The 70,413-nt window shown below is 39.9% G+C and overlaps 5 protein-coding genes and 3 non-coding genes across 11 annotated transcripts in view; 3 read left to right on the plus strand and 5 right to left on the minus strand.

The window, feature by feature from the left end:
* Positions 1–3,337: 3,337 nt before the first annotated feature.
* LOC144521562 (interferon-induced transmembrane protein 5-like) lies at positions 3,338–6,837 on the minus strand. Its single transcript, XM_078256118.1, has 2 exons — positions 6,152–6,837; positions 3,338–4,487 (listed from the first exon to the last, which is right to left on the minus strand). Exons 1-2 carry the CDS (start codon positions 6,356–6,358, stop codon positions 4,266–4,268), a joined length of 429 nt encoding a protein of 142 aa, XP_078112244.1. The 5' UTR covers positions 6,359–6,837; the 3' UTR covers positions 3,338–4,265.
* Positions 6,838–8,265: 1,428 nt separating this feature from the next.
* Positions 8,266–8,337, minus strand: trnam-cau (transfer RNA methionine (anticodon CAU)). Its single transcript has one exon. It is a non-coding gene; the product is annotated as a tRNA-Met (tRNA).
* A 1,682-nt stretch (positions 8,338–10,019) lies between these two features.
* trnar-acg (transfer RNA arginine (anticodon ACG)) lies at positions 10,020–10,092 on the minus strand. The gene has a single exon. It is a non-coding gene; the product is annotated as a tRNA-Arg (tRNA).
* A 2,369-nt stretch (positions 10,093–12,461) lies between these two features.
* Positions 12,462–25,449, plus strand: fanci (FA complementation group I). 2 transcript variants are annotated; one of them, XM_078257463.1, is made up of 38 exons: positions 12,463–12,583; positions 14,264–14,363; positions 14,485–14,557; positions 14,704–14,834; positions 15,459–15,612; positions 15,769–15,826; positions 16,038–16,079; positions 16,287–16,410; positions 16,512–16,597; positions 16,695–16,827; positions 16,929–17,006; positions 17,094–17,230; positions 17,351–17,531; positions 17,648–17,735; positions 17,856–17,986; positions 18,070–18,140; positions 18,308–18,422; positions 18,565–18,687; positions 19,317–19,385; positions 19,492–19,593; positions 19,682–19,873; positions 20,237–20,358; positions 20,459–20,620; positions 20,992–21,171; positions 21,280–21,446; positions 21,540–21,616; positions 21,934–22,050; positions 22,120–22,171; positions 22,255–22,382; positions 22,564–22,629; positions 22,724–22,820; positions 22,945–23,129; positions 23,533–23,589; positions 23,670–23,729; positions 23,863–23,937; positions 24,160–24,255; positions 24,428–24,529; positions 24,817–25,449. In XM_078257463.1, exons 2-38 carry the CDS (start codon positions 14,271–14,273, stop codon positions 24,868–24,870), a joined length of 3,978 nt encoding a protein of 1,325 aa, XP_078113589.1. In that variant the 5' UTR covers positions 12,463–12,583; positions 14,264–14,270; the 3' UTR covers positions 24,871–25,449. The 2 variants fall into 2 exon arrangements, with proteins under 2 accessions (XP_078113590.1, XP_078113589.1); XM_078257464.1 differs by lacking the exon at positions 19,317–19,385 and having other exon boundaries at positions 12,462–12,583.
* polg (polymerase (DNA directed), gamma) lies at positions 24,986–34,113 on the minus strand. Of its 3 annotated transcripts, none has more exons than XM_078257466.1 (23): positions 34,013–34,113; positions 32,790–33,387; positions 32,329–32,524; positions 31,964–32,131; positions 31,700–31,846; positions 31,475–31,554; positions 31,147–31,329; positions 30,909–31,051; positions 30,655–30,778; positions 30,275–30,499; positions 30,042–30,159; positions 29,556–29,639; positions 29,198–29,311; positions 28,939–29,099; positions 28,802–28,855; positions 28,583–28,700; positions 28,138–28,273; positions 27,715–27,961; positions 27,458–27,580; positions 27,156–27,324; positions 26,681–26,889; positions 26,416–26,576; positions 24,986–25,076 (listed from the first exon to the last, which is right to left on the minus strand). In XM_078257466.1, the coding sequence occupies exons 2-23, from the start codon at positions 33,359–33,361 to the stop codon at positions 25,012–25,014; spliced, it is 3,597 nt and encodes a 1,198-aa protein (XP_078113592.1). In that variant the 5' UTR covers positions 33,362–33,387; positions 34,013–34,113; the 3' UTR covers positions 24,986–25,011. The 3 variants fall into 3 exon arrangements, with proteins under 3 accessions (XP_078113592.1, XP_078113591.1, XP_078113593.1); XM_078257465.1 differs by having other exon boundaries at positions 33,933–34,043; XM_078257467.1 differs by lacking the exon at positions 24,986–25,076 and having other exon boundaries at positions 26,422–26,576; positions 26,755–26,889; positions 33,933–34,043.
* A 166-nt stretch (positions 34,114–34,279) lies between these two features.
* On the plus strand, positions 34,280–34,352 carry trnar-ucg (transfer RNA arginine (anticodon UCG)). Its single transcript has one exon. It is a non-coding gene; the product is annotated as a tRNA-Arg (tRNA).
* A 364-nt stretch (positions 34,353–34,716) lies between these two features.
* Positions 34,717–36,150, plus strand: LOC144521564 (Golgi apparatus membrane protein TVP23 homolog A-like). The gene is made up of 6 exons (XM_078256120.1): positions 34,717–34,847; positions 35,166–35,310; positions 35,467–35,556; positions 35,673–35,801; positions 35,896–36,024; positions 36,124–36,150. Exons 1-6 carry the CDS (start codon positions 34,717–34,719, stop codon positions 36,148–36,150), a joined length of 651 nt encoding a protein of 216 aa, XP_078112246.1.
* A 23,928-nt stretch (positions 36,151–60,078) lies between these two features.
* Positions 60,079–70,413, minus strand: part of rhcgb (Rh family, C glycoprotein b) — an 11,013-nt gene continuing 678 nt past the window's right edge. The window contains exons 2-11 of the mRNA XM_078257468.1: positions 65,683–65,872; positions 64,464–64,614; positions 64,035–64,182; positions 63,756–63,922; positions 63,319–63,456; positions 63,009–63,145; positions 62,749–62,873; positions 62,508–62,581; positions 62,081–62,148; positions 60,079–61,410 (exon numbers count right to left, since the gene is read on the minus strand). Coding sequence (XP_078113594.1) covers positions 61,377–61,410; positions 62,081–62,148; positions 62,508–62,581; positions 62,749–62,873; positions 63,009–63,145; positions 63,319–63,456; positions 63,756–63,922; positions 64,035–64,182; positions 64,464–64,614; positions 65,683–65,872 — 1,232 coding nt within the window. The 3' untranslated portion in view covers positions 60,079–61,376. The remainder of the gene's footprint in view (positions 61,411–62,080; positions 62,149–62,507; positions 62,582–62,748; positions 62,874–63,008; positions 63,146–63,318; positions 63,457–63,755; positions 63,923–64,034; positions 64,183–64,463; positions 64,615–65,682; positions 65,873–70,413) is intronic.

Consider the following 70,413-nt stretch of genomic DNA (forward strand, 5'->3'; position numbering starts at 1 on the left):
TTCATGTTTGTCATCCTGTAATTTCTGAGAAAGAGAAAGGTGAAAAATATATACTTAGCTCTCATTTTTTTCTGCAGTTTACAAAATACTTGGTATTATTATTGGTATAAATAACTGGTTGTGGAACAGTTTGTACTTTAACAAACTTTAACCTTACAAATAAAGCTCTGAAAATACTCTGAAAAGATAATGGCAGTGAAGCATATTGTTTGTGTTTTTCCAGTGTTGTAATGTAGGCCTGTTTTTGATGTCTTGGCCTTAACATGCCTTTAGAATGGGAACAAAGGGCGTGGAAACCAGTTTAACTATTATAACACTCACCCATGATTATTAAATTCCACAAGATCTTCTGCTTATAGTCACCTCCTGTCTGTTTTTATTGACAAACCCTTGTGCAACATGCATCTAATAAAAAGACAGATCCTCTATAAAATGTGGTTGTTTGTATAACAGCCAAGTAATTTAACCAGTTTCCAATAAACATGGCGTGGTGGGAAAATGTTAGTCGTGAGTTTGAGGGAAATTGATAGTCAACAAGAGTCATTGTTGGACTAGTTAAGACATGAAAATAGAGCTTAAAGTTCACGGTGTACCCAGGTTGTTGAGCCAGAAGACAATTAGCATCCGATTATGTGGCATGTAACTGGGCGGCACCTACCTATGGTAATAGAAATAACATATATCTACTAGGTTTCATGAATAATCCACTGTTGTATCAGCATGTCTAAACAGCAACTGCTTAAACAAAGGTTAAAAAGCAGAGTTTGCTACAATTGTGAGATAGGATTAAAATCTCAGCTAAAGTCTATCAACGTGCATTTAAGTGGACAAATGCCTGTATGCAAATGTGTGTATGTTTCCAATTTTAGCATGGTTATTCTAAGATTGACATAAAATGTTATTGGACCCCTTGAGTATAAATTGTTAAATTTCTGGGGACCCCAAGACCTTTGCTATAGTGCCATACTTAGGTCAACATTTTTTTTTTCATATGAAATGTCAAAATCTAATATATAGATGTTGATATTTACTGAGCACTAGGTGTGTGCAAAAAAATCGATTCCCATTCGAATCACGATTCCAGCTCTACCGATTCAAAATCGATTCATAGAATTCCAAAAATTGATTCATATTTTTTAATTTAAAAAAATAAAATAAAAAATTCATTTTTTTTTTTTATTGTATGTCTACTGCAATCATATGGGAAAAGTAACTACATGTTCAGACTGTGAATCGTTGTTTTTTTTGTTTTTTTTATTGAGAATCATTTTTCTAAAATCGATTTTGAATCGAATCTTGAGCCTGAAAATCGATATTGAATTGAATCGTGACATTTTCTGAATCGTGCACCCCTACTGAGCACATTAATAAACCCCTAAAGATGACAAATATTGTATTTCCTAAGTGGCTTTGTCACTTGTCAGGCCGCCATTGTAAGTAAAAACTTGTTCTTAATGACTTGCTAAATTAAAATAAAACCCTTTCCACATTGGCTACTCCATGAGCTTTCCTCTTGCACCATCTTGTGTGCAGTGTCAGCTTTGCACACAAGATACAGTATTTTGATGTAATAGGCATCACTGTAGCACAATAGGCTGAAAGAAAATCAGCAGTTTATCCAGTGTGTTGAAAAAGCTAAGTCATTTATACAGACAAGAAGATGGATATCATAGTGCTGGTTGTTGTTTTTGGGACATTTCAAAATGTGGTCTGAAATTAGCTTCTCACTGGATTCGGTCATATACAAATAAGAATCAAGTGTGAAATTGTCTAAGTCAGAAAGGTTTGAGGTTAAATTAATTAGAATATAAACACATAAATAAATGTCATTAAATGATACATTAAAATCCCTAAAAATGTAGTTGTTTATATATCAGTAAACAGCATAAATATTGTGCTTGGATTGAGAAAACTAACTGTTGAACTTACTGCTTATTTAATGTGATTAAACTCCATGATTAAGTCTAGTTTACGGTTAAAATTTGTTTTAGTCATGGTTGAAGAGTAAGGAGAGTTTTGTTGAACCTGACTTATGCCATGCCATGTGTATGAGTCCTTCCTGCATGTATTCCTCTTGCTTCCCCAGGCCTCAGCTGTAGCAAGCAGCTCCCCAGAAAGAGCAGCGAGAAGTTAGCGTCCCCTCCCTCTGCAGTGCCAGCTCCTAGCCTGTAATTCTCTGTGGCTCAGACATCTGTATGCATTTCTCTCCGACCACAGGAGGAAAATAGAAATTTGGAAGCTAGAGGCTGTGATTTGGGTGCGTATAAATAAAGTTGCGAGAAAAGGAGAGGCTGCTAATATGATAGGAGTCCAGAGGGTGGGAGGTCTGGAGGAGCGGGACACCCAAGTCATCAAAGCAAGAGACGAGGAGCAGGGAGACAAATGGAGCCACTGATGGTTTTCTGTAGGACATTCAGATTTAGTCTCTTTGTATTGCTCAAGGCCATCTCAATGGGTGTATTTCACATACCTTATGCAAGTACAAATGTGATTGATTATCTGCTATCACATCTTCCTTGATTTGCATGCCTGCCTACCATTTTTATGTGAATATACTAGTTCCACTCCTTAATTTAATAAAAACACAAGCATTTCTGTCCAATATAGCATTACATGTCTGATGTCATGATTTTAAACATATTTCTGGTGCTATATTTTAAACATATTTCTATGGGCATGTCATATCTGGTGTCTTTGGAAGCCTGACCTGACCCTAAAGGTGGGACCAAGCAGTAATAAACATACATTGGCTCAGGCTACAAACTGACCATCCAGCAAAGGGCTAATATAAAATGGTAAGTCATCTGCAATAATTCCTCAGACTGAGAGCAGATTGAGGGGAAATGACCCATCTCATCCCATTGCAGGCCTCTCCATTGCTGCTGACTCTTCTGTAGTGGTCTGCCTGGGCGGCCCTGCCTTAAACCAAGGGCACACTTAAACAGTTTCCTAAAATGGGATGCTCTGTATATAGTTGGTACAGCAGCAGGCTCACAGCTGGGATGAAAACAACCATGCCTTGCCCGTTCCCTCAGACCCGCCCCAGAATCAAACCTATGAAGCCCAAAATGATCACTTTAAAATTGGGTGTAGGTTCCAGCAGCGCAACCGCAACAGCCATTTGAACGGAAATCTCTTCATCCCCGTGTTCATTAAGAGGGGATCTGAAAAAGACCTAGAAATGTTTGATAAAGTAAGAAAAAGCATCATGTGAAAAAGAAAATAAAGACTTATTTGTTTTTCAATGCAATACTGACTTAACAGTATCTGGTTTATTTAGCTCACTCGCAAGAGGTCAGCAACAACATGATGTAAAATTAGAATACTTAACACCAAAATACTAATAAAATACTGTAAATAATGACCAAACAGATGTATTTTGTACAGTAAGAAAAAAACAAACAGCTGAAAGAAGAAAAATAAGTGGCTATTAATGGGAGGTGAATGTTGATTGTCCTTTGTCAAGTGGCTTCTCATTATCGTGACATTCAGACTTTGGCTCCACATTACTCCGTTCTTATAATTTCAGCTGTCATCAAAATTTCTACTCAACATAAATACAATAAATAACAACAAAAAGGACCCAGAGGAGCTGCTTGCTTAATCTTTCAGCCGTTCTTCAGTCTGTTTGTTCCCCTCGTCTCCATTTCAGGCTGTTCAGTCTTTGATCAACCTTAGCTTTCTACTGACCGTGTCTGGGAGACTGCCATGTGTAAGCTGAACTCCCTCTAATACTGACATTACAACGAGGGATGCACCAATACTAATCTCCCACAGCACTCGCATTACAAATTCTGATTAAGTGTTGGCACACAAGTATCAAATCGTTGTGTTGCTTTGACTGAACATAAACTTTTATCATTAGTTTTAGCTCAATGGTCCAAAAGTATTATGTTTTATCCATTTTTTTTGTATGTGTAACTCTCAGATAGTAGTTGAATGTCCCGTTTTAGTCTTTAATTTTTACTACCAGCATTAGTACTGGTGCACCACAAAGAGGACATTCCTGTAATACACAAACCAAGGCTTGCATTTCTTTCTCACCAGTTAGGATCATTTTAGTGCTGAGCAGATTTTAGCCCAGCGCGGGTCCTGATTTCCATGTAGATTTCCTTTATTGCTTGGCTTAGACTGGCTAAAAATAAAGAGCTATTATGTCAGCTAGCCCTCATCTGCTGCATTGTATCAAATACCCTCTCCCGGTTAGTGTGCATGGGTTGACTTTGTGTGTTTTTTGGTAGTTTTTTCTCTCCCTTTGCCTCCATTTACCAACTGAACAGTTTCATGAAGTTTTGGAAGCCGTCCTCTCCGAAGAAGTCAAAGGAGCCTTCGGACGTGCCCAGGTGGATGAGCAGGAGGACGAGCAGGACGACGGCCAGAAGTGGAATCAGCAGGTTCCAGCCAGCTGCCAGGATGTTGTACCACTTAGCCTTGTCTGAGCACTCTTGGGCCAGCTGCAGGTTGCCCTGAGTCTTCTGGTCCCTGGCCTACACAGAGGCACACACACACACACACACACACACACACACACACACACAAACTCACATCATTACACGCAACCAGTGCAGTCAGTATTAACTAATACAGAAATGAAGAATCAATATGTTTCATAATAGCTTCAAGACTACTAACTACATAAAAGCTTTGACTCTCCTGCATGGTCCAGCTAAATCTTTCTAGGGACAATTTATGTACATAAAGAACAAAAATGCTTGCGTCTACATCCATGTATTCTGTAAATAGTGAAAGGAGGTGGGCAAACAAAGGCATGATATAATGTTCAGTCGTGTCTTTTTTTTTTACAACCAGTTCATCACAGCTTGTCCCATAATTCCCAGTTTTTAGAGCGCAGATTCAAGGTTGAACAAGGGTGGAGTGATATGAAATCCTTGAGCTGCTTGTTAGTGTATCCTTATATTTTGGAACGGACCAGGCTGAGTCTTTTACCAGCACTCTCTAATTTCCCTTGAGTACTTGCCCATTAGAAGGATGCCAATTACACCATTTTTAACTCCCTAGACGAGCAGCCAGTCACTGTCTTTAATTTGGGTGGTGAGCCAATACTAGGCCTGTGATTCAGAGCACACAGATGATCCCTATGCACACAGATGAAAGATTAAAAAAAATAATACCTCAATTAAAAGGGTATACACACCCTTTTGTGTGGAGTTTTTTTTTATAAACCTTTTTATTCTGGTAATCACACAGTTTGTCCAATCTTGCTTTGCATATGGCATTTTCATGGATCTTCAAGCCGTCTTTTAGTGAGAAAAGATGTTGTTGTGGTTTACGTTTCTGTTTCTACTGTGATGAAGAGCAACCCAACTTTCTACTGTGTATGCCATCTGACAATGGACAATAACAGGTCTCCACCATGGTTGAAACATATTGCTTTTTTTACCATTTTACAAAAAATATTTTCTGGCGCTCTAAATCCAGCCATGCCAAAATTATCCCTGACCTTGGCAAAGAAGTAATGCCGAGGTCCTTCTTGCTCTTTTAGAAAGTATACTGTAGTGCTGGTATTTTCCTGTGGTTTATTTCCCAATGTGGTATTTGCCACAACATGCCCATTGTTTTAAAGCTTTCCTTGCCAACTCGACCCACCCTTGTCTTTTTCTGCCAAACTCACATTACAAAAGGCATTAAATCTTTCCCTCCCCAGATTAGGTTGCACCAGAGTACCACTAATCAAATCATACATTATATTGTATATTGTTTACCAATTTCAAAATTGTCAAGTATATTCCAGTGTTTCTACCCTACCAGTAAATAAAACTGTTTTTTAATCAGTTCATAAACATTAATAAAGCTTGGAGTTACAATGAATAGTGATGGCTTTAAAACAGTTTGTTTTTTTAAAGTTAATATAAACAGTGTCAATTCAAACCATTTTCACATGACAGTGAACAATGGCTTGGCCCTTGAAATGTTAGAAATAGCTATAGAGACAGAATCCTTTAGTCATTGTTTGGACATCTTATCTTAAACATAAACACATGCAGCCTCATCCTACCTTCTTCCTTTTGACACTTCAGTTCATTTCTGGGATGTTGCATGAGTCATGAAAACGGTCCAAACTGAAACTTCCAAGTAATGTGTGGCACAAAATAAATAAATAAATAAATAAATAAAGAGAACACGATCTCACCTTGATGGAGTAGACGAGAGCCATGAATCCCAGGCAGCAGAAGTTAACGTACAAGGTGTTGCACAGCGACCAGACTAGATAGTCCCGTGGAGCATTCTTGCCGGTGTTGCCCATGTTCACCACAGTGGATCCAGCCGGCTTACGGGCAGACTTACAGTTGGTAAGCGGGGTGCAGTCTGAGGGGAAGTTGTACGAATGGTTGTCCATGGTTAGCGTTTAGACAGAAGATCCCCGGCTATGGGTGAATAAGGTGGGTTTGCAAACTGGCGAGCCTTCCAGATGCTTGAGCACGGTCCCTCTTTGGAAAGTAGTGCCCCCTCTGTGTGAGAGACTTATAAAGGCCCATGGAGAGGGAGGTGACCGGGAGAGGACGCATGGGCAGGGTCCTTTAATATACAGCAGGTCTGTCATTTTGTGGTCAGGCCTGAGAGAGACTGAAATAGAGATACAGCGAGACAGAACACTGTATGAGAGAGAAGACAGAAAAAGAGACAGCAAATAAATGCACGGGAGCAGTGCAAAGTCTCTTCCACTAAAGTACCCATCACCTCAGCTTTCAGGTCCTAGTAGCACAGGACAGTGGAGGCAGGGGGTGTAGTTCAAAAGCCTTGAAGGTGTTGAGGAGGAGTTCATCTGAAGCACTGTCTGGCTGAGGCCTTGATGGACAAGTCAGTGGTGTGGTCTCTGGAACTGAGTGAGGGCAAAAAGATCATGTTTTTACAACACCATTGTAAAATATATGACAATTGTAAAAGGATTTGATGTCCACAGCTACAACACCTAAAATAAAACTTGCCAGAAAGCATCCTGTCTGAATATAGTTTTTATCAGTTGATTAACTTGTGTGTGGGTTTGCTACTTGTCATTGTAAGATATAATAGTACACAGAATGGGGTTCTATTCTAATTTGGGTTTTGGACTGCTGGTCAGACAAAACAAGTAAGCTGAATGTATCACATTGGGCTCTGAGAAAGGATAATATAATATTAGGCATTTTCACTATTTTCAGACATTTTATAGACAAAACAACTAATCAATGAATTAAAAAAATATTTAGCAGATTGATAATGTAAATAGTTTCAGCACAGGGTTGAGGGTTGAGTGTTAGATAACAAAGTTAAAACCTGCTTACGCCTTTCTTTTAGAGGGCAGGATGAGCTCAGTATTATATTTTATTTTAAGCACAATTTATTGAGTTACTTAAATTGGAGATTCCAAGTATGACCACATTCTACTGTTGATGGCCACTGAGCAATCCCCACTGCAGAAAAGAGGTGTTTCAGAATCAGAATCAGAATCATAGGGTTTTATTGCCATGTACGTTTTTTAACAAATTTGTTTTGGTGTTGTTGGTGCACGTCACACATTCTCTAGATGGAATATTAAACAATATAAGTATAGGTATAAACAATATAAGTATAAGTATATGTACACAGTATGTATTGAATTAAATTAAAAATAAAGATAGAAATTAAAAAAAAAAAAAATAAAGAGCAAAGAGCATTACAGCAGAGAGAGAACAGTGGCATGAAGAGCCAGAGGTGGAGAGTCAGGGTGGGTTCCGGGCCTTGTTGATAAAGCTAGTGGCGGAGGGGAAAAAGCTGTTCAGTGCCTTGTGAAAAGGGACAACAAGCATTACTCATATTTTTACAGATTTCCCGAGTCAGTACAGTGGGGATTGACTCTGGCAAAACATGGAAACTGACCTGCTTCTCTGCTTTATTCTCCCTTATTTGATGTTAACACAGAGAACACATTATTGTTGTCATAAACATCCTGGATATGAAGGATTTGAGACTTCGTGTCCATGAGGAGTTTTCACGGTGCCGTTTAGGAATGTTCTGGAGAACAATATTTTGGAGAAAGAGTGATCATCCTAAGTTGAAAATGAGCATTGATAAGTTGAATATAAGCATTGGTACGCTATAGTGTTGAAATGTGGAACAACAGTGCCCTCTGCTGGCCGCTCACAAAAATCTAACAAATATGGCTGACAGTAGGTAGTTTTTTCTTATTGAACTAACAAACAATATGGGCAGACATATTAGTTAACGTAAATTATATTTCTTCACAATTGGAAACAAAGTAAGAATCGTGTGCAGAAAAATAACCCCTAGCAGAGGATGGTTTCGATCCATCGACCTCTGGGTTATGGGCCCAGCACGCTTCCGCTGCGCCACTCTGCTGATTTTCACTAAAGCAATAAATACATCTTAAATTATTTTACGTTAGAAAATGTTTTCGTCGTCTAGGAAACCCACGTATTAGAACTAGTTCTCTTTACAAAATAAAAGCCTCAACTCTAAAATGAACAAGGCCGATAATGACTCAATTTACATGAAAGCAATTAGTGAAGCAGCAACATTTTAAACGTTTTGGACTGCCTCATCCATTGCGTGGTAGACAGTTGGAAGCTTGAAGACCTTTCTCTTATAACAAGGAAACTACTACGAAAGGTTAACTACTTAACTAAAAAGGAAAGCCCTGGTAATCTGTGTCTAGTCGTATCAGGATCTTACTTTGGCCAGTTGTTAAAGTTATGTGAAAAGCTCTGAAACTTTATATTAGTGCATCATAATATAACACTAACCAATTACTTTTACCTGGGAGGGTTTTCCTGTATAGCTGAAGCAACATTTTAGTAAAATTGCAACGGAAGCTAACAACGTGCTACCTACAGCCGAGGAAAGGTGGAATAGGCCTAAAGCTAAGTTGTTTGTAACACTTTGCGAAAACTTTCAACTGGTAAAGAATGGGAACAACAGATACAACTATTTTGGTAAAGAAAGAATAAGGCAGGTAAAAGACATTTTAATCAAAGTAATATGAACTGACCCGATAACCAAAAAAACGGGAGTTGAGCGCGGAAAGGGCATGGAAGGGTAGTAGGCATAGACAGTATATAAGAATGAACCAACAGATCCCGTTGCTCTGGACGGAGACCAGTGAAGGCCTTTAGAAGCACTTTTTCGATCTCGACCCCTCAAAGTATTTTGTTGTCAACAAATACTGCAGTGGACTGAAGTTAGGGTAAACGTTTGAATGCTAGTCTAAAAGTAATATAGCTTAGATGGGATTGATATAAATTCAATTTCAATTCAATCCACTATCAATTCTGTCTCTCTCTTTCTATCTCTCTCTCTCTAACGTTACTAACAATTGGCAAAATTATCAGAAACTATTGTGTTGTTTTGAATAACGTTATATAAAATTACAGCTAACTTTAACGTAAGATACTGACAACGTTACTTAACATAGTTGACGTTACTTTAGACATAACGTTTACAGTAATGTAATATTCATGTATCCTGTTGACTAACGTTATACTTTTCTTAACTAGAAAAGTGCACCACAATATGACATCGCGGGCAAATAAATACATACATTTAATGAACATGCAACAGGTTTAATGCACGACATTTGACGGTGACGTTTAGCCTACTGTAATACACTACCGTTTATAGTAGCAATAACGTTATATCCTTAAAATGCCTTTATTTTACTGGCTATTTCATGATAGAAAATGTAAAAAACATTGGGAGAAGCAACCCGACTTGCTTTTAAATGTTCTATCATGAAATAGCCAGTAAAATAAAGGCTTCTTCAAAAAGTAATTTTGAAGAAGAGTGCCCCTGGATTTTTTTCTTTTTCTCTACATTCAATTGAATTCTCGACCCCAAAGAGCACCTTCAATTTGATTGAACTTTCTGAGCACCCTGGACTTTTTTTGTCTTTCAGGCGCTTTTTTGATTGGTAAGAAATGGATATGAGATCTCTTTTGATTGACAAATAATGGAAGGTAGCTTTGGGTTTGATTGGTAAGAAATGAAGAACACTTGGTCAACAATTACTCGCAAAGAGAAAATTTCGAGCCAGCCAGGAGTCGAACCTAGAATCTTCTGATCCGTAGTCAGACGCGTTATCCATTGCGCCACTGGCCCGAGATGAGGATCAGAAGATCAATTCTCCTTCTTCTTCTTCTTCTTCTCAGATTAATAGTTGGATCTTGAATCAACGTATATAAGTGCATATCGCCACTCTCTCTCTCGTAGACTGGAATGGCCCAAAAAGATCCCGTTGCTCTGGATGGAGACCAGTGAAGGCCATTAGAAGCACTTTTCCGGTGAGGGCTGAGCGTTACTGCGCAGCCTCCAACTGAGAGAAACGACGTAAATGTGACGTGAGCAACGTGTCTGAAAGTTGTAAGTCTTCTGGTAGCTGTGCCAAGAGAAATCTCAATCATTCCCAATCTTGCAGATACGGAGAGCGTAGGTATATGTTAGGAGATAACATGGACACAGGCTAATTATTGCTAACTAAAATGCTAGTTAACATTAATATGTCATCTTAAATAGCTAATGTAAAGCCAAACTGCCTGCGAGCTTCTCCTGTACTATACGGTAATTCCTCTACTATGCGACAGTAAGTCGCGTGGTTATGACACAATCGTTAGCCTATAGTTACAAAAACCTATACTACGGAGCCATAACGTGAGGTACAAGGTAATGGAGCCTTTTATACATTGTCGTGTTTCTTTAGAAATAAACAATGGACAAATAAAGTCTTTAAACGTTTCAGATGTAAAGTTATTCGCTGTCAAAGTGACGTCAAAATGAATGGCAGTCAATGGAATGCTAACGTCGGGTGATCGCTTTGTAGCATCAAAATGGCGCCATAGGAGATTCGAGCTCTGAAGCGAAGCTTACCCCCTTGCACTCTTTTTTTTTTTTTTTTCATTATATCACGACTGTTTTAATCAAATCAGCTTTATATTATTGAATCACTTGATAATTGATCACTTTATTTTGTTACTTCATACTGTAACTATGTATTAATAGTTGTTACTTCCACCCCTCATAACTAAAGGCCTCGTGTGTTTAGTGTCAGTCAGTCAAACTTGTGGACATTGTACTCAACAACTCTGATAAGAATTTAAAAGTTTGCTAAAGACAAATTGTTTTCCAACAGCTGTTAAAATATGTTAGCATACATTTGTGAACTTAGTTTGTTTATGAATTTTTTGTTTTTTTATTTTTTTTAAATTGCAAATAAAGGGTTTGAATCACATGTGAATAGCCAAAACATACATAACATACAACAATTAAAAAATAAACAAAATATAAAACAAGATTGCCAGGGGAAGCTTATAGGCCATTACAAATGGAAAGAGGACCATATGTTGACAGTTTTAACAGCCTTTTTGTTGTTTGGGCCAGAAATCAGATTAATATAATGTTCAACTTCATGGAGAAAAAATACAAAACTAGGTTTTTTAGCGCTGAATTTACACTTATGAATGTGAAATTTTGCCAAAGGAATTAATACATTTATAATGAAGTACATCTTTCTTTACTATGGCTTTTATAAAAGCAAAAAAATAACATCCTTCCACAATAAGGCAAAGTCTTTATAAATGTGGTCAATGATGAATCTGCTGAGGTTTTGCCAAAACGTTCTGGTGTGTGGGCAATGCCAAAAGAGGTGCAAAACAGTTTCTGGGTGGTCTTCACAAAAAGAACAGTTTGTGTTGATGTCTCTTTTAAATTTAATCATGTAATGATATAATATCTGTTAATTATTCTGAAAGATACTTCTTTCACCATACCATCAAGTATCTGTGAGGAATCATCCAAACCTTTTTCCAATCAATGTCATTTACAAATCGGTTCCAATAAAATGTAACATTTGGAATAGAAACAATTTATTTCTGAAATAATGCACGAATGTTCTTATTATTATAAGGAAGTTGGGAAAAACAGATTCTTCCAACTGGTGATTCAGCCACATCGGGGAGGGAGACAGAAGTCGGTGGAAGTCTGCCAGTATATTTAAAAAGCATGATTGTGCCTGATGGAATGTTATATGTTGATAATAACTCTCTATAGGAGAAAAGTCGCCCTTCTACATTAAATAGCTGGTCCACCAGCAGAATCTGATTGCGTACCCAATTCTCAAAATAAAATGACTTATATAAATCTTATATAAAATATCTCTGTTATTCCAAATTAGATACCTGTGAGGTGAGAAATTATGCTTGTAAATAAGAGACCAAGCTAAGAGGACCTGCTTGTGAAAAAGTGGACAGTTTTACAGGGAGTTTGTCTACATTGTAGTTACAATTCAAAAATAAAGCCCAGACCACCAAAACGAGAGAATATATAATGGGGAATAAAATTCCAAATCGAGACGGGGTTTTTAAGAAAATGCTTAGCCCAATTAATCTTAAAGGTATTATTATTATTTAGAGTATTGAAGTCCAAAAAATTTAGCCCACCAGATTCATATTTATTCATAACAACACTTTTTTTGATATAACGGATACGATTTTTCCAGATGAAGTCAAAAAGCATTCTATCAATGTCTTTACAGATTTTACTATCCAAGTGTAAAGAGAGAGCTGCGTATGTAAGCCTGGATATCCCTTCAGCCTTGGTAAGCAACACTCTGCCTTTTAGAGATAAGTCCCTTTGCAACCACTGGTTCAGTTTGTTCTGAGTTTGTTTAATGATTGGAGAGAAATTTAACGGACATCTCATTTTCGGATCTCTAGAGATAATAATACCCAAGTACGTAACTTCTTTCTTGATCGGAATGTTGCAAATAGTTTGTATATTACAGTCTTTTAAAAGGCAACAGCTCACATTTATTATTATTATTATTTATTTAGGCATAAACCAGGCCTCTGAAAACTGGTTAATTACTTTAATGGTAACAGGTATCTGGCTTGCATTTTTTTTTAAAGATTGTGGTATCGTCAGCAAGCTGACTGGTGATGATATCCCTACCCGCAATAGAGATTCCTTGTATAGCACTATTACATACATAAGTTGTGAGAATTTGTGTACAAAGTAAAAACAAATAAGGGGAAATCGGGCATCCCTGACGAATACCCCGTTCCAGATTAAATCTAGGGGAAGTTCCATTTTTCAGTTTTATAGAGCTATTGCCATTAACATATAAGGTTTTAATTGCTTTTCGGAAAAAGTACCCAAAACCAAATTTCTCTAAAGACAGAAAAATAAATTGGTGTTCTATTGTATCAAAGGCCTTATAGAAGTCTAAGAGGAGGATGAAGCTATCTTCAGATATTAAGTCAGAGTAGTCAAGAATATCTAATACTAGTCTAATATTATTAGAGATATGCCTGTTTCTCATAAAGCCTGATTGTGTCTCATCTATAATTGTATCAAGAGTTTCTTTAATTCTTCTGGCAAATATTGATGCCATCATTTTGTAATCATTGTTAAGCAGACAAATGGGTCTCCAGCTGTCAATAAAGAGCGGATCTTTTCTAGGCTTGGGAATCAACGTGACCAGCCCTTGAGTGAGGCTAGGAGGAAGGGAATCATTCTCTATACTCTCCATAAAAACCTGTAGTAAAAATGGGGCCAAATGCTCTGAGAACGCTTTATAAAGTTCTGCAGTTAACCCGTCAGTGCCGGGGGATTTATCCCTTCCACGTTCCATGGCCGTCCTTTAGGTCTCATATATCTTATCTTAGGACATTCCCCTCTGAATTAATGACATATCTATAATTTACAAACATCACATTTATCTCTTACTCCATTAAATAAAGAGTTGATTTCATCAGTATGTTCGAATCTTAATCTTGAATAAACACTTACTCTCTTCTGCACTTCCCTTTGAAAGTCTTATTTATCTTAATTGATTTAATGTATGCTGTAATACGATCTCCCTTTGATATCTTTGACTTCCTCTGCCACGAATCTCTCACTGCCGTTCTTATTAATAATTTGGCCTCACCTTTTCCAAAGCGAACTTTCATGACAGTGTTATTAAATACTGTAATTGCGGGATACTTCTAGCCGAACATGGCAACCACGAATCAAAACAGGAAGTGTACGCTGGCGGGAAATTCGTAGGGTTACCAAAGAGGGCTTTGCCTTTTCACGGACTAGTTAGCTAGCTAATTGACTAAATTAAATTGTTGTCATTATAGGCCTATCAAATATTGACAGGCAGAGGTAAACCTTTCATGTGTGCACTTCTTTTATTACATTTAACATTTAGCTACAGAAACAACAGGCTCGCTAAGGTTGACAACCAACGGGAATTGATCTGCGTTTACCAGCCGCCTGTGTTTGTCTGCAGGTTGATCATGAAGGCTGCAATGGAGAAAATCGTCCTACTGTCAGATGGAGACAGTACCGTAGAACTTCAGAAGTGCCTGTCGTCCTTTACAAATGACCAGGTAACGCCAAGTTACCCATCACAATAGATCGCATGAGTCAAAAACAAACAAACTGGCACTGTCCGTAAATCCTTGTCGGTTGGTTTATGAAATTCTTTCCCCTCTTTTATCTGCTCTAAAGCTAATCACTGGGATTACGAATTACGCACTAAAGGGTAAAAAGGTTGGCGCCATGATTAAAGGCATATTCAAAGGTAAGAAACGTTACACATTGTCAACTGCTGTTAGTGATATTAAATAACGTAACACAACGTTAGGCTTACACTTGCATACCTATAGTCCGACTCATTAAAAAAAAGTTTGTGACCTGCATTGTGTACTTTTTTTTTTTTTTTTTAAGGCTCTACACCCAGTTCCACTGAAGGGTCAAACCGCAGACTTCTTGTTTATCAACACTGCATCCCTCTTTGTGAGTCAGGGGATCTTCAGACTGAGGTGGCAGCTGATATCATTGGACTGCTGATGCTGGAGGTAACAAATAAAAAAGCCTGATTATTATGATGCTTTTTCTGGAGTATCTATTTATACAAGACATCACTACAAGTGGCTTTTTATTAAAAACATTCCCTCTTCTGTCAAAGGGCAAAAACAAGTAATGACATGTAAAAAGTAAAATAAAGTCTTGTACTGTAACTAGCAGGGTTGTGGTTGTACTGGTCTTTAAAAGGATTAGTCTTTGAATGAGAACTGAAATAACCTGTCAATGCTAATGACTGTTTGAGCTCTTTACACTGCCTAATGCTATTTAGGTATCAACATGAGTGGATACGTCATCAACATAATGCTAAAATATCTTAAATGTAGAACGTATTACACACCTACTGATCAAAACAACATTGTCCGGGAACATGCACACATTCCTGGGGCCTACTAGATTTCTCATCTTGTGTCAACCTCTTTTACTTTTTAATCCAGAATCCTTTTTTTACAGCATCATTTACTGAGTTGCTGTCCCATCAGTTTTATAATTTTTTGCATTGTAGAAATGTCATTACATATTGTCACCCCTTGTCCCTTTCCTTTGTTCATATGTCCAGCATGGCACAGACAGACGTCTTTCTAATTCCCATTTTGCTTCTTAAATGTTATACACAGACTCATACACTCCCTGGACCCTCTCTTGCAAAACTGGCATCTCTTTTTGTTGAAGCAATTAAGGTGGGAAAAATGGGTAGTGGCAAATCCCTGGAGCTATTTCCTACTGTGCTTACTGCCCTTTCAGCCTGTGAAGCCTTGTCTTATGGCAAAGGTGAGTGCAAATGACTTGCCCTGGTAAATTTGTCATTTTATGTTTTATCAAAAACGTCAGCATCTTAGTTAGTAGTGTAATCTACAAGGTGCAAATTTTAAAATATGAAGCATCTCTGTCTCTGGTGGTTGCTTGTTATTTTTATCATAACTGCAGGTGAACTCAGTGGCGAGGAATACAAGAAACAGCTGATCAACAGCCTCTGCTCAAGCAGGTGAGGACATCAAACTACAGTATGTAGGTGATGTGCAATTTTACATGGAGTTTTTAAGGAGTCCATGACAGTATTTTAAACAAGCGCATAACGACAGCATGTTCGCTGCCCTCAGTGAGAGACGAAATATCTAAGCCCAAACCCAATTTCATAAGGATCTTTAACTAACCATAATAGGAGTCACAGGATGTTTGTATTTATTTTCATGCAGATGGGACCCGCAATGTGTCATCCACCTGACGACCATGTTCAGGTAACACCTTTGACTATCAGACCATCACATTCTCAGACCCCTTCAGTCTCCCACAGAATAATACCAGTTTATTGAAGTACCTGTTTTTGCTTTAATAATGTTTAAAGCAATATAATAATGTTATATCTGCTATAACTTGCTTCTTGTGCTGCCTCTCAGGGCATGTAACAGTAGTCAGTAGTTTTTTGTGTCTGTGTCGGATTTTAGGGATGTGCCCTTGTCATCAGAGGAGCTGCAGTTTTTGGTGGAGAAAGTACTGAGGATGATAACCAAGCTGGATCTGCAGGAGATCCCACCACTGGTTTATCAACTGCTGCTTTTATCCGCAAAGGTGCGTGCGTGCGTGTGTGTGTGTGTGTGTGAGCAGCAACAGATAATCATGTCTCCCTCTGTGTGTAAATGATCTAAATGCCTACCCTGTCTCTCTGTTAGGGTTGTAAGAAACAGGTACTAGATGGAATCATCAGTTATTTTAAAGAGCAAGACGTTCGCCAGGAAGAGGAGCAGAAACAGGGAGAGTGAGTGGCTCATACACTACTGTATTCACTCGAAATCATACTGCCTACTTTCCATTTACTGATTGTTGTTTTTTTTTTTTCTTTGTATCTTCCTCAGGAGCCTGGATCTAGAGGTTCAGTCCATTCCACAGGACCAGTTGAGGCACGTGGAGGGCACGGCTATCCTCCACATAGTCTTTGCTATACGACTCGACCATGACCTCGGGAGAGAGTTCCTCAAATCCTTTAAGGTTATGTATAACTCATGTGTTTGTTGTTGAAGTTATTTTTGAAAGTGTGATTACATGTGTTACGTAGAGTATGCCATGACTCTTGAATTGCAATTTAGCAGACATCCTATGGAGATCTGTGCCCTTTCAGTGTTGCCCTGTTGCTCTCAGTCGCACGCATCCAGCGTTATGAAGAGCAGGTAAGAAATCGATATTATTTTCCCTATATTCATTTAATTTAATTTAATCTTTTCTGTTCACTTATTTTTTACTCCTGGTTTGGTTAGGTGTTTGACCTTTTAAAAGGGGCCATCGTCAAGAGCTTCAAAGATGAGCAGCTGCAGCTGGCGTCAAAGTTCCTGCAGGACCTCCTGCCTGGGCACTGCAGTGTGGCTCAGATGATACTGGACACAGTCAAAAACAGGTCAGAGCATCAGCTATCTGTGGTGGCAAAGATACACTACTTTATCATCTCACATCTATCACAAACACAATATTTTTAGTTAATCCTTTTCAAATGAGTTCTACACCTCCGCCTGTGCAGCATGTTTGGTTGGGATCATGTGACCCAGGGGCTGGTGCAGCTGGGCTTCTTCCTTATGGATGCATTTGGACCCAAACCTGGACCATTTGGCAAGACCACAGAAGGGTCTGCTACCATAGCCCGGACACCCACTCAGCAGGCATGTAAGCTGGGAGGACAGGTGCTCCTGCAGGGCTTTAAGGTACCAATTGTTTTTTATTTTATTTTATAGAATAATCAAAATGTAAATGACTGATAATTGACAACATCATTCTATTGTACTGTCTCACTGGAAGATGTGTCTTTCTTCTACAACAGATGCACGAGCCTATCAGAGGCGAGATACTGGAGCAGGTCTTGAATCGATTGGTCACAAAGACAGCCTCACCTGTCAATCATTACTTAGGTAATGCAACCTTTAGATATAAGTCCCAGCTGTCAGTTGTACACCAGTGTCTTAATCATTCTAGTTAGAGACTAGATTTAGTTTTTCTTCTATCGTTCTTTGTTGTTTCTTTATCACCAGACCTTTTCTCTGACATTGTGGTCTCTGCTCCCATGATCCTCCTGGAGTCATCTTCCAAGGTGACGGAGACATTCGACCACCTGTCATACCTCCCCTTGGCTACTGTTCAGGGTCTACTCAAAGCAGTCCAGGTACACGCACACACACACACACACACACACGCACACGTACACATTTTGATTGTTTAATCATTCTTCTCTGTTTTAATCTCCAGCCCCTGCTCAAAGTCAGTATGTCTTTGAAGGATTCTTTGATTCTAGTTCTCCGCAAGGCCATGTTTTCCAGGTATCGTACTGCTTTGCTTTTAATCACATGAGGTTCATCAGTACAGTTTAATGAATCATGCTTTAGTAAACACATTTGACACCTTAACAGAAATTAAAATGAGAGGCAGTGTAACATCTCAAATAAAGATCATTTCACTGTTCTCCCCCTATATGACTCTCTACTAGCCAACTGGACGGCAGGAAGTCTGCAGTGACTGGCTTCTTGTTGCTGCTGAAGAACTTTAAAGTGTTGGGCAGCTTGGCCTCGAGCCAGTGTAGCCAGGCAGTCTCCACTAGCCAGGTACAGTCCCAGTTAGACCACGTGTGGTCTTTCTGTAGATGGGTGTGCAACAAGGATGTGGAACAAACCTCCGTAGCTGTGACATGTGCAATTGTAAACATGGTCTGTCATGTAATATCTGTCTGCCTGAACCCCTGAATAGATCCAAGTGGACGTTCACTCTCGTTACAACTCTGCTGCCAATGAAGCGTTCTGTCTGGAAATCCTCAGCAGCCTGCGTCGCTGCCTCAGCCAGCAGGCTGATGTGCGCCTCATGCTCTATGAGGTTAGAGGTCTTGTTTTCGTGCTATGTTTATTAGTTGCTTTTGATTTTGCTACATGTTACAATAACTAACCATGATTGATAGTCTTGATAAGTTCAACTTCTTTTACTCCACCTTAAGCGTAATGCATACATCTTTCAGCTTCAGACAAAATCCTAAAATAAATCCTTCAGTATAGGGCTGGGCAATATATCGATATTATATCGATATCGTGATATGAGACTTGATATCGTCTTAGATTTTGGATATCGTAATATCGTGATATGACATAAGTGGTGTCTTTTACTGGTTTTAAGTAGAGGCTGCATTACAGTAAAGTGATGTACTTTTCTGAACTTACCAGACTGTTCTAGCTGTTCTATTATTTGCCTTTTCCCCACTTAGACATTATATCCACATTACTGATGATTATTTATCTAAAATCTAAGTGTGAAGATATTTTGTTAAAGCACAAATTGTCAACCCTAGAATATCGCCGCAATATCGATATCGGGGTATTTGGTCAAGAATATCGTGATATCTGATTTTCTCCCTATCGCCCAGCCCCACTTTTGTGATTAATCTGTACAGCAGATAACATTTAGGGTGTGACATGTTTTACACGTAGAAAGCTAATTCTCGCCCATTTCAGGGTTTCTACGATGTCCTCCGTCGCAACTCTCAACTCGCAAGCTCCATCATGCAGACACTGTTCTCGCAGGTGTGTGTGTGTGTGTTAAGTGTATACTGTGTTTAGTACAATAGCCTGTTTGTCATGTGATCTATAACATTGAGAGCCATGGAGTGTCATGTCTTTGTATCCTAAGCTAAAGCGGTACTACGAGCCTGAACAAGACCTCCTGCCCCCGGTGAAACTGGAACCGTGCATCACAGCACTCGGAGACCAAGTCTACCTCCAGGAGCCACTGGTACTCCCGACTGCATTGGAGCATTTTTGTGATTGTGTTTTTTTGCTGTGTTAATGTCTTACTATAAATAGTGTTTGTTCCATTTCAGGCCCATCTGGTGAGCTGTACTGTACATTGCCTGCTGTGGCTGCAGAACATGCGCCGAACGGCCAACCCCAAAGATGGCGACAGCGATGAGGAGGAGGAGGAAGAAGAAGAGGGATACCAGTCTGAACTACAGACAATCCTAGAGAGCATGACAAGACGCATGATCAAGAGTGAACTGGAGGATTTTGAACTGGTATGCATTAAAGACAGGAGCGTACGCTGTAAAAGAAAATATGTACACTGAACTACATTGTATGGTGTTCAAAGGTTCGGCTCAGTCTTTATCTCTTCCCCTTTCACTGTCAACGGTAGGAGTACGTTTTTCGTGATTTACATTTAATTGGTCTTACTAATCATGTGTCTCTGTGACCTGCACAAGTCTGTAAGATGGGAAGCACTAACCATTAATAAAACGAGTAGTCTGGGCGAAGAAAAAAATGGGAATCCTAAGATGTGCAAGCATAAAGCAAATAAGCATGTATAACTAAGAATGAATGAATTAAATAAATTGTATCCAATGTCATCTTAAGCCTTGTACTGTCTGTGTGTTGATCAGGACAAGTCAGCTGAGTTCTCCGTGGGATCTAGTGTTGGGGTGAAGAATAGTATCTATGCTGTGCTGGTAATGGGAGTGTATGAGATCCTTATGGAGTACAACTTCGTCAAAGCCAACTACAGGTAACAACCACCTCTCTTTGTATGGTCAGGACGTTGTAGCTGAAATGTTGTTAAAGGGGTGCATTTTTCTTATTTGTGTGCTTGCCTATGTGCGTTGCAGTAAAAGCCGCTTTGAGGAGCTCATGGAGCTGTTCAACCGCTCCCACAAACTGTCTGAGATCCTGAAGGAGAAATCCGGAAAGGGTCGAGTGCCTTCACACAAGACCCCCCGCAGTTTACTCTCTTTGGGCTTCATATCAACTCTCCTCACTGTGCTCTTTAGGTAACTGCTTTCAGTGGCTATGTTCACATGGATTACTGTCACCTACTGGCCCTGTCTGAGTACAAAGATCACATTTTATTAAAAGAAATCATGAAAACAGCTTTTATAAATACTGTATTCATCAGGGAATGCACTCATTGTACACTTTGTATAGCATTGCTCAAAAGGACAGTTACCAATACTAAGCAAACTTTAAGAGCTAAAAGTTACAAATACTAAATGTAAATAAATGTGCATTAAATCAAGTGTAGTATTGACAACTCAAAAAACATTAAAACTATTTCTTTAAATAGTTAATTACCACTGGATTGTTTGCTGAAAATGTAAGTAGTCGCACAAATGTACCAAACAATGCATTTCTTTCTTTTTAGAGACAGTACTCAGAGCAGAGAGGAGGCTCTCTCAGTGCTTCGCTCAAGTGGAGAATTTGTGCGTTATGCAGTAAATGTGGCTGTACAGAAGATCCAGCAGCTGGAGGAAACTGGTAACACAGATGGCCCAGACGGACAGAACACAGACAGAACTTTCCGCTTCCTCTGTGACATGACAAGGTCGGAATCCCTTGGCTTCCCTAAATAATAGCATTAAGTTAGACCGTGTTCATGATTTTGTTGTCTACGACGTTTGACCGAGAGTTCTGTCTTTGTCATTTTTTTCAGCGTGCTGATGTGGCGTTACACCAACATCCCCAGCGTCGTAGAAGACGCGGGGAGGAAGGAGAAGCGCTCCAGCCTGTCCCTGCTGTGTCTGGAAGGTCTGCTCAAGATCTTCACAACTTGTCAGCAGCGCTATCCAGACAAGATGGCCCAGCTCCTCTCCACCATGGGTTAGACACGCACAGGAAAAAACAACTGTAAAAGCAGTGAATTTTTACACTAAATAGTACACAGGAAGTCATCACATTTTGTGTTTCTCGCAGACATCTCAGAAGAGGACGCCGAGCCAGACGATGGCAGCGCTACAGAGATGAACTTCTTTTACATCAGACAGTTTCAGGTGCATCCATACAGAATGGATTTGGTTATTCTCTACTTATTTTAAAAGGTCAAAATTCAAACATTTATTTTCTGATGGAAAAGTGTAAGTCACACCTATCCATTGCTTCCATTTCAGAAATCTGGGTTAATATATTTCCGCACTGATTTTTTTTTTTAATAGGATGTGTCTAAGATACACAATATTTCATAAAAAAATGTTGCAGGAGCCATTTGATATGTGGGATACAAACCCACTTGACTTTTTCAGACAGCAGTGTTTTGAATGTAGTGAGTACTGTTCAACACTAAAATCACATTTTCTTTGCCCGTCGCCAGAGGGCGCTGTTCACACAGTTAAGTGGAGGTGAGGAAGAATTTAACAGCAAAGAGGCTCAGCTGCTGGTCAGCATCTTGAGTGTGCTCTCTCGCCAGCTAAAGCCCTCCTCCCAACAGGTAGGTGTACTCTTAAGTGCACTTAATACAACAAACGCTGTAGCAGCTGTCCCACTAACACATCTACAGTTTGTGCAGATGATCACGTGGACTGTGAAAATCTGCAAGGAGACCAGTTTTGGTGAGTGACTGCGTACTTAATCTTTGCGTCCATGTTAGCTACAGTAAGGTGTGTTTTGAGATCTGTGTTTTTCTATCTTTTAGAGGATTCTGCTTTCTCCAAGGGCCTGCTCTCTCTTCTCTTTAACCTGCATGTTCTTTATAAGAGTCCTGTAAGCCTGTTGCTGGAACTCTGCCAAGACATCCACAGCCAACTGGGAGATATTGATCAGGTACACACAATTGCACTATACAGTGTTCAGAACACAAGCAATTTGGCATTATACCTTAAAAACAATTGCAGGGCAGTAGGTGGCATCTGTTGCTACAAGCCATTTATAGTGATTTAAGTACGGGTTGTGTTATTATATATCTAATTTTTTTACATTCTTCCTTTTCTTCCTGTATGGTCAGGATGTGGAGGTGGAAAAACAGTCTCACTTTGCCATTGTCAACATGAAGACTGCAACCACAGCAGCAGTGAGTGAAGCTTCTGATTTGCTTCAACATCAATGTCTCAGAATCAGTTTGCGCAGTGTGCTCACCATCTTTCACTTTTAATGTCTTGCCCCAGCTGCTGGTCCTGTATCAGGTTGACAGAGTGCTCGATGAAGTGGACTGGCTGATTGCCAGAAAGAAAAGCCAGACAGCATCTGACAAATCGGGTTCTGGTAAGAAGCCTTTCACTGATGCTCAGTTGGATTAATGGGGAGAGTTGAGAGGATAAGGGAAGAGATGCATCTCTTTCAGAGATTGGTACTAAAACTTCTGTGATGTTGCGTCCCTGATGTTTAGGGGAGGCCACCCAGACGACAGGCCAGCAGGATCCAATAGAGAAAGCAGTGACGCTGCAGCTCGGGACTCTTTTGACAGCATTAAATGAGCTGGTCCAGACGGCCCTGCTGCCTGGCACCTGTACCATTACACTGCTGAGAGAACTGAGTCGCACGTACACCATCCTCACCACCCTGGTCAAATATGTGCGTATTTGTCCACCCTATGATCTCGGTATGAATGCAAGGTTTGTCTAGTTAAGTCAAAATCAACGACGTTTCATTTCCGGGAGTGTTCCGGTGCCGCCGGATGTCCCTCACCTTCTGCTTTCTTTGTGTTGGCATTCTAAACTCCGGTGGATTTATGAGGACTATGGTTAACTGCTCCTCAGATCTCTGCAGGGTAAATCCAGACAGCTATTTTGCAGCGGCACCGTTGCTCCGTCCAAGTGATTGGTTTAAAGAAATGCCAATAAACCAGATTACGTTTTTCTCCCATCCTGGAATGTTATGTGGACTAGCCAGCCCCTCCTCCGCAGCGCTGTGAAGGAAGGTCTGGCAATGCAAGACCAATCCAGTTTGACATTAATTAAATTTGTGTTGTTTTTAGTACATCCAGGTGTGTTCCAGCCAGCACGGTGCACTGCCAGCACGCTTTGAAAAGCTGGTGAGTCTGGGGTGGTGTTTCTCCGTTTTTGAATCTTCTAGTAATTCTGACGTCATGCTAACGGAGTGTTTTCTGTGCAGGTCAAACTGTCGGGCTCCCACCTAACACCACAGTGCTACTCTTTCATCACATACGCACAGGTACATCTCAGTCCAGTTCTGTAGAGTCCCTGCCAGAGCTCCAGGTGTTCAGACAAATGATAATCTCTCATTATGACATTATTGTTCTTCATTATACAAGTCATGAGGGAACGTTGATCTCCTTCTCTCTTAGAGTGGAGAATTTAGTGGTGGAGGTGCAGATGACAAGAAGAAAAAGAAAAGGAATGAAGTGAACACTGCTGCCTCTGTAAGGACATTTATCTCCTATAACTATGTAATTGTTATGATTAATGTGATTGAGTAGAACAATGCATTTACTTTTTTCATTAATCTTTATTATATAAAAAAAAAAAAAAAATGTATAGATACACTGTACAACTAAAAACGTTTGCGCCTCAAACAAATCGGATTTTGAATCCATTCAGAACTTGCTAATCTAGATCGGTTCTTTTTCTCTCTCTCTTGGCAGGCAAAACTCCTGCGTGAGACAAAAGCCATCCCTAACGTGGTCTTCGGTATTGAGCAGTATGAGAAATACCTCATCACACTCTCAAAGAAGTCAAAGGTATGTGTGAATGTGATTGGTTGAGGTAGTTGACAAAAATACGATTGTCAAAATACATAAAGACTTGCAAAACAGACCACAGAGCAAAAATACAGAAAGCTCCCTGTTAGTGGTGTTATCGGTTAGGCTACTCATACTGAGTGGTGTCACCAACACCTGTATGTTTGTCCAGGTAAATCTGATGCAGTACATGAAGCTGAGCACCTCAAGAGATTTCCGCATCAACGCTGCTTCTCTGGACGCAGCCATTCAGGAACAGGACGAGAGTCAGGAGGTAAGTGCAATCTCATACTGGAATTAGCAGCTCCAAAGGTCCGCTCCCTCTTTCCTTCCACATTCACAGTGCAATTGATTTTGCTTCTCCTGCTTCACTTGATTACATTAGTCAAGAAAGAAGAGTTGTTTAACTATGCAGGTTGAGCTAATTGTTCAAATATATTTCCCTTGTGATGTTTTAAATGCATCCGTTCTGCATTGAAGTGCTCTGAACATGTAACTACTCTGAACACACTAGTCCTCTGATAGCTGAGATCTCACTGTTTCTTCTTCCATTCCTTTCAGACCACAGAGTCACAGGAGACACACGAACCCAAACAGAAGAAGAGAAAACAGTGAGCTAAGCCTCTGTTCCTTTGCTTGATACACACTTCTCCAGATTCTTCACTGATCTTGAACTTGGCCAGCTGCTGAACAGCCTCCTGGTAGCTGTGTGTTTGAGCTGCTGTTCTGAATAACAGTCGCTTGGCCCACAAAGTGCTATCTTCCTTTGTTCAGAGAGCCTTTGGTGATGTCAATGATTTGGTATATGTCCAAGGCCTCACCTGTGGAAAGTTTGCACACATTGTTTAACACTCTGGTTGTGTTTAAAAGAAACATTTATTTTGTATATGACATGTATTTTGAAACACGGTAAATGTCAATTGTATCTGTTCTTTTTGACCAATGTCAAAACTGTAATTTTTATTTTACATTGAAGATTTGTCAAGGATTAGCAATCCGATCTAGATCATCCGTTTTAGAGAAAGTACAGTTGTAACTACATATGGTAGTACTTAAGATGGCACTATCAGTCCTTGGCTACACAAAAGGGAAAAGGTGGCGCTATGGTTTCCAATACACGTAAATGCATCCTGAAGAGATTTTCAGCCTAGCTTTATATCAAGTGCTGTTTTAAAATAAATATTTTCCCTCTTATTCTGTTTATTAACACTTTCTTATATTGTGACTCGCATTGAATTTTAGCAAGCCTTTGTAATTCATTCCCTTACATTAATAACTACATTGTACATTATTTAAGTAGTCCTTTTTACTCTTTTTCTGACCAGGTCACACAAGGCTGTGTAATGCAGTTTAAACTGGAAGGTCACTGTAAAATGGCATCTTGGCTTTGATATAGTTGTACAGTTTGATTTTTTGACAGACATGTGGATGTACTTGTAGTTTTTCAGCAATATTTTATGTATTAATTCATGTTTGAACCTACATTGTGTAATTTGAGTTGATTCTTAGCAAAAACCCCTTTTGTTCTTTCACAAATATGTGCTCATTCTTGTGTATTTTCCTAAGCGTAGAATCTGCCATTTAGAATCATTCAGAATACATACGAGCGAGTCGCTCGAATGACGGCAGCCATGTAGCACCTCCATCTTTAAAATACATTAGCCAAAGAGGGACATACCAGTTTAAAACCTTTTCGCGCTTTTAAACTCAGTAGCACCGTGACGAATGCCAGGGGGAGATTACTCGCCAGGGAAGCGAAAAAGAGAATTAAAACGTCAACGCGACAGGCAAAACAACAAGACCAATTGGAGTGGCTAGAACAGCTGCGTGTAAACAATGGAGATACTAAGAGCTAATTTTGGGTTCGGCCACCGTAGGAGTTTAAATGCGCTAGGAATGGGAAGGGCTAGAAAGTAATGTTCAGTTGGCTGTCATATACAATCTCACCACTAGATGGGAGAAATTCTTACACATTGCAGCTTTAAGGTACCCTCAAAGTAACAACTTCTTTTAATATACACTAAATTATTTATTTCATACCTGCAGGGCTTTGATCCCTTTACCCTTCTGCTTTTTTTTTATGCAAATTGTTTATATCACACATTTGTACTATACATATGTACTCCCACTACAGAAAAAATGATGGTGTGCGGAACTCACCAGGTGGTAGGCCGTATCTTCTTTCCAGACCTGTGGGGTTGGAGGGAGTCACACAGTCCATGGTGACCTCCTTCCTCAGACATTGGTCAATGTCAACTGCACTGAAGAAAGCTACAGACTGGGGAAGGTCCTGCATGGCTAACGCATGGGCGAACACACTCCTGCAGGAGACACAAGCACGCACTCAGAGAAGCTGTCAAGTTTATAGTCTATTCTGTAGTGGACGTTCTGACAGGGAAGAATAAATACTAAGCTGCGAGCAGACCTTGTTAGCAAGTTTGTGATCTGAAGTGCCAGCGCTGCTCGGTAACGGTCTTCGCTGCGAACAAGGTACCGCACCTCATCGTGGATGCTGATGCAGAAACGACCGTCGATGTCGTGCTCCTCAAAGAGCCACTTCATGGCCACCAGCATCAGATGTAGGTAGTCCACCGCAGAGCTCTGGACCACCCAGTTCACTCTGCTTGTGATGAACTGACAAAAGAAATATGGCACCATCTTACTATAAAGACAAAGTGGAGGTTCTGTGGTTCAGAGATCATTAGCAGTAACATTGGACCTTATCCAGTTCGGGCTCTATATAATGTATATTGAATTCATTATTTAGGAAAAAGCCACCATTTCTATGCTAATAATTTCTTCTTTAAAACAGTTTTGGCTGCTCATGCTAATTGAATGCCACCATTTTGATTAGATTAATGTTAAGAGTTGGTCTGTCCCACTGATAAGCACTGCCTCACCTCATCCTTAACTGCCTTGGGCTCCAGCGCTCTGCTAATCCTGCAGCCTAGAACAGGAGTGGCTGGCTGAGCGGAATGAGCAATACTCTCCAGCTTGTTGAACATGTCTGACTCTGTACCTCCAGCCCACAGGCGTTTCTCGACCAAATCCCACCTCTTCCGCCGAGAGCTGAAGCGTTTGAGGAACAGAGAAAGACAGAGCATCAGGGAACAGAGCAACCGAGAGGGCGTGGAAGAATCAAAAAAACGTATTCTGACAATTGTCTGTGGATGTTTGTGTGATGTTTTACTGGCTCCCTCACCACTGTGACACCAGTCTAGTGATCCTCCGCAACTCCTGCAGGGTGACACTTCCATTTTCTTCCTTCTCCACCTCTATATCTAGTTTATTGACCAGCCACTCACCTTCCTCTGACAATTGGTATCTGGCGAAACACAGAAACACAAACGTGTAGCACTAGAGCTCAACTTCATCGCCTTGGCACAAACAACTGAACCGAACCAACTAAAAAATACAATCTTTATCTGAAAACACAACTATTGAACTCGTTGAGCTTACCTGCGTATGCCCTTTGTTAAGGCGTACATCTGCTTGGCCTTACTGGCAGCTGCTGTCTGACCGAGGCGGTGGTTGAACTGCATTAGCAGCCTCTCAGCAAAGGGTTGTCCTGCACCGTAAATGCGTCCATAGTTGAACACCTTGGCATGCTCTCGGCTGATGCCCACAGAATCGGCAGTGCGGCTGTGTAGGTCAGTGCCCTGACTCTTCTTTCCCTGAAGGGTCATCCAGCCAAACGCTGTGCAACCTGAACCCAACAGAGACTCAAGATGAACACAGAGAACATCAGATGCTGTTTGTTGAAACTATAATAGATAAATTTTTTTTTAACTAGAAAAAGTGCATTGTCCTGTACAACTTTAATAATATGGTGTTTAGTTTTAAGTAAGAACTATATAACATTTCAAAAGGGACAAATCTCACCGTGAATGCCAGTAAAGTGAGCCTCTCCGAGCACAGCAGCAATCCACAACTCTTGAGAGTCTACATCTGCTCCCACCAGGTGATGTCCAGGTGGTACCTGCACCATGGCCTTCAGCTCACTGCCTACCCGATCCCGCTGTGGACACAAAGAAAACAGGGTTACACTTTACTTAAAAGGTATCTACATAAGTGACATGACACTGTCATGAACGTGTCATAAACAAGTCATAAACGTTTATGTCATAACGCTTCTGTCATTAAGTGTCATTCGGTTTTTGTCATGACAAGTTGGGGTTAGGGTTCATGTGTCATGACAGTGTCATGTCACTCTTATGTAGATACCTTCAAGTAAAGTGTTACCGAAAACAGTCCATGCAAACTACAGTCAGTAATCTCAGACGTGCAATGTTTTTGTTTTTTTTTCTTTGTCGGCACTGCTTCTTACCCGTGCATTACTGGCAGTCAGCCACGTGGGCTCCACAGCCCTACGCGTGACTGTTCCAGCGGTGATAACCTGAGGTAATATGGCACCATACTGGCCCTCTTCATCAAACTCTTTGTGTCTTTGGGAGACAGAAAGGTTGTTATAAACAGCAATGATTTTAATCATCATGATTATGGCTGATGAATAAACACAGGATAGCTATTGATATACCAGACGCACCTGGTGACAATACGAGGAAGCTCTCCCTTCCGCAGCCACAGCACCATCTGAGAGCTATAAAGACACAGTCAAATCATGTATTTGCCATCTTTATGACAAAAAGATCAATAACAGTATGGTGGAAACTGACAAGGTACCTTATACGCTTGTGGGCATTCCTCCAGAAGGAAATCATCTTGTTGATCTCCAGGGCTCGTGTAGCGTTGGTTCCACCATGTCCTGCCCTGAGAGTACCATCCTCCATCTTGGACAGGAAGTCCTTTGAAAAAGGACTGCCAACATTGTTGTGATTACCATCCTGAAACGCACGTGAGACGATGAAAGTAAGTCAATGAAGTGACAATGTGCCAATGCTAGTTATTCGGGACACTCGAAGGTAAAACAGTGAAACTTCACCTTATGAGGTAATTTGAAAAACCAGCACCCTGGGACATCTACATCGTTGTGTGGGCCATTTCCATGGTGATAATGGCAGTGACTCTTCTCTGGGACATTATGTGGATCTTGAGACTGTTGTTGATACAGAATGTAACAAATCACAATAAGTCACTTTCAATTTTAGCACAGTGAAATAAATAACCATGTGAATAAAAAACCACAAAACACTGCATGTTAGAACAGATAGTACCATTCCATATTAACAAGGCTGTAAAAGGAACTGAAATATAGACAATTAAACGGCACAATACAGTTTTGAAAGGTGTTCATGATACAAAGTCATGAAGCACCTGTTAATGACAACCATTTCACTTACCGGGTTGTTCTTCCTCTCCCCATTTTTCGTCATTCTAACTCCATTTTCCTCTGTCAGACTCTCCAGGGAACCTAACTCCTCCACCTTGAGGAGAAGTTAAGAAACACACACCTATGTCATCACATTGTATTATTCCAGATCCCTGGGTCTGACCATTGTTTCCAAGTAGCACTGATGAAACACCAACACCAGGTCAAAGAATTCAAGGAGGATTCAACACGTGAGCCCTTTTTTTTTTTAACCATAAACCTGTTTGGCGAATCTGCATCATGGAAAGTCATGATGCATTAGCTACTGGCTTTTCCTGTTGGTCTATAACAATGTTCGTACAGACAATCGTCACTTAACTGTTCTATGGTTATGATGGGCAATTTAAATCTCTTTTACATCTCTTTTGTATGATTTCTAAACAGCGGAATTATGGATATTTATGAAAAAGAGAACTTCACACAAGAATGAGGTAAATTACAGAACGAGCGTTTGCACCTTTGCCCACACTGTGCTGTCTGTCCACATGAGGTCATCTGAAGGGTTGCAGTCCAGATATTCAGGCCGCACTTTACTGTTCAGCTCACAATACTCTCTGTAAACACTCTCAATAGCTCTGTGGGACAAAACAAATGCTTAAATAAACACCCACACATGCTATGCTGTGAAAATGAAAGACTTAATAATGACTAGTTCATGTCTTGATGGCATAACCACAGTGTATTAAGTACCTGTGTGGGCACACAGGCCCTGTACTTTCCTCCTCAGAGACCAGGTTATCTCTGCGTCCAGGTACCAGGTAACCCCACCCATGTTTCTCTGTGTAATGCAGGGGGAAACCATCCCACGTCAGGCCCATCAGTTTAGGAGTCACTCTCATCTGTAGACTGATGAGGTTGGCTCCAGGTGACCAGCTGTCCTCCTCAGACATCTTCTCACACAGCTTACGATACCACCTGCAGGACACAGTAAGAGGAGAGAAGGACTCTTTATTCATTTTTTTTCCAACATGTAGAAGACAAAAACAATAGAAAATTAACAATATGTCAATATCAGCTAAAAATCAACAAGTAATAAGTGAATGACAACAGAAAAACAAGAGTGATCTTACCCTGGATGTCCAGGCAGATGTTGCCTTCTCTTAGGAAGTCGATTCACCGTTTCCTTCAGCTTCTCCACAGCCAACCTGCCGGGGCAAGGGCCTGCCATCTGCTCCTCAGAGGGTGGACCTGGGTCTAATATCGCAACCATTCAACTGAATCATCTCATCTGTTATTTCTTTGCTAAAAACAGCCATTTTAAAAACAAAGAGAGATATAACATTGCCTTTGTAAATGTGGCCCAGATGTAGATCTGGGCTTATACCTTCTTCCCAGTCTGGAAGAGGAGCAGCAGCTTGTGTTTCAGCTGCTTTTTTGGAGTGTTTCTTCTTGCTGCCTGCTACTTTCTTCAGCTTGAACTCCTGCACATCCCACTCAAGATCCCAAAGCCAGGGGTCTTCTTTGTATCTTCAATAAACAAAAGCATATATACAATGTGGATGTTTTTATATAAAGCACTTTAAAGCACCTATTTCTTGGAGTTATTGAAGTACAATTCTCACCGGTCATCCTGCAGCAGCTGGCAGGCATCGTCTGCTAGAGTCATCAGAGACTTCTTCATCTCTTTTTGAAGCTCTTCGTAAATGTCCTGAGAATCTTCCAGGTAACGCCCCCAGTTTTGATTGACAGGAAGGTAGCTCACACCCATCTCCAGCATTCCTGCAAACGTCACTGGATGAGGACACCTTATAAAGGAAAAAAGAGAAGCATTGTTATGCAGCATTGTGGTCAAAGCAATCATATTCTTGGCTAGACAATATATATATATATATATATATATATATATATATATGAAAGTTAATAGAAAAAATTTGGTTGGGTTTTTCTGACCTCTCCATGAAGAGGGGAAGCTGTTCTGTGAAGACTTGATGTGTGGCCTCTACATCCATGGCGCAATACTGCATTAACTCCTGTAGAGGTCAGCAAAGCCAAATGTATTTGTCTGTACGTCATGATGAGTGCAAGTCATTAGAGGATTTGAATGTAACGTAATATGAATACATTTGGCCTTTGGTTACAGACATTCGGACACAGGATTTGGCATGAACATCTGACCTGGAAGTTGTTCCTGACATCCATGATGCTGCCCTTCACAAACGTCTCTCTGGCCTCCTTCTGCAGTGGCGGCCCTCCCACATACAGAGCATGGACATCAGCCAGGTTATTAATGCTGCTAATATTAACCCAGTCCCAGGAGCCAATCTAAACACAAAAACATCATGTCACATTGAGTTTTGCTGATGATAAAAGTGACTAACCTAACCAAAAGAATAATGCATGCTGTAGCTGAAATATGGTGAATAAAAAAAGGACACAAACCGTTGGACCCTCCCTTTTCTGTCCAGCTTTTTTAATGTGTTCCTTGACCTCCTGAAGACCCCTCCTTTTACCCAGCTTATTGGCCATCCACAGTGTGCGCTGGAACCCAGTCAGCCCAGAGATGGCCATGTGAAGGCTCATGGTATCCATGAAGCGTACCTTAGAACCCTTTAGGGGGGAAAAAAACACATTTTTATCTGGAGTGTACTGTACATAAACTGTAATGTCATACACAGGCAGGTACATGCTACTTGGCATATTTACTAGTTTGACTCATACGAGGATCAATAAATCATGCAATAAAGATGCAAACAAACTTTTCATAAAGAGCCAAATTAGACACACACCACCCTCTTAATACTGACCTTTAGTAAGTATTGCTCCTTGATGTAAGATCGGTCAAAACTGACATTATGGCCTACTATGAGCCTCTCCTTCCACTGTCCCCCAGGTGGGCGGGCAGAGTTGATAGGGGTCTCCAAGGGGATGAGGTCAGCTAGGGTCAACTGGTTTGACCAGGAGTACCGCTCTTCAATCAGACGCTTACTGCACCAGGAGTACCTGGCAAGTGAAAAATATACACATATTTTGGGAAAATAAAAATCTAACTGTTGCCCATTTTACGAATTCAAACTTGTACGTTTTTAGGAGTTTTGGTAGCATTAGTGGATCAATGGAAACCCATTATCTGCCTATTAAACAAAAAAACTCAACCCATAGAGCCACACCACAATAAAGCAAATCAATCTTTCCAATAAACAGTTTACTGCCATTAGGTGCATTTCTCCTCTTTACACGATCTTAACAATTCTTGCTTGTTCCTCACCAGTTAGTGGGAGACACAGCAACAGCCAGTGTGGGACACTGTCCCTCTGTTATGCACACCTCCACATCAAACACCAGTGCCGACTCCTCTGGAAAATCAACCTTCTGACTCTCCCCATTGAGCCCATAGCGTGTCCATCCAACCTCCCAGTTCCATTCCTGTGGCATGGGAGGGAGCTCAGCCAGCTGCAACTTCGTGGCAGCCTCAAGGTAGGGAAGACTCTGCTTCTGGGCCAAGATACGAAAGTGCTCATCAATATTTTTGCCATACATTTTGGGAAGCTTCAGCTCCACTTCAGGCAACAGTGAAGTTTCCTTCCCCCACAGCTGATGTTTCTGCAGGTGCCTAATACTGCGCTCCACATCAGGCTCTTTGTACTCTGGTTCCAGCACCCCAAAGATCTGATCGTGGAGGTTCCTTGACAGCATCTGAATGTTAAGGGGGTTCAGGCGGGTCTCTGTGGAGACCTCGCCCTGAAGAGAGTGAGGCTTGGTGGAGTAGAGGGAGCGTAAACACCTCCATTGTAGAGAGATGAGAGTCCTCTGTGAAGGACAGCGCAAAACATGCAGCATCACCTCATGAGGACTTCACACTAGAGCTGAAAGACACAACCAATTGAGACAATCAGTTTTCTGACATGATACAGTTTAGCCCGTTTGTCTCTCATGCAATGTAATGAGAGGCACAGACTGGGACTAGAAATACAGCTGCATCTAGGTACTAGACAAATTCTAGATACAGATAATGATGTTTGATTTTATCTTAAAATGTGTGATTTTGCAAGTGTAATATTGTTTAATGGCTGAAAATGTATTGGTCAAAGAACACAACATTTATTTCACTCAGATAAGGTTAACTTACTCAAAACGTTATTATCACCCAACTTTAACAATAATTGGACATAACGTTAAGAGACAGTAATTAAATAAAGTGCTGGATTAAACGTTAGTTATCGTAACTTGGCATAGTACAGTAACGTTAGGTAACGTCAAGTTCCACACGCAGAACAGTCATCTTATTTGGTTAAAAATAATATAAGCTAACGTTACCACCAACCTGCTAACATATGTTTAATAACTATATAGCTGTCTAATCCTGCGCTTGTTAAATAGACTGCCGCTAAAAGCAAAAAAGACACCTCACCCGATCTGTATTGTGAGGTATAACGTTAAAGTAATCAACCTAAATATGTTAAATCACTCCACAACAAATGAGGTTCTTACAGCAACTTAGCATGTCAACCCACGCCGGGGTTGTAAGACCAAAGCCAGAAGACGAGGCGCTAGCGACCCCAATCGGTCCGGATGACTGCATCGGTTTCTACCAATACAAACAAACGATTCGATAAATATCATAGCGCCCACGCTGTTTTTGTTCGTGTTTTTTTTTGTTTTTGAACGGTGAAAATGGATTAGCCACACCACACATTCAAGGTAACAATTGTTAAAAGCAGTTAAAATGAAATGATGTCACTACCTTTGACGTGTTGTGGCCGCGTGGCCTAATGGATAAGGCGTCTGACTTCGGATCAGAAGATTGCAGGTTCGAGTCCTGCCGCGGTCGTTGTTTTGTGATGTTGAAGACAATATTTCGCCTCATTGTTGCCTTTAGCAAAAATGTAGATCCGTTATCTGTCATCAATGCTATGCGAGAAGCATTATGTTAGTGTTAAAAAGAGAAACATTTACCTTGAAATAATTTTAAACCCACCTCTCTGATGTGGATGTGAATACAGTGACCGAGGATGCAGTGTCGGTCTTATTTCACTGCAACACTTGGCTTATTCCAGCCCTGTAATACAGCCTCGCGTTCCCGTAAAGGTAGGCTACTAGGCTTTACTTTACACATCTACGACCCTAAACCAATGGGTATTTTCTGTCTCTCTCTAAATGTAGCTAGTGTTTGCCGTATTGTATGAGCTAGGTCTATGCTCTGGGATGATTTAATCCTGTTGTGTTTTGTCGTTGCTTGTCAGACGATGGCGGATGATACGGAGGATGTTGCGCTGGACTTTGCTGCTGACGAGCAGGAGAGGGCGCGGAGAAGCGCAGTCATAAGGTGCAATGCAGGACATGATTTATTTTCAAATGAACTAATTTGTCTTGTACAATTTTTTTTCTTCTATTTTGCTTTAATTATATACCTATAAAATTAAAAAGAATGCATGCCAACTTAGTGTAATTTAAATCACTTAAAACGTAAACAAATCGCAACAATTTACTTGGAGTTATGCTCTCTCACATGTGTTTTTTCAGCAAACTAAAATATGCTGAAAGGTGCAGTTGCTGTAAAACTAATTTGTCTCTGCTTGCTTTAATTATGCTTTATTGGCATTTTAGGCTCTTCATCATTTTTAATCATGTGCCTTTGGTTTAGACACCCCCTCGCCTCCTTTTTTCACCTGTTCTTCCGGGTGGTTGCCATTGTCGCCTATTTGCTCTGTGACTGGATCAGCGAGAACTTTGCATCATGCTTTGTCCTGATCATCACTCTGCTCTCTTTTGACTTCTGGTCTGTCAAGGTGAGAGGTCAACTAGGCCAGCAGCTAATTCCCCTTACTTTCCTATGCCTCATCCCTTTCCTGCCCTATTGTGCACTTCAGTAGCCTACTGATTAATCCTTTTCTTTCACCTCACTGGTTTAGATTAGGCCTACTCACATTTTTCCTTTGTTTCAGAATGTGACTGGCAGGCTGTTGGTGGGACTACGCTGGTGGAATCAGATCGATGAGGATGGAAAGAGCCTCTGGGTGTTTGAAGCCAAAAAAGTAAGACATTGTTGCCATTTTGAGTGTGGAGGAGCACTTTGGGGATATTAAACATTTGTGCATTGCTGTTTTGTGTGTGTGTGTGCGTGTGTGCGTGCGCGCACATGTGTGCGTAGGCCTCCCGGGGCAAAAACACTGGGACAGAGGCAGAGGCAAGGATATTTTGGCTGGGACTCATCGTCTGTCCTCTCATATGGACATTCTTTTTCTTCACCTCCCTCTTCTCCCTGAAGATTAAATGGCTGGTGAGACACATGTTGCATGCTCTGCATATGCAGTAGAGGCACATCACATAATGTCCCTCTTACTGTAAATGCTTCGTCTCTTTGTCTTCCCCAGTCACTTGTGGTAGCTAGTATTTCCCTCCAAGTGGCTAATCTCTATGGTTACCTACGCTGCAAGGCAGTGGGAGAGGATGGCCAGCCTGCAGACACCCGCTCTTTCATGGGACAGCACCTCCTGCAGCGTGTGAGTGACTAACTGCAGCATTTTTCATCTCTGTCCTGTTAACATGTCAGTGTTCATTGAGATTGAACATGAACTCACTGATAATTTATTCTTTTTCAGCCAGACATAATCTTTGGAATACTATGAAGATTACCTCCTTATGTACAGTCACTCTGCTGTGTTTGTATGTGCTTATGTGTGTGTCTTTACTGTGTGTGTGTGTGTGTGTGTGTGTGTGTGTAAGCGAGAGAGAAAAAGAGAGCGATGGATGCGAGCTGCCTAGTCTCCAAAGTTCCCACAAACTGTATGTAATGTATGGCTGTGCCTTGTTCATGCCATGCTGCTGAGTGTTCACTTCACATATTGCCAATGAATCAGTTTGACTATTATGTCAATAAAAGATGAAAGCATTTTGCATTTTTTCCTACTCTACTGCTGTTGGTTTAACACCATGAAGGCTATCTGCAAATTCTTGAGAGGTAAAAGCATATCGTTTTTAAACAGCTTAGTTTTGCATGTTGTTTGTCTTGCTTCAGTAAGCGTCTACGATAGAAAACACAGGGCTACATCTGATGTAAGGACCCTTAAATATAGCATTAGTCTAGTAGTTTGAAATGGAGTGATTGGCACACCCTGTCTCCGATGTTTGATTGAAATTGTCCCACTATACCTCCAAAAGTTTCAACAGGAAAATGCTTATGTAACCTCAGGTGCAGCAGTTTGATGAAAATGTAGACAGTTGTAATCTGTTCGAGGCCTTTACGTTGTGACGTGTGCTTCAATGCACCTCATTATGAATAAATGCGCAAAAGAACAGGAACTGCACTAAATCATCATCAATCATGTTTGTCTTGAAAAAATAAATAAAAAAATCATTCAGTCATAACTTAATATCCTATAGACCAGTTCATTTATTAAGTGTTTGGATTATAAATCATGTATATATGGTAGAATTTTTTTCTTCCATGAGAAATTGATTCATAGGCTACTGCAGATTACAATCTAACTTGAATGTGATTCCAAACATAATCTTGAGGGGAAATTGGCTATTTTACACTGGCTATGTTGAGCTAGCCCAATTCAAATAATATTTCTGCTTAGTGGTCAAACCATTTAATTTAAAAATAAATGTTAGTTAAGGTATTTCAGCCTATCCTTAAACTGGAATGTAGTGAAAGCTTTAAAAAATAAAAGCATTCTGAACATACACTTTAAAAGTGATTATGATTGAGATTAAATCTTTGTTCGCCCATTTGATATTCAATATTCAGAGTAGCCTAACCCAGGTTTGTGTCTTACATTCTGCCATTATTTGCTGTAAAACGTGGCTAAAAGACACAATGGGAATGACTCTTATTGTATTTTCATTTGGTTCTGGTGTACTTTACAGACATTAAAAGTTCACTAAACATTTTATCCTAACCATATCTGGGAACTGTTCTCCACACAAATGGCTCATACCCCAAAGATCTTTTATTTGTCGAGAATGCTCACATCTACTTTCAGCCTGTGAGCAGTGTAGGAAGGGAAATTATTTTCTCTTGCTCACTTGTCTGAAATATATACACCTAACAAGTATGCCAGTAAATAAAAATTCCAGTGATGAAATAAAATCTGAACCTATAGGTAGCACAATTTGCCTGCCTAGGTCACCAGAATTGTTGTTATGTTGAGCCACCGTGGCAGTGTTACCTTGGGCGTGGCAAATTATTTATGCCTATTTATATAATAGCAGTGGATCAACATTAGAACTAGGCTATCCCTTTGATAATGTAAATCAGGACACGTGGAATTGATTTTCTGAGAAATTGGTAAGGGAGTGCAATAACTTAGCCTACATGTTGAAGAACTGCAGACACATTTAAAGATGAGCTAGATTCTCACGAAGACTTTGGACTGAAAAAGACCTTTGAAATTCTGATGGCACCATTTGTGCATTTGAGGTTTTTTTCTTCAATAGAAGATCACAATATGGCCTCGTTTATTTAAAAGAAATTATAAATATACATTGATATAGCCTATATAAGGTTAAGAAATATTAGGCTATATAAGGTTAAGAAATATTAGGCTACTTCATAGGCTACTGATGAAAATAATGTCAAATTATAAAAAGCCCCACAAACGCTTTACATGGACCTTGAGGTGATGCTGTTTTGTCACCTGCTGCTTCCAGGGTCAAGGATGAACTTTAAATCTCAAAGCCAACATGGATGAAGATCCCTCCAACTCCTCAGGAAAAAAAGGGAATTTGAATATATCTACAATATGCATAACTAAAACTCCATATGATCAAAAGCTCCAGAATGGACCACTGGAAAACGGCTTTGTCTTGTTATTAGTAGTAGTAGGCCTACCCGAAGTAGAAGAAGCAGTGGTGAAGAAATCAACCAAAAGCAAGACAACATTTTTTAGGAGTGACACATCTTGCTTGAGCTCGGACATTCTTTGGTGCCGGCGGACTCTGTGATTGGTCAACACGCCGCCCTGGTCCTGGTATGACGTCAGTGCGGGAGCGAGTAGAGGAAGCGCGCAGACCGGAGGAGAGGCAGAAGCTGGAGGACTGAAGATGAAACCGGACGCACCTGAGAGCAGCAGCGCTGACTCTCTACAAGGGCCCGATGTAAACGCAGTAAATGTCATCTGGAGAATTCGTTACGACCTAAAGTTGAGGACATTTCTCTCCAGAGTCTGCTTTGCTAATGAAAAAGGTAAGAAACGCGTGTGTAAATAGCCTACAGTAGGCTATTTGCACGCACGGCTCTACATTTGACCAGCTTTGAATCAGTTCTCATGCCATGTCCATGTGTCTTATGCAGAGAATTTGTTGAGAATTTAGGGACACATACGATGTATGTTCAGTTATTATTACTATTTTTTTTTAACATGGGGTGACATTATTTAACCACCACAAACGCCCTTGCGGAACATTTAAAATGAGGATAGGCTATCTCTGGTCCCTATTCAGACAAAAACCCTTGTTCTTGAAAGTGCCAGAATATTAAAACACGCTTCTCGGCATATTATTATGATCAGTAACAAATTGGTTTCTGTAATAGCTTATGCGGATAATCCATGTGATGTGAACTAGTCTAGTTTTAGCAGAAGTAGGCCAATCGCAACTCTCATTAAAAGTAGGGATTCGTTGCCCCCAGGAGCACTGAAGAGCCCAGAGCGAATTAAAGCATCTTAAAACCCAGCTCAATTTACATTTAGTAGATTTTTGAAAAGAGTCAGCTGTTGATATCGGAGTATCATTAAATCTGCTGCATTAAAGAGACGTTTCGTTACCTAACGCTGTCTCAGGTTCATGGTCATTTTCAGGCCGCCCTATTTGGTCACACTGACTTTTCATGATCATCCAGTAAGACAAAATAGGCTGAAAAAGTAGCTGCTATTACTCTATACAAACATGTGTTCTAAAGCCTGTATCTTCATGAGTTTACAACATAAGTCAGGTTGTAAAATATCACCAGTCATTCATTGTGAGTGTTAAGATGTACCCTATAGCCATATAAAAAAGCATGGCAGGCTAGCAGTGAGTCTAAATGTTGCCTTAAATGAAAAATACCTCGTTTAAAAGGAGATGTAGTGTGACAGAAGACAGGGCTTTTCCTGCAAATTAACTGTGTGGTTGTCTTAGCCTATAAAGTGGATTTATTGAAATGCTAGCTACTTAATACGTAACATGTGACTTGCTTGTTTTTCTAATAGGCCTAGGTCTTTTGCCGGTTTAAACTAGATTATTAAAGTCTCTCCGGAGTTTATAACAACAGACATTTGACACTGTTAACTATGTAGGCTAATATTATCCCTATTCCTAATAGGATGTTAATTGAAAGAAATGCTAATGCAATAAGCTCCCCACATACATAGGCCTACGTAGGCTAGATACAAAATAACGTTTTTTTTAATTTTCTTACTGAAGCCTATGTAATCATATATTTTTTGAAAGATGCTTTTCAAATATAGCCTTATAAAATGAGACATTTATATTACATAAAGTAGAATTAGGTCACTGTAAAATTGAATAGGCCTACAACCAAACACCTTATATATCACGACAGGAATATTTGACGGCTGGACGCTTAACTTTGAAGCTTCTTTACACACACACACACACACACACACACACACACACACACACACACACCACACACCCCACACACACACACACAACACACACACACACACACACACACACACACACACACACACACACACACACACAATATGTGTTAGCCTAAATGTTTAAATGTAGGCTACACGTCCGATCTCCTCTTATCATTTCGTGCCAGGCTGCTGTTACAGTATTCTCAGTGTCCCGTATTTAAACAATAATAAATGTGTTTTAATATTCTAGGCTTACTAAAGAATCTTCATCCTCCTTCTAGATCACGTCAGCATCACGTCGGGCTACATCACTGTGAGAGGGGGGTCTGTTTCTGTCTTTGGTTATCTAGCTGTATGAGTGTTAAATGCCTGTCATAAAGCTAGATAACCGAAAGTAGAAATGACCTCCGTAACGTTGTGTTCATTCCCGATAAAAAAAAAAGAGAGAGGGGATTCCTCAGGCTTTAAACTCTAAAAGGTAAGAAAATAGTTTTGCTTTGTGGTTTGTGATTTTATTGTGATGAAAATTAGCATCAAATAATCCCAAATAGTACAAAACGTAGGCTAAATATGACGTCTCAGTTTTTTATATAGCATAATAAGTGAGGTTTTTTTTTCTTCTTTTATAATAAGCACAAACGTTTAGTATGGCAGATTTATTGGCATTTTAATAGTTTACAGAGTATTTTCTTTACAGAAAAAAAATGTTTATCTGTTAATTTATATATATTAGTGTTACCCTAACCCTGTTATCCGTCATGCCATTATGGGGTCGTTTTAAAGAAAACAAAAATGTATTTGAGACAATATTGAGATAAAAAGTTAACCGAGCTTATTATAGAGTTTGATAGTGTTTTTTGCATATATAGTGTTTATCTCAATTTATCTTTATTTTGAGGATTCAGTATACCAGCTGTAAAATGTACTAAGGGCCTATACAGTTAATATCTGGCCCTGTTTTAGGATGGTTAGGGTTGCTGTCCATTCAGGCTTTTTTTCAGAGCAGATATTTTGACTTGGTACTCATAACATATATACATATACTGTACATATACACATAACATGTCCCAGTAAGTCATGACAGTGAGGCAGTGAAGCAGTTGCACAATATCAGGACCCAGAAACTGAAGCAGCTAAATGGAATTCAGCCATCATTCATTTTGTTATTTACACCTGTGCTTTTCCCACTGTGACGTGTCTTCGTCGTGTCTTCTGTGAAAAAACAATAAAGCTAAAGTCCTCGAGGATTTCTCTCAGGGATCCCTGGAGGTTCCTGCTTTGGGACACACTGGTGTGTTGCCATGCCATCCCTATTAGTCAACGCTCACATTTTACCAAAGCAGATCCTCTGGACTTATCCTTTGCATTTCACAGCATACTGCTCAATTAATTTACTTTAATATTTTGGAAGAGTATTTTCAATGTATTATATATTTAGATTTCACCTGTGATACTCAGTTATTCAAAAAAAGAAAAGGGAGGCTACAGCTTTGTCCAGGCACTCATGTCTCTGGGACTTCTAATAATGCAGTTGAGTGATGTAGCACCCTATACACACACAGGGTTAAAGGATATATAAAGCTGTAGCTAATCTTGGAACCTTTGGGGTACATTGTGTTTGCCTCAATGAGAAGGCCAAGGCCATCCTGTAGACAGGAGCTGAACTTTTTAACTTGGTACTTTTGCATACGCTCAGCCCGGAGAATGCCACTAAAGCCTAAAGAGCACCAAAGTGAGATGAGTTTTCATTCACTCTGTTAACTACCTATTGTAGTAGAGCTTGCTGTCAAACTTGGCTAATTGCTTCGTTTCACAGCGAGATATTGGATATGTGAAAAGGCCGTGGTCCAAGTCTGTTCCCTTCGCCTCCTTAATGAATGGGAATAAAAACACTTGAGGCTTTATTTATGGGATGGTCCAAGGCATTCTTGTTTCAACCTGTGTACATGTATAATGCAAATGATCCTTTTTGTGCTTTTGTTGTAGCAAAAATACACACTCATGCACACAAAAAACACAACAGGGGACTGCACTTTAAATCAGAAAAGGCCAGAGATTTAAACGTTTTGGTAACTCTATAACCAAGACTCGGTGCACATGTAAAGTGCTGCTGGTTTAAAGAAAAAACTGAAGCAATTGTTTAGTTAAGAGGCAGTGTTTAGCTATACCGATATAACTAAAAGTGCAACATGTGCTTTTCATGTTTTATTCCTCTGTTTTCTCTCTTCCATCTGCTCCTGATACAGACTTCCAATTAACAACATTGAATGATCGGGGATTCCTGAAAAGAGGGCAGAACCATCATTAAAAGAAAACGAGGAGAGAGGGGAGGAAAAAATGGTCGGTCCGGAAGTGCCACCTCCTCCTCTCCCGTGCCCCCACTCCTCACCCTTTTTACCCAGAAGCCTCTGATGCCATCTGTACTGCCAACGGGGGACACTTTTCCCGTGCCAGGAGGTGTACAAAGACCCTACTGGATCCCTGGAGTATGGGCGCGCTCAGAGGAGCCATCTTGGGAGATGTTGCCGTGACACCTAAAATGGCTGAGCTGGCATACGAGGTAAGCTGCATCATGGTTTTGTGTTGGGTACCAGTGCTGATGGTGATGGGCAGGAGGTTGGGGAGTGTGTGTGATTGTATGATGGGGGATGGGGGCATTAAGAAGGATGAGGGAAAGAAGGAGAGTTTTCCATTTCCTCCCCAGTCACACATGGCCTCTCCCTTTTCCTCTCTATATTCTGCTCCTAATTAGCAGTTAAGGGGTGATGTGAGGGGGGTGGCGGGTGAGAAAGGGTGGTTGGTGGTAGGAGGTGGGGGGTGGTAGCAAACAAAATTAATGAGCTGGCACTGGTTGAAGGAAACCTGTCATCCTCTCTTGTCATGGTGCTTCTTTACTCCCTGATGCACACCAGGCAGTGGTGTACGTCATGTTTCCACTTGACAAACCTCATAGATTAATTCATGCAAAACTGCTTTTATTATGAGATTCACATATTTAGTACAGTATCTTAACTATCTTAATGTGCTGAACCCCCTGGTGAATTCTGTTTAGGAGGAGATCCGTGCATAATTCCTACTTGGGGAATTGCATTATTGTTTTTAAAAGTACAACCATTCCAATCTTAGATTTAATTTGCTATATGAACAAAGATATTTTTGGCTCACAAAGCAGTTCTTTATCTGTAGTGATAGCAGCACTGAATATTAGCAGTGTATAATATTTATATCACAATGCTCATCAGAACATTTGAAATGCTTCAAATGGCATTTTTGAAACACTTCAAATACTGGTTACATGTTTAGTCCCAAACATTTGATATTGATTACAACTCTCAGTATATATAAGCAATATGAATCTGCTACTGCAACACTGCTCACATGATTAAGAACTTTATTTTACACACACACACACACACACACACACACACACACACACACACACACACACACACACACACACACACACACACACACACACACACACACACACAGACTAAAAATGTCAAACATCACTGATGTAAAATTGTCACATTCTTTCAAAATCTGACATGGGCAAATATCAAAGCTCCAAACCTTTACCACTTCCATCCCTGTAAGCTCTCAGACACACTAACATACACACACACACACACACACACATACAGATCCTGAGAGCGCCTCTTATCATGGCGTAGAGCAACTCTGTAACCCTGGTGGCTCTGGCAGCAACCTAAAGCAGAAAAGAGAGACACGTGAGCATGTGTGTCCAGGACCAACATGTGCAGCTGCAGTGCTTATGTGTTAATGAACAGTGCCGTGCATTTTCACATTATCATTCAGCTCCGCTCTCTCGCTCTCTCCCCTCTCAATAGCTGTTTAGTCCCCCACCCCCCGCCCTAAGTAAAGGCCTGCTTTCCCACCATTGTGGGAGCTGGTGCTGCGGCGGGCCTGGGCTGGGGGGCAGGGTGGGAAAGACCCTCCAGACTAGACATGAGCAGATGCCTGAGACATTAGACTGTCGTGCGGATCACCGGGGTCGGGCGAGCTGCTGAGTTTTAATGTGTGAGCAAGTGTATGTGTGTTTGATATGTGTGATGGGGTGGGGGGGGTGTGGTATTCCAGGCCCTGGAGTGCCACCTGACTGTTCATTAGTCTATTCAGCCTCCTCTGCATGTCTGAAAGGCATGGAGATGCTGTTTTGAGAAGGATTTTACTGGCATGAGAGATGCATTCATAAATGAGATGCGTATAAAAGGTCAGGCCTGTCACACAGTAGATCACGGTTTGCCATTAGATTCTATCAAAGGCCTAATGCAACAATGTTTAAACACCACAGATGCATTTGTAGGTCTTTTATTGATTAAGAATATGATTTTATTTTATGCATTGTGTCTGTCATGCAGACAGAATCTACATGTATTTGTATTGCTCTCAGGTGGTGAAACAGACAGACATCATGTAAATCTCACAAGACAGTTGTATGCACAGTGTATCACCGAGAATGACTCAGCTGAGGCAATGGGTGTGCCTAACAAGCTGAATGATGTAACCCAGTAGATAATGATTATTAATGAGCTTCATACTGTACATGTGCCTCCACAAAATGTGTAGGCATGTGCAGCCCACATGTCAAAAGATTATTCCCTCTCTTTATTCATATGAACGACTCAAAGCTGTCTTTATAATTGCATTTGCCCTGCTCATATGTGCTAGAGCACATTGCTTCGGGCAGATTAGACAGAAGGGAGAAAGCATGGTGAAGGCAAGAAATTAATCTTGGAGATACTGTAGCTTGCTTCATGCTATATATCTACAGTATGTTGCAGATATATACATAGGGGGGAGAGATGATGAAATTGTGGCTTTCTTAAAGTCAAACTAAAGATTGGCTTGTCAAGAAAGGGTTAAAGACAGTGGAGACAAATGTATACGCCGCGTATGTAAAGGAGTCACCAGAGGCAGGTGGAGCACATGGGCAGCCATGTTTGTGTTACCTCTGCATTAGCTTGTGTTAGCTTGTGCAGTGCTAAAGCAGTTTACAGCCTGCAAGGAGCTGGGGCATGAAGGACTAGTGTGTGTCTGTGTGTGTGTGTTTGTAAAGAGTAAGGGGGGGGGAGGTTAGTCTGCAACTGTATGTGACAGCTGCGGCAGTCGACAGAGACAGCGTGGTCAAAGAGAGTGGGTGACTGAAGCAAATTTGTCAGTGAAATGTATTTGTCCTTACTATGCCTGCTAAAAGAGCACTATTTCTAGTATTTGGAGGATGTAAAAATGAGTGACACACACACACACACACACACACACACACACACACACACACAGACAGATACATGCACACAGAACATGACTTCATCTAATGATTACTGTTCTGACTAGTTATACTAGTTACTAGCAATATGCAGCTAGACGTAACATGCAATGAGCATTAGGGCGTGAACACAGAATTAAAATACGCTATCAAGGTGAGCTTATCTTGATTTTAATAGTATAATGTCTCATAAACACTTTGGTGAAACTGCTTAAGAGTGTGGTTCTAATCTGCTCTGAAACAAACACAGTTTTCAATTAAGATTGTCTGAATCCAGAGCGGCTGAACGGTGAGGTCAGCAGCTTTGACACCGGTCCAAGAGGATTTAGGATGTGAACGTCCCTGAATATTTCTCTGCGCGCTGTAGACACAGTAACTTCAATATTCATTCTTCAATTCCTTCTTGTACATTACCTAAAAACTGACAAAAATGTATTTCCCCTTCAGAAAATGACAGAATATAAATTACTTATAAATCCTTTCTTTCTTCTCTCTTTCCTCTATTATTCATTATTAACTATGTATTGCTTTTGCCATGTGGGATTTTCATTGCAAGAAAATTATAATGTGTGACATGATGAAGTGACAGTAGCCGGCGCCCACTTCCAATTCTGTGTGGGTGAAGCAGCGTAGCCATAGTAGCGATAAAATGTTAATACCGCATCGCTCCTGGGTTACCTCTTCGGATTCTCCTCACTATGTGTGGACACTATTAATGTTTTAACGGCTCTACTGTGATATATAAAGCCCGGCTCAGGGGCCGCCCATAGTCTTGGATGAGGTCCAATGTGGGTCAAGCAAGGCTCATCTGGGGTTTTTTTTATGCAACTTTGGCCAAGACTAATCTAGCACAAAGCCTGACATTAAGTATCTTATAGGAAGAAGATGGAGAAAAGTTTCTACATCCCAGGCTTTTCAGATTATGTCTGTTGGCTGTGGCATCCCTGAGCAGGGGTCCTGTATGGTCTAATGAAAGTAGAGGAGAATTAGGTGACTGAGCCTTTAAGACAGACCCCCTTTGTAATCATATCAGGAGGAGATGAGGTTCTAGGGTGAGGAGAATTAGTGGGGAATCCTTGGTGTGGCCTCATTTTTACATGTACGTAAATTTGATACCACGGTAAAGGCTGAAAAAAATGGGGGAAAAGTCCAGAGCATACTCAAGTCAAGTTCAAGTTCATGGGTGCAGCCACTCTGTCTGCATCCAGTCGGAGGAGTTAAGAGAGTCTGTGGCCACCCTAGAGTAAAGGAGGAGGAGGCGTTGGGTGGGTGGGGGGTACATAGCCTTTGACCTCTGTTAGGGTTGCTATGGGAAAGAGGCCGGTGGGCTCAGTAATGTACAACTGAAAAGGCCGAACTGTCAGAGCTGTCCAGCAGACATCAAACCCCCCCCCCGCCCTCCACCACCACACATGCACAGACTAACGCTAACCCATTCACACATACTCACAGATGGCACTGGCCAGCTTGGGAATGTTGATGTGAGAGAACGCTTTATGTTCATCAGACACCATTATAATTCATCCAGCCGTTAGAGTTACACATTACTAGTTACTTCCTCAGTGCAGACACACTATTGTGTTTAACCAATTCTGTCTCATTTTTCAGCCTCATCCTACAAATCTGATTAACCATTGTGTGTGTGTGTGTGTGTGTGTGTGTGTGTGTGCTGTGGATTTATGGGCTTATCAGACACAAAATATACTACTACTGTTGTAAAACAACACTTAAAATAAATAAAAGAACTGCTTGCATTGCAAACAAAGAGCTTTGTCTCCTTCCCCTAGTTCTATAAATAAAATCAACCACAAAAAAGGGCTTCCCAACTAAAACAACTCAAGTCTTTTCAACCAGGATCCATCTTCTGTGGCCCATACTCCATACTTATGGTATCTTTTCTGTTCTCCATCTGTCTGGATAAACTACATGTATATATATAAAATAATCTGTGGCATCAGTTAAGCATATATAGTTCTGTCTGCTCAATTTGAAATGATCAGTGTTGGCTATGTGTCAGAGAGGGCATGCAAATCCCCTGATTGTAATGTGTGCATGTTTCCATGCCCCCTCTGTAAATGTGTGCAAGTGTGTCCTCATTTAAGGTTGTATTCATTCAGGGGAGGGGTCTCAGGAATAAAAGAGCGCCTATTTGCATACGCTGCATGCTGTCTGCAGAGAGGGAGCAGTCAAAAAAAGATATCAGAGGTGGACAAAGAGAACAAGGACAAATCCTTCATTGTGGGGTTGGTGGGAGAAAAGGCTTGTCTGAATTGGGGAGTGGGTGAAAATTGACAGAGAAAGAGTTCTGACTGGTTCCCTGTGGGGATAAAAGCCTTAAGATCTCTCCATGCATACAGCCTGAAAATTGGAGAGAAGAACAACATGCAGGCGCCTATTTTTACAGGGCATGAAAAGGAAGTTTGTTTTTCTGAAACACTGCCTACAATTCTGATGTACAAAACTAAAAAATCATGACAAATCATTACAAATTCAGTATTGTCAAAACACACTCATCAGCATTTTGAATAACGCTAATAAAGAGCTTAGGTTCGCAGAATCATTATTACCTTTTACATATTGGTTCTTAACAACATATCTCCACAGACTTGCGTTTCTATGGCAGTACTTGTGGCCCTTTTTTGTTTTTGTGGTTTTAATCTTTTTTCAAACAAATGTTTCAAGCACTTTGCAAGCTTTAAAAAAATGCTTTACAAATAAAGCTTTTAATTAATATTAGGAATGATGTATGTACTAGTTCTTGACAAAACTAATGAACCGTTATGCTTTTTTTTGTCAATTTCTGTCTAATCCTAGAGAAAGTATGTATTGTAGTGGAAAAAAATCGTGTGAAATATTATTACCCACAGTGGAAGAGTTTATAGAATAAAGTTTTATTCTTATGCTAATGATTCTCTCCATGTTTATCCTCAGGATGGGACAGGATCTGCAAGCCTCTCGGCACTCTGTGGGAACCTGCTGGGGCACAAGAGACTCATCAGAGACTCTCAGCACAACATGAGAGAGATTAACAGTCACCTAAATGAGGAAGAGTCGTATATGACTGTAGAAACAAAGTAGATCATCTGTAAACCTGAAATGTATAGGCCTAACTCAACATATGTCTGTTATCCATGAAAATACCAAGTTTATTTTAAGACACTTTAATGATAAAGTGGTGTGTGATTCGACATGTTTACACAGATCTATTATTTTCAAAATTGCAAATATAAAAAAAACCTTGAATGTTCCCACTTCTCACTCAAGAGATTATGTGCATTTCCATCACTAATTTTTAATGAATCATTAATGGATTCATTGTTCTCATATGTCTAAATTGAAATGGAAAATTCAAGATATAAATGCTTTAATAATAAAGTGAATTGTTTTAAGTTTACTGCTGACACTTCTTTGAAATAAAAATGATGGAAATATTATCTCTCTGTTCCAGTCTTGTTTTTGAGCACTATTGTGTTTTATTTTGGTGACCAATTAGGCAGGGAACAATATATTATTATAACACTGGATTATTACACTGCTGACATGCTAAAGGATGTGTTTTTATATTGAATATTTTCAGTTCTGTCGTTAATTTTCAAAAAAAGCAATTAAATTACATCTAAAATAGACAATGTATTTAGGAGTCAAGCCTGCAGGGCCCTCTCTCTCTCTCTCTCTCTCTCTCTCTCTCTCTCTCTCTCTCTCTCTCTTTTTTGAAATTCACCTGGTGTGTGAGGATGGTGAGACAAAGGGTTTTGATTGACCCCGCATTAAGTTTTAATTAGGAGGAGCAGACAGAGGGACGTGTGTTGAATCAGTGTGGGAAAGAAAAGTTCATCAGCAACAAAACTCAGTGGACAAAAATAACCGTGCCCACTATTAAAATATATAATAAGCTTTTGTTCCTTCCCCTTATTTTTTATATATCAGAAAAAAATGTAAACAGGTCATTTTTGTATCATGGTGCAATCACATTGTGCAGATTATTGTTACTGCAAAAAAAACAAGTAAGTCCCAAACTAATGACTTAAAAAGAGTGTGTTGAAAATCTGGATAAAAATGTGTTGTTTGCTTTAAATCCCAATCGATTACCCACCAGGGCCCAGTTTGGATGATTAATCAGGTTTTGGGATTACAGGCCTTCCTGGTGTCAGTCGGGCCTCAATCAGTGTCCCACTGATCTGTGTCCGGAGTCAAACAACAGATGGACACGCGTAGGGTCAACAGGGGATTATTTCAGTCCCTTTAGGCTATGTGGAAACAAACGCTTAAAATAGACCAATGTCCATTAGTTACGACTGAGTCCAGAGTTTAGTAATTTCCTCTCGGTGACATTTAAATGTTTTTATTTCTTATATTTTATTTTATTTTTTTTTTTTTAAGCAATGAAAACATATGGTATTATTTTATTCAATGATAAAATGTGTTTAAAACATAAAATAGTATATAAAACGTATTTACTTTTAAAAACAGCAGGATATTATAGTACTAAAGTGCATGGTAGCTGAGTTTGATCTTTATACTGTAAATATGCCAACATTTATTTGAATTTGAAATCAGTGATGAAATTTACAGCAACCTTTTTTTCACTTTTGCATTTGAAATAATAATAAAGAGTAAAAGTACCACCATCTCATTATGTGAGAGAAATTTAAAAATAAACAAAATATGAGAAACTTTACCAATCACAGTAATCACAGCAGCATAAGTTTGAGAATACTATAATACATTTTGAGCATAATATACTAAATGAAACATCCAGAAAACAAAAATAAAGATAGGCTATTGAATATACCAACCAGAAATATTAACTGAATAAAAATAGGCACAAATAAAGATAGGTCAGAAGGGAGTTGCAGTAAGAATTTAATTAAATAAGTAGGGTGAAAAGAGTGTAAAACCACTGTGTTTTACTAAATCTAAAATTATACTCATGTAGCAGTGGAGATCTCACCCATGGAGGGTCGTGCCAGAGTCAGCATGTTTTATTAATCCATCCAAACTCTACAGTGGCTGATTTTGGTGATTAGTCCCCCCCCATTTCATCATAAAAAAAAAAAAGTGTTCTATTCTGTTGACTTTATCCTATAGGCTACTTGGGTTAAATATTGCTTTTTGAGGAGTGTCTTGTGAGGCCAGGCGCCTGGCCAGGGACCTGTTGGTGAAGTTCCTACAGGTCAGCAGGGGGTCAGGGGTCATGATCTGGACAGTCCCCCAGAGGACATTAAAAATAGGCTGTAGAGATGCTGATGTCAGGAGCCGTCTGAGCCAGAGCCAAAGGTCAAGGGCCGCTAATTAAGTGGCCATTTCCTGCTATTCCCCATTGACCAGACAGACAGGAAAATGCCTGAAGAAGTCGATTTACCGGAAGTTCATTAACCCTGGTTACTAGAAAACATTTAGGGACTGGAACAACAGATAATATAAGGGGGGACACAATAGCAGGTTCACCTCCGAGGAGCTTTTTACAGAGGGAAATAAAAAGAAAACCCACTTTCAAAATAACGTTCAGCCTGTTTAGCTCAAAAATATAATGAAAGTTTAATATCTTTAACATCATTTAGACTTTCATACAAGTATAGCACTAAATAGTATAGATGCAAATAAACATTGATGGATGACTTTCAGCTCAATAATCTCACATTAAAACCGATTAAGAAGCAACACGAGAGAGAAACATAGAGGCAGGACCTCAGAGCTCAAGTTGAAGAATCCAAACATTTTGGAGGGAAAGTCGGTGGAAGCTGTTTATGCCTTTCCAGCCACTGAATTAGCCTATGTGTATGATCCTTTAGCATAAGAATGGAGATGGGGCCTGTGAACTCCTCTGACACTGACCTTTCTCCCAGGATGTGAATAGTATCACTCAAGGGCTGCCTGGCAGCCTTTCAGTCAGACCTGAGCCTTGCCCTCGCCTAAAACTCCTAATCAGGCTGATTTAATGTATCCTACAAGTCCTTCCTCACCACCCACCCCACTGCTGCTTCAGAGGAGTCGCTCCGTAGCCATTTACTGGAGGGCACACACTCTTTACAGTCCTGCCTCTGGGCCCCTGCACTTTGGGAAGTTAGAGGAGCTGGTTTGAAACAACAGGGGGCCCTTTCTCCTTGCAGAGTCTGGCTCTCTTTATAATCAATTGGTTCCTCCTCTGAGGAGCTGATGCTTAATCCAAACTACGTTGGATTTCTCAAATAGTTTAAGAATGATAATATGTAAAAATCTAACTTTTTTTGAAAGGCTCCAGTAGAATGCCTAGCTTCTGCAGTCAGCTGGAATTGACTGTGGAAGCAACAATCAAATATGAATTAGAGAAAGAAATACAAAGACAAGTAAAGCTCTACATTTAGCTAATTGTTTACATTTATTTCTAATGTAGGCTAATACGTAATTTTGGAGCATGTAAGGTTAGATATCAATTAGGAATTCTCTGTAGGAAAAAGGGTGTAGTGCTGAAAGGACAGCGCCAAGTAGAAACTGATCCTGGAACAGATGAATACGCATATACCGACAAAACTCATCTCAAAATAAAAGTTTGCACACCATTATCGCAAAATGAAACCTAAAAATCACCACGAAATGATACCTAGTGTCAAAGTGAAATAAGTTCTTCAAAGAAAAACGGGTTCATTTTCCAAAAATGATCTCATAAAGTTTAAGTAATTCTCTGGTTTGTAAATATAATTTGAAGAAACTACGTGTACTTCTATGATATTCCTACAAAAAGATTTAGGTATAGCCAGTTTACAAATTTACAAATTAATAATTCTTAAGTCATGTTTAAAAAGTATATTCCAATGATCAAATACAGTCATGTATTTTTTTTTTCGTTCTTGTTTTAGTTGCCTGGATGTTAATTTACACCTTTTCATTTACGACTTTACATGAGTGTTTACTGTTTACAGCCAACGTGCCTCCCTTAATTGATGCGTAAAACCATCAGTGCAGCGTGCACCGCCTCTTGTTGCAGCTCATTCCCGGCCTGTAATACAGTTAATGGACAGCCGGTGTAATGTAGTAGTTCCTCTGAGAGCCAGCCTGCACAAGCTCGGTGGACTCAATCAGTCTTCTATTAAAGGCGACTTGGCACACACATGATTATTTGGTTGGGCTTTTAAATGGTAGGTGATACCATTAATTCAAAATAAAGAGACACGTGTAAAAATGACGGCTCGTCATGCGATTAAGTTGGACTACAATTGGGTTGTTAATAACTAATAATGCAAAAATAATGCGAATACCACTTTTGTATCATACATTTGTCGAGGATACAAAAAAGTAAAGTCACGTTTATTATGCAACATGCCGCTTGCAGCTTACAGCCCTTTGATTTCCGTTATCACCGTTTTATGAGAAATTTTAAAAAGATCTATTTTTATTTACGATATTTCCTGAATTGGTTTTTATAAGGCGTTCAAACGAAAATGAACTGTAATCACATGTAGCTATGGGAAGTGCAAACAAGCTGTCACGATTATTCAAGACAATGCAAATGGAGAAATTTACATAAAGGACAACGGCAAGTCAATTAACTCTAAAATAGGCAAATAAAAAGAAAAAGGTTGTAGCCTAATTAACCATTGAAATACAAGTAACCAATAGGCCTACGTTATTTTATCATTTTTATTATCTTTACGAACGTTGTGTGCTCTATCTTGATATCTATTTCATTTATTGCTAATTTAAAGTGAACTCAGGAAAAACAATTTACATTCAAGATGTCATCTACACACCCAAATCTAGCCTTCTAAGAAGCTTTCCACTCTTAATATGAGGGTTAAAATGCAGGTTAAGGTTTTGTGGTAAAGCTAAACAGTGTTTGGTGCTGCACAGGCAAAGAAACGTGGTATCTAAACTACAAAAAGCATTTACTTGTTTGTGTCCAAACCAACCGGATGCCCTCCTGAGTGTGTGAGTGAGGAGAGGAAGCGTCTGATTCTTTATGTCCTTTTTTGTCACCGTGCTTATGTTTGCACATCTGCACATCAGTGTCCATGTCTACTGTATATGTGGGGACAACATTCAGTGAGGGATAAACCCTCTGTTATGACTGCTGGTTTTGTCTTGTCTCGTGTAAAATTTCCCCCAAAGAAATAAGCTGTTTTCCAAATTTACATCTGAGCAGAGGGAGTAGGATAGGGGGGATCTCAATAAGACAGTAAGGATATTTTGTTTTGTTAATAAAAACACAAATGCACGTCTACTGAGTCAAGAAGAAAAAAGGGTTTAGGGACAGGAGGGAATAAAGAGAGTGACGGTATGTGAGAAAAAGAGAGATGAGCCCATATTGAGACACAATCAGCAGTGTGCGCATGCTCACATGAGGCTCATCAAAGCTTCACGCTGTGCAGGTTGGCATTTTTCAAAAAGCCACGTGAGGATGCAGCCGTTCCCTTCTCTCACAAATCTGTCATGACATGCTGGTTAGCTTGGCTGTGACTGGCTAAAGACAATGTTAACCAGCCAAAGGTGAAAGGTAAAAATGTAGCATGGCTGCTTGGAAATGCTACTTACTGCAGCTGAAAACTGATTCTATTTATGAATAAAAACAAATAGATAGATGTGCAAAAATATAATTTTGACTACAAATATAATTGATTTTAGTTTAAATCCATGTTCCTGTAGGACGAGTCAGAGAGATGCTATAAATGCAATAAAGGCTAACCATTTGCTTTCACGGTCTTCATATCTTGCGACAATCCTTGTCTCCCTGAGGTCTCTGGGTCCATCTCTGCAGGAATTCAAAGCCACATTCCAACAGGCTGATTTTAGGGTGATTTACCATTCAGCATTCATATTGACACAGGGGACTTGAACCGTGTCTGATGTGTGGCTGCTGTGTAAGCCTTTGACCCCAGACTGTCTGGGGGGCCACGGTGACAGAGAGTCAAGGTCAAGGGGAATGGGGAGGGGGATGGGCGTGGGCAGCATCTGACGGGTGGAAGGGCTCCCTGTCTGGGAGTGCAGAACCCAGACAGTCCCAGACGTCTATCTGAGGGGAGACGGTGTCGTGTGTGAACCCCTTTAGATCCCCACATCCTACCCTGTCTGTTCCCTCTCACCTCCGTGGCCCTGGAGGGGGAAACGCCCGCTGGTGTCTAGAGGCTGGCGGGGACTTGTTTCCCATGTCGGGGAGAAACATAAATCTGAATTTCACTAATCCTTTTGATGCAGATCAACACAGACCCACAGCCTTAATTTACCCTTTTAATTTACAATGTGCTCTCTCTGTCTCACTTACACAAATGTTTTTATCTTTACATCTGCCAGTGAAGCTCATCTTTTTTACCTAAACTAGGACACAGGTTGTTAGTCTCTGTTCATTCAATAATGCTTATTGTCCACTTACACTTTCAAACCATAACCTTAACTGTGAATTTTAGTTTCCTTTCTATTCTTATTATCCAAAATCTTACTATTTATCTCTGTATTATACTTACCTGTATATATAGTACCATACTTGTACATACATAACTGTGTATATTGTGTGTGTATATGCATACAATACAAACCAACATAGACTCGCACTAACATGTCCAGCGTATTACCATGCTCTGTAATTGTTTACATTTATAGTTGGAGTATGATCCTAATGGTTTTTGCGTTAACTCAGTTTTTAGTTTTCATTTATGTACTGATATTCATTTCAAATTTTCAAATGTCCAACATAGTCTGTAATCCACTACTAGAAAATATTGTAAGTTTTATGTGTGAACATAGGCATTTGAAGGGACACTGGGTTAGGATGGGGTATTGTGACCCCTTACAGAAAAAAGGTGTCCACTAAGGACCCCCTCTCATATTTCAGACATCAAGTCATAGATATGTTATCAGCTACACCAAAGAGTAATTTCCACTCTGAAATCCTCAGATGGTTTTATTTAGCCTAAATAACAATTTGGAGGTAAAATTGTCAATTTTTACATACAAAAAACAAAGATTAGAGAAAGGTGAAGACATTAATAGAGATGTGTGAGGTGTAACCTACCACATTAATCACATTGTGACCCCTCACATTTATCATGACCCTTTGAAGGAGCCTAATTGCTATACATTAGGAACCACTGGACTGAACCACCAAACTACAAAGTTAAAGCTAGATCCACACCTGATGCATTGGTGTTCTAATTTTACGAATGAATCTAATGACATATATAACATCAGTCATACAGGCCATTTTTCTGCAGAGGTACTTTTATTTTTTAAGCCTATTTTGCTGATAATAGGCTCTGTACATTTACTTAAAGATCCCCTCCAGATGTTTTTGGACATAACAGTACTCTGCTTGGATTTACAATTTGTGTCTGTAATAATGTGGCTTTTCCACAAAAAATCAATTACAGGCATATTGGACCATTATTTGATGTCCATAGTTATGAAGTCACAAATCCTGCTTGTACATAAACATCTTGAACTCAGATTTCAGTTGAACACAGAGAAACTTTCCCTCTTCAGCAGCTGAATGTGACTAGAATGTCTTCTAGTGTCAAACCCAGCACATTAAATCATTCTGCACAGTGAAGCTCAAACATTGAAATCAAGCAACAATAATAAAACCATGTTTTGGACTGGAGGGGGGCTTTAAGAAGAGCTTTGAATGCAAAATCTTAACAGAATATTTCCTCATTGTTCTAAGGTGCTTTTACCACAACTGCTGCCAGGCTCACAGGCAAAGACACCAGCACAGTAGATTATTACAGTGATTGAACATCTATTTGAAGCAGGAGCAGCTCCCTCTACAGGAAATAAACAGTGCCACTTTTAATAGCAGCAGAAACATACTACTATATGCCCCCCAACCCCCCTGTTCACTATGCCAACTAACATAACCTGCCACACACACACACACACACACACACACACACACACACACACACACACACACACACACACACATAAATACACACACGGTCACAGATATAAGGCCCCCCAGACCTCCCGGGTGATCCGCAGTGGAGCGTGTAGCCACCTGTCAATCACCAGATCTCAGCCGCCTTAAGAGAGACATTTCGTCTGGGACAACGGCAGCCCGTCCCTCCCCATACATTCTGCCTCCCCTAGCAACCATCACCGGCTTTGTCCCATCACAACAGGGGTCCACCATTGAACCCAGGAGCCCGTAGCAACCAGAATTAGAGGGTGCCAGAAAGGGGTCTTTTTCTGTGAAACGGGGGAGTGAAAGCTCTGTTCTTGTCCCTTCGTCTGGGATTCATATCAGGGGCCTGAATGGCGTCCCCTCCTCCTTTTAAATGCTGGTGTAACGGAGCGTATGAAGGGGCTAGCAGTGAGCGGATAGGATCATGGTTAATCTGCTGTTCCTCTCCACTGTGGTCCGATAGGGACACTTAAGCAGCCTCTGTGGACAGTCAGTGGTGTGGCGAGGCCTGTGGATACCTGGGGAGGCCAGAGCTGGGAGGTTCATCAGCAGGTTGCAAACAGAAGGGAAAAAAAGTGATGGGCAGTGTCGGAAGAAGTACTCAGTTCATTCAGGCCCTAAATGTAGGCTACCAATACAAAAATATAAATACTCCACCACAAGTAAAAGTATTTTATTCAAAAGCCTATAATTAAAAGTAAAGAAGTATCATCAGCAGTAGCCTACTGGTTTGGCAGAAAAAGGTTTGTCAGTGATATAAAATCAGTGCATTGGTGTGTGAGCAGCATTTTTTTGGTGTAGCTGGTCAAGATGGAGCTGATTTTACTTTATAGCGGCGTACAGTTAAGTATTTTAGTCCAGTTGTTCCCAATTAAGGGTTGAGTCCCCTCCAGTGTGTCCAGTAGTGGAAGACATATATTCAGAGGCTTTACTTCACTAAGAGTATCAATACCACAGCATAAAAATACTTCAAGTAAAAGTCCTGCTTTCAAAATGTTACTTGAGAGTACACAAGTATTATGAGAAAAATCACATCTAAAATATAAGTGCATATTTTGCAGAATGGCCCCTTTGTCACATGTATTGCATTATTATCATTAATGCATTAACATGTACGCATGATTTCAATGTTTTAGCTGATTAAGGTAAAGCTTTTTAACAGTTTCATGCAGTTAAACCTTGTTACTTGTAAAGTAATTCACTATAGCTGTCTAATAATGTCGAGTAAAAAGTATGTTTTCATCTGAAATGCATAGAAAAGTATCTCAAATTTGAGTAGGCTAAATATACGTACTTTCCAACACTGAGTGTGTCACAAAATACATTTAGATCATTAAAGGGTTAGAAAAGAAAAAAAACTATGTTTTGTTTTTGTGGACTTTTCTCAAATCAAATTCTTCAAAATTTGTCAAATTATTGAAGATTTTACCTCTTTGGGCCTTAAACAATTTTTTAAATGAAACGATCTAAGAAGTTTAGAAGTGAAATCACTCTGGGGAAACTGCTAAAAACTCATGGACATCTAAAACGTGAGGAGGGGCCCCAACTGGACACTGCTTTTTCTGTAAAGGGCCACAAGCCCAAAAGGTCGGGAGCCAATACCATGATTTTATAAGCTTATAAAAAAAAAAAAATGTAACGTTAAGCTGCAACTATATCTTTCAGGTAACATTCTCTCTTTTGAATACAAGTATCTCAGAATTGTACTAAGAAACCTGAATAAATGAACTTGGTTACTTTCCAGCACTAGTGATGAGGACAGGACTGATGTTGGGAAATTATGACACTCAATAAGTGCCAGTATTAGGCATCAAGAAAGACAGTCCAGATCTAAATGGTAAAAAGGTTTTGGAAGTCAGATAGAGCTGCTGAGAAGTTACCTTTAGGGGACACTGAAGCTGGACAAAACGTGAGCAGATTAAGTATAGAGAGAAAAAAGTAAGGTCTTGAATAGTTTATGACCAGTTCTATGGACTTGTGGGTTCTTTCAATAGGAGTTTTACGGCTCTCTTTATAAGGGAGTGAACATGGATCCCCTGAATACTTCTCTATCCGCTGTAGATCCTCGTAACTGTGAAGTGAATTTAGGGGAATTTTACTGCAGAGTGACTGACACATATGTGTAAACTGTAAAACAGCAGATGATTTTGCTGCCAACATAATAACAATTAGACATATTATGCCATTTCATTTTCTTAGAATAATACTGAAAAATAAGAAAACAAAGCTGAATAGCCACAGCCAGGTGCTCTAACACGACCTCCCACGTTGTATTTAGCCCTGTAGTGCTCCGTATATTTAACATTGTATAGAAGATTACAAACTAATCTCAACCTACAAACAACATCACTTGCATGCAGAGAAAACATGCTTTTCCTGGTATGTTCTTTATCATTAATGAGCGTCTCCGCAGCCTCCTGTATGGGAGTATGTTTTGTGCAGCTCCCATTCTAAGCTCTTGTCCTGCACCCTCTTTCCCACCGTCTCCTCCCCCCCGACCTGTCAATCAAAGATCATGATTGAGCCCGAATGGCAGGCAGTCAGTCATCAGCACTGAAAGTGAGGCCTCATTCCCTGTCTGTTCCTCCCCCTTTTCATGCCCCCTTGCCTCCTCAAGTTTTTCCATCTAACCTTCTCTGTGGCCTCTCGGTCTTTCCCCTGCACCTCTGCACAGTTTGTGTTTCCCCCCTGTGGAAGTCACATCTGTGGTCAGTGTCTGTCCAAAGGAGGGTAACTGTCTTCAAACTTGACTGTCATGATGCCTTGAGGCTTGGCTCCCTCAACTTCAGAGGGAAAGGCCTGGTATCATTTATAAATAAGTCTGATATAGTTTTAACAGGCCCTCGCATTTGCCCTGTATGTGGCTGATGAATGAACATGAGTAAAGTTGGGGCAGGAACTGGGGGTAGGATGAGAAGAGGCCCGGATTGTGTGCTTGTGTGTGTGTGTATGTATTTGGGGGCTATCGGGGGCAATAGGGGAGCCTTTCTTCCCAGCAGGTCTGCATCTCGTTTAATTGGAGCACTTGTGGCACCATTTCCTCCTTTACTCAAACACGTTACTGATGACAAAAGAAAACAGCACTAAGCCTGCCTTTGTTAGCGATGAGACTGGACGAGGTGATGGATTCCTCGCTGCAACTCATGTGTGGGAATCATCCGCACTCCCACCATGAGCTGCTGCCTGCCTTCGATCATTGTAACACTGCGGCCAGGTGGGTGGAATACAGAGCACATGGAAATTACAGCTGTCATCAGGAAAGAAAAAAGGTCTGTTAATCAGATACAGAAATAAACTGCATAGTAAAATGACATTCAGTATGTATAGACATCATGAGCAATTTATTGACTTTTTTTTAATCATAAATCTACTCCACATTTCTACCCAGCAATATGCAAAAAATAGCCCCAATATTCAGAGTATGAATCCAAAGGAATGATCTCTATCAATCATTCTAAAATGATAGACTGCTCCAGCATATGTGCGTAGCCCTGTCAGTAATCCTGCCCTTTTGCTACCCTTTGACCTGAGGTCATGATGATGAGGCTGGTCTCTAGTTTGTTTTTGGTCACCCCAGTGTCTCGAGAGAGCAATAAGGGTGTGATCTTTACCCTCTGTCTGACTCCACTAGAGAGGGGACGCTGAAGGGCTCTTAAATGCCAAAATCAACTGATTTCCTCCTCTTTTAATTGGTCAATTTTGATTTATTTAATCCACTATTTCCTACTAAATTGACTTTTTGTGGTTAAAAGTTATTCAATTACTAAAATGAATTAATGAATTATACTTAATTAATGCAATTACGACGCTGTATTAATTCTTTATTCATTTTCAAAATTACATTACCAATAAAAAAACATGTTACTTTTCAAAACAGCATGACATAAATATTCTACTGTGTACAACGTTTAAATGTACAAACAGCAGGTTTTGACAAAATCAATAATTTTCTGATCGATAACGTGGATAAAAATATCCACTTACTTTCTATTTAGCATTTATAAGCAGTGTCAACATTTAATAAATGGTTTATAATACACTGTACTGTAGGCTAGTTGTGAGCATAGCTCAGTGTTTATTAAAGTATTTCTCAGCAACTACTCCTGTGGGTACCAATAGGTAGATACTGGTGTAAAAACACATAATAAATGACAATATTATAAAACACAACTCGTAAAAAATAACCTTTTTTTTCAGAGCTAACATCTACATTATAGTGTCTTATAAGCCATTTATTATGTGTTTATGTAGTGCTTATAAATGCTAAAGTGTTACCTTCCAGTTTTAGTTATTTCAAAATTAATATCACAGCTTTTATTTTTAAAATCCATAATCAGTAACATGATCCGTACCTCTCAATGTAAAACGTGTTCATGAAGACACTCAACATTATTTATTTTATTATTGTTTTTAATGCATCTAATTGTAATATATGGAAACTCAACTAAACATAAATGAAGCTGACAGCATAAAGTTGCCAAAAAGTCTGTGTATTCTCTTTAATAAATGTTACCTGCAGCCTTCTACGTCACACAAACAGAAAAAAATATTTTTGATATTAGAAAAAAGGTGTGAAAGCTACTTAACTCTAGCAACTCAAGTGGATTTGAAGAAAATGTAATACAAAACATAATTCAAATATTTCTCTTACAACCACTTAAAGTAACATTTGTTATGTTCTCATGGACAAAGTTGGTTTTAGTCTGAGCCTTTACATCTGGTTTTATGTGAAGCAAGAGAGAAATTCTGCAGTTTTAAGTGAGTAAATCTACCTCTCAATGTTAAAATGAGGCAAACCATTCCACAAATCACAAAGAATGCCACTCATCTAATATAATATTTAATACATTAGACTTAATATTAATTGATTTCAACTAAAATATATACACCTTATAAAACAGAAAAGATCTTATTCCACTGGCAGATTTTTTCACTTCAAACAAACAAATGAAAACCTGTTAGACATATATTCACTGAAAAACAACTGGTTTTAGTTGGATTGGAGGGGAATAATTGATAGTAATATTTCTGTCCAGCAGGAGAATAAAAAAGGAACAAAGGGGCAGTGCGATAAAGACAGAGATCCATCAGGTTCAAGGCCTAGCGTCAGGTCTGCTCCATGGTGAAATGTGACTCCGCTCTGAAAGAAAAGAGCATCATTTAATGTGTAAAAAACAAGGAAACCTCACAGAAAAGTTCTAGCTCGCAGCGTGTGGTGTCAAAGTTTTGATAAATGTATTTTCTTCTGTGGCCTGAGATTTGGCCTGAAGATAAACCTGTACACACTCTACTGGGTAGATTACACTGACTCATTATAATCATATCATTTTAAATTCCTCAGTACACATGACTTCAAGGTCACTTTGAAGAGCTGCAGAGCTGTGCTGTGAACCCCCCCCATCAACAAACAGCACAGGTGAGCTTCACTGCACAGCACACAGAGCACAGGGTCCACATCAGCATTACATAATGGACATCTAGTCCACACTGAATGACAGGGACAGACCCTCAAACACATTCTTTGGGGCATTCTGAGATTTCATGGGGCATTTTTGTCCCCCCCCCCTCGCCCCCCCTTTGTACGACACCGATCCAGATTTTGTGTTCACACTGTATTCATCAGTTTGAATAGACAGTATTCCTAACAAAGGATCAGAATTACAAAGAGTCACATGTAGTCTCCGCAAATGTGGATCTGCTGCCACCAAGAGGATACTGAATGCAACACAGTCACACACGGGCACTTCCTGAGATTAGCATAACTCCATGACCAGAACGCTGTTGTCAGATGAACTAAAAAGGACACTTACACATCTTTGTTCTGCATGTGGTTGTTGTAATGAAGGACTGGTGAGACAACCTCTTCATCCTCAGGAAGCTGTGAACAACAAGATGACTCAGGGGGAGAATAATAGTTGGTCACTAAAACTACTGGTAAATGCTATGTTCACTTGTTGATGTCATTAAATGGAATTTATGAACCCTTTCTCTGTAAACAGAGGTGGCAGAATGACAGTAGCCCATTCAATAACGTACACAATGAGTGGAAAAATATGGCAAGGAACACAAAACAGTCAAATGTTTCTGATCAAGAATAGCAAAAATTCATTCATTTATTCCTGTATTTATAACTTTACAACTTCGTAGATGAATTGAATGAACTACTGAATGCATTGTGGTTTGATATTGCCATAAAAACTGTAAAAACCTCTTTATGGTTGTAAAGAATACTCTTACCTCCCAGTAGGCCTCATCATTAAAACAATTGTCATCTGCGGGATCTCCCCAGATAGGTAATCTTAAGATACAACCTGAAAATAATACAAATAAGTAATTATCCCAACACACACAGTCCGTCATCCGCTGCCTGCAAACACATGCATCTTCTTCAAACACAGTAATGTCACGGTTATTTGCATACTGTATATTTACGGTTACACGGTTAAACTGAAGGGTGGTTGAATCGCTTATTCCTTACCGACAAGGATGCCTCCGCCCACACCAAAGCAGAGAGCCACACAGAGGCCTGCAGCCTGATACCCACCCTGCTGTGTTGGTACCACGTCTTTGAATTTACCCTCAAAGTCAAAGGTGTTAATGAGCCTTTAATACAGAAAAAGAGAGGAACTCTTATTTCAGAACAAAGAGACAAATTATTCTTTTTCTGGTTTTTAATCTTCTATCCATTTATTTCAAAAAGTTACCATGACCTCTCTATTTGTAAGCAGGGCCACTCACCCTTCTTCGCCATAAACAGACTTTGATGCAGATGCAGCAGTAATGGCTCCCACAATGCCACCTATGACTCCTGGCATGGCATGCAGGTTATGGATTCCACATGTGTCCTGGATCTTCAAATGCTTCTCCATGAAAGGCTGAAAGAGACGCATCAGTTAGTATTAGTTATGCTTACTTAAAAATCTTAACTCATCTTTGTATTTTCATTTATATTAGTGCACTTCTGTAACTAACTGCCTGGATTGATGAACACTTTCAAAAACTAAACTGAGGCCTATCTCATAATAGCACAACCAGATAAATACCATACCGTGAGGTAGATATATCCCAGTGTGGAGATTATACCACAGCAGAATCCTACGATCAGAGCACCATAGGGCATCAGCATGAACTCTGCTGCAGTCCCCACTGCAACACCTCCAGCAAGAGTGGAGTTCTGGATGTGAACCTGGAAAATATGTGCAGAAAATAAATGCATCTGTTAGTCATCAGTTTGATCTCTCTTTACTGAATAATGAGGTCACTGCATCAGTTGAAACTGATGCATCCAATCACTTGTTCAGTTGTTCAGGTGGGGCAAAAGTCATGCCAATGTGTTTGACAATTCAACAAGGTGATCTATTTCAGCACAAGTACTGTCAGCTTGACAAATATACACACCTCCTATTATCATGTCCATCATACATATTAGCTTAACTTTATGAGTCTTTGTGACTGACAAAAAAACAAAACAGTGCTGGTCGTTACCATGTCTAGTTTTCCATGCTTGTTGAAGAGACTTGAGATGGCCATACAAGTGAGCACAGTTGAGGCCAAAGCTAGGTAGGTGTTAATGACTGCTCTGTGCTGCCCGTCCCCGTGGTCTGAAATGGCTGAGTTGAAACTGGGCCAAAACATCCACAGGAAGAGGGTGCCTATACGCAGAAAGCAGGTTGGATCTTAAAAAATGCAGCAGATCCACAGTACCTCTAGAACAATGGCAAGTATTGTGAAAGTAAATAAAATGCAGTATTAAATCATGCCCACCAATCATAGCAAAGACATCTGAGTGGTAGACGGAGCCCTGCAGACGACTGCTCTGGTTCAGGTTTGGCCGATAGAGCATCCATGAGATGCAAAGACCATAATAAGCTCCAAATGTGTGGATTGACATGGAGCCCCCAGCATCTCTGGCCTACAGGAAAGACGATATTAGCAGCAGATACAGTAATTACAGCTATAAAAATGCTACGAGGTGTTCTACTATAGACCCATATGTGTTTCACAGGATTTGGACATATGCTCAGTTTCAGCATCAGTTTCATCAACTGAACCATAAATACACAGATCTGAAAACGACATCCAACCTAGTTGGTGTGTTTGGTGAGTTGTAAAAACATCATCAGCTACTGTACACCTGTGAGATGTTCAGCTGAATGATATCAAAACATAAAATAAATTATTGTTTCAACTTACATGTATGACACTCACGATAATATATTCATCCACAGCAAACAATGTGACGCCAAACAGAGTCAGAACCAGCAGCTGGACATTACTGACTTTACCAAGCACCGCCCCGTAGGCTATTAAGCAGCTCGCCACACAGAAGTCAGCATTGATCAGGCTAGGGAAGGAAACAATGTCAAAATGTAGTGGACAAACAAGGAAATATGACATAATTTGTAATCTGTACTGGACAAAAAGGGATGCACCTTTTCAACAACAACAGTAAACCAAGTAAGAGTACAACCATTCAAGAACAACTAGGTCATTTTGAGCACTTATTTAGTTATCCTACTCTTTCACTGTCTCTCTCTTACAGGAATACAGCCATCAAATACACTCACTGGCCACTTTATTAGGCACCCCTTGTTAGTACCATTAGAAGATAGGTACATCATCTGTATTTCCAATCTTCTATTTTCCAAGTTTGGAGAGCCTGTGCCAATTGAAGCCTCAGTTTCGTTTTGCTGACATGTGTAGCCATTCTCTCATCTCTGCCATCATCAAGGCATTTTCTTTTTTTCGGACCATCTCTGTAAACCCTGGAGATGGTTGTCCATGAAAATCCCAGTAGATCAGCAGTTTCTGAAATGCTCAAACCAGCCCGCACCAACAACCATGCCAAGTTCAAAATCACTTTTCTTCCCCATTCTGATGCTTGGTTTGAACTCAGCAGATCATCTTGACCATGTCTACATGCCTAAATGCATTGAGTTGCTGCCACATGGTTGGCTGATTAGATATTTGTGTTAACGAGAAGTTGAACAGGTGTACCTCATAAAGTGGCCGGTGAGCATAAGTTGAAACCGAGTAACTTATGGCGGCACTTCAGCAGTATCATCAGTTTCAGTCCACAAACACTATTGTGCCTAGACATTTCATTATGGGATCATGTCAGTCAGACTGGTTTTTCCACCTCACAGTATATCCCTGTGTTTTGTTCAATGAAAACCATGCAAGTGGAAATCTGCCGTATTCCGATCAGACGCATTTCTGAGTAATTAGACAAAAGCGCCAAAGCTGAATAACATCACTTCTTTGAGATGGTCATAGTTGTGGCCTTTTATGCACTGTATTATCATTGAGCCACAAGTTACTGTTGTTAGTTGTATACATTCATCAAAATGAAATAGAATAAGAAGAAGGGATGGTTTGGAATTGTTCATTGAGAATAAAACCGAAGAATTACTTTTCAACTCCAATTCTGATCTTTCCCTCTGCATCCAGGGAGTGGAACCAGCCTTGCATTAGCAGTGCCCATTGGATGCCGAAGGCTGCGATGAGGAAGTTAAAACCCACCGCGCCGAAGCTGTAGCGCTTAAGAAATGTCATTAGGAAGCCAAATCCAATAAAGATCATTACATGGACATCCTGGAAACCTAGGTCAAAGACAGAAGAAGGGAGAGATGAGGATGATCATAGGAATTGGCACAATGAATAGAAATGAGGAGGAAAGGGTTGCACATCCAACAAATTGGAGTCAATGCATTATTAAAATAAAGAAACGAAACAAAGATTCTGCAAAATGAGTTGTCATGGTTAGGGATATTTTATATACATGTCCTCCATTTGACGATCAATATTGCCATATATTCTTGGCTTATTGCAGGTATAGTATATCTCTCTGACCTCTCTGGAATATGTTTTCCAAAAGGAAAGACACATTATATAATGCAAAAAAATAAACATAAAAATATATCATGTCATACATCATTAAATCATAATTGCATCTAATGGTTTCATCAGGACATTGTTATTTCAGCAATGAGTATTATTTAGCCAATCATTTTAATGTAAATGATTTGTTCCTACTTATGAATGAAATTACATATGAACCATTTTTGTGCTTTTTGGTCAATTTATATAACTATTTGTCCTTGTGATGTGACAGCACTTGTACAGTGAGTCCCAGACACATCATATTAAAGTAATAATTAACAATAGACTAAAAACCAGTGCCAAATTTCTTCATGGAAAGAAACAAAGCCTGGTCCCTTGCTAGAGGCTCTGGAAGTAATTCTGATTGGATTGCTTTTAGACAACTCAGAAACAGATGCACATCTATGCCGCCAAGGAAAGCCCAATCTGAGTACTTTCTGGACTTAGTCTCTAGCTCATATTCAGACCCTGCACATCTTTGGAAGGCTGTACAATCTAATAAAAAATAACAACTTCTCCTCTATTCCTACTCAGATCAAGGTCGAGGACTGTCTAGTGTCTGACCATGAAGAGATTAATTTAGCCTTCAATAAACATTTTGTAGCTGCCGGTCACCTTTTTGAGAATGGGGGATTAGATCGCCTTCCAACTGATGACAATGTATTCACTGTTCATTGTAGGCATACATTTACCATTGACATATATATATAATGGACCAACAGATCCCGTTGCTCTGGACGGAGACCAGTGAAGGCCATTAGAAGCACTTTTCCGGTGATGGCTGAGCGTTACTGCGCAGCCTCCAACTGAGAGAGACGACGTAAATGTGCCGTGAGCAACGTGTCTGAAAGTTGTAAGTCTTCTGGTAGCTGTGCCAAGAGAAATCTCAATCATTCCGAATCTTGCAGAGACGGGGAGCGTAGGTATATATAAGGAGATAACATAGGCACAGGCTAATTATTGCTAACTAAAATGCTAGTTAACATTAGTAATTACACTTAAACAGCTAATGTGAGACGAAACTGCCTGCACGCTTCTCCTATACTGTACGGTAATTTCTCTACTGTGCGACAGTAAGTCGCGTGGTTATGACACAATCGTTAGCCTATTTTTACAAAAACGTCTGCTACGGAGCCATAATGTGAGGTACAAGGTAATGGAGCCTTTTATACTTTATTGTGTTTCTTTAGAAATAAACAATGGACAAATAGAGTATTTAAACGCTTCAGATGTAAAGTTATTCGCTGTCAAAGTGGCGCCAAAATGAATGGCAGTCAATGGAATGCTAACGGGAGGTGATGGCTTGGTAGCATCGAAATGGTGCCATAGGAGCTACGCGGTCCGAGGAGAAGCTTACCCCCTTGACATTTACCCTTGAAGTGTAGTTAAAAATGCTCTCCTTACCATCAATCACAGGAAATGTACTGGAGAGGACAATTTAGACCCCTATTTTCTTAGGCTCCCAGTCCATATTATCACAGAGCAAATTACTTTTCAATCCTTCAATTTCCTCAGGTATAGCTAGTTCCCACCAGTAGAAAATGGCTCATGTTGTGTACCCCTATTAGGGAGGTGATAAAAACAATCTCAACAACTATAGACCAATATCCAAACTGCCATGTCTGTCAAAGATCCTGGAATCACTGGTGAATAATCAATTTATGGTGTTTCTGTCTAGAGCCTCCATTTTGAGCCAATTTTAGTCTGGCTTTAGAGCAGGGCACAGTACTACAACTGATACTTTGGTTGTAAATGACATTGTATCAGCCTTAGACAGTGTTGGGCAAGTTACTTCCAAAATGTAATACGTTACTGTCATTTGAGAGTAATTAGTTATATTACAATATTACTGTCTCTGAATTGTAATGTTTTACAATACTTTTGCGTTACTTTGAGTTACTTTCACCAAAATAACCGCGGAAATAGGCTATGACTTGCCAGGTAGCTTGTGAATTTTCACCACCGGATCAACATTTTTATCTACTTTAGCCTACATCATAATTTATTTATCTATCTTTAGCATCTAGGCCTACGTAGCTCACAAATGTAGAAGATGTCTCTCCAGTCATCTCAACCATCGAATTCCAGCAACAGGAAACGTTACTCTTTTACCCGCGGACTTTTTTTGTAAAAAAATGCATTGTTACTGCGTTACTGAGATTGTAACGGGTATAATATTACCGAAATTCTATTAGTAATGTGTTATATTACTGTGTTACAGCAGTTACAATTGTTTTACTTTTGTAACGCGTTACTCCCAATACTGGCCTTAGATTAAAAAAGAGAAAGAAGCACTGTGCCACACTATTTGTTGGTCTTTTCTAAGCTTTTGACACAGTAGATCATTGCCTGCTCTTACAGAGGTTACATAATATTGGCTTTGATATTAATGCTTGTTATTGCTTTAAGAACTACCTATCAGAGAGACAACCATTTTTGACAGTAACAAAAGGTGTTCCACAGGGCTTAAATTAGGTCCAGTTCTTTTCACCATCTATATCAATAATATAATTTCATTTTTGTTAAACTGTCACACCCATCTGTAAGCTGATGGCACAGTGCTGTATTATGTTGCTGATTATGTTCATCTAGCAATTGAAAACTTACAGCGTTCCTTTGATATTGATTGATTAAAGAATTTATTGAATCCTGATTATGCTTTTTAGCAGAGCCAGAGCTATAGATTTTACTAACCTTAATATATCCACTATGAACGGACTCACGACTGAGAGAGTCACAGAATAAATATCTTGGCATCTGGATTGATAAAAAGCTCTCTTTCAAATTTCACTCAGGCAAAAAGTTGGTGTTTGGTGTTTTAAGCCCCCAAAAAGTTGGCTATTTCTACAGAAATAAAAGTATCTTCCCCATGTTTTTTTTGAAAAAGGGTTGTTGAAGCAGTTTTCATGTCAGTCTTGGACTACGGTGATGTGATTTATAGACATGCATCCTCTTCAACTTTTAAATCTCTGGACTCAGCCTATCACTCTGCCTTGAAATTCATAACCGGTCATGTCTTTGGTACACATCATTGTATTTTATATGAAAGTTTTGGGTGGTCTTCTCTCCAAGAGAGACGTGATACTCACTGGTATCTCTTTATCTATAAGGCCCTTGTTGGAAAAACTGCCATCTTACCTTACAGAACTTCTCTGTTAATCAGAGGGACATTATCAGACTCACTCTACTGACTGGCTTTTGCTTCATGTTCCACAAGCTCGGTCTCTTGGAAAAACTGCTTTTAACTTTAGTGCCCCTGACTCCTGGAACAAATTACAGCACTTTCTTAAAATGAACTCACTTGTGCCTTTTGGACAATTTAGAAATCTAGTTTTAAACCTGCAAACTTCTACTTGCTTTACAAAATTGTATTGTCTTTTGCATCCGTATCATCCTAATTTATTGATGAAATCGTTGTCTTGTTATCTTTCTTATAATGGTGTATTCTTTTCTGTGTTGTTGTTTTGTTGTTGTCTTTGTAATTACTCAATGACATTGCAAATGAGAGTCGACCCTCAATGATCTTTCGAGTTTAAATAAAGGTTGAATGAATAAAGACTTATAATTTAGGTGTATGTATGATAATGCACAAATAAAATACTAGAAGGAAAAGAAACACAATAAAACAAAGTAGTAATAATGCCTCTATTATAACTAACAACAATTCCATCTGCTCAGGAAGTCCTTGGGGTTGTGCTTGAAAGTCTCAGAAACAGGTGACTTTTCTTTGTGAGACAGTTCATAATTATGACACGCCTCAGGATACAATGGGTTTCCTCTGTACTATGAAATATTATAGTTTCTATAGAAACATTTACAGCCCAAACCCTGGATCACATCAGATTGGATGTTGTTTTTTTTTGCTTTTTTTACAGCCTAACAAACAACAAATTTTTCAGCATTTTTCAGGATCGTTATAGCAACACTAGCAGTGGCATAGTGTTGGAAAAGAAGGGCCCTTGACTTTAGAATGGTACTTAGTGCCCTGACAACAAACTGTGTCAGGATGTTCATTTATCATCTGACATCCAACACCATTTCTAAGATGGCTTCTTGTCAGCCTGACACTGACACCGTGGGTTGTTGGGGAATACAACAACCCACATACAACCCACATACGATAAACTCAAACGTACAGCCCAATATATATATATATATATATATATATATATATATATATATATATATATATATATAATGTAATGATAATAAAGAGCTAAGTGTTGACTTGTCAGCTACAGTTAAACTGAAAAGAAACCCT

The sequence above is a fragment of the Sander vitreus genome, chromosome 8 (assembly GCF_031162955.1).
Source record: "Sander vitreus isolate 19-12246 chromosome 8, sanVit1, whole genome shotgun sequence".
Lineage (NCBI taxonomy): Eukaryota > Metazoa > Chordata > Actinopteri > Perciformes > Percidae > Sander > Sander vitreus.

Bases quoted from the DNA above. Each gene is read 5' to 3' on its own strand.
- polg (XM_078257466.1), bottom strand. From the start codon at position 33,361: ATGCTGCATGTTTTGCGCTGTCCTTCACAGAGGACTCTCATCTCTCTA. The intron at 31,330-31,474 runs GTCAGAAAAACC...TTCCTTTATAAG, and splicing joins CTTCCCCTCTTCATGGAGAG to GTGTCCTCATCCAGTGACGT. The intron at 25,077-26,415 runs GTGAGTTCCGCA...AACTTTCCACAG, and splicing joins AAGATACGGCCTACCACCTG to GTGAGGCCTTGGACATATAC.
- LOC144521562 (XM_078256118.1), bottom strand. From the start codon at position 6,358: ATGGACAACCATTCGTACAACTTCCCCTCAGACTGCACCCCGCTTACC. The intron at 4,488-6,151 runs GTGAGATCGTGT...GCCTCTGTGTAG, and splicing joins CTCTCGTCTACTCCATCAAG to GCCAGGGACCAGAAGACTCA.
- LOC144521564 (XM_078256120.1), top strand. From the start codon at position 34,717: ATGCTCTGGGATGATTTAATCCTGTTGTGTTTTGTCGTTGCTTGTCAG. The intron at 35,557-35,672 runs GTAAGACATTGT...ATGTGTGCGTAG, and splicing joins GGGTGTTTGAAGCCAAAAAA to GCCTCCCGGGGCAAAAACAC. The intron at 35,802-35,895 runs GTGAGACACATG...TGTCTTCCCCAG, and splicing joins CCCTGAAGATTAAATGGCTG to TCACTTGTGGTAGCTAGTAT.
- fanci (XM_078257463.1), top strand. From the start codon at position 14,271: ATGAAGGCTGCAATGGAGAAAATCGTCCTACTGTCAGATGGAGACAGT. The intron at 21,172-21,279 runs GTCGGAATCCCT...CATTTTTTTCAG, and splicing joins TTCCTCTGTGACATGACAAG to CGTGCTGATGTGGCGTTACA. The intron at 23,130-23,532 runs GTGCGTATTTGT...TGTTGTTTTTAG, and splicing joins TCACCACCCTGGTCAAATAT to TACATCCAGGTGTGTTCCAG.